General features: G+C 37.6%; 1 protein-coding gene across 1 annotated transcript; it reads left to right on the forward strand.

The window, feature by feature from the left end:
* The first annotated feature begins 475 nt into the window (after positions 1-475).
* On the forward strand, positions 476-27,391 carry LOC147630994 (fe(II)/2-oxoglutarate-dependent dioxygenase 4-like). The gene is made up of 4 exons (XM_086809328.1): positions 476-867; positions 1,006-1,250; positions 25,758-26,082; positions 27,057-27,391. Exons 1-4 carry the CDS (start codon positions 568-570, stop codon positions 27,306-27,308), a joined length of 1,122 nt encoding a protein of 373 aa, XP_086665454.1. The 5' UTR covers positions 476-567; the 3' UTR covers positions 27,309-27,391.
* Positions 27,392-72,089: the final 44,698 nt, after the last annotated feature.

Below are 72,089 nucleotides of genomic sequence, written 5' to 3' on the forward strand. Positions count from 1 at the left end.
CAAATACCAGAGGGAGAGAGAGAGAGAGAGACGGCGTTCGCTAAGCGAAATTACCCCTTTACCAAAATTAGCAATGACAACTTCCAAGTTCCAACTACCCCTTTTCCAAAATTAGCAATGACAACTTGTCAAATGACATTAATTTAGCATGCAGGGCAGGTTGGACATATAATTTTAAATTTTATTTTTGAAGGGCATTTCAAAAAGTTGCCCTTCTTTTGACAGGTGTATAAATTTTTTGAACATCCTTACGGAAGGGAAATTTTTTGTCTAACTCGTCCTTTGACAGGTTTCGTCTCAAGTTGGCCTTGGTACGATGGGTAGACGGCTCTCGGAAGGGAAGATGGGCGTCAAATCCTATCGTTGACCATCACATAAACAGTCGTCACGTGGGTAACATCGAAAAGACAAACTATAGATAATTTTGATAAGCTTTACTTTAAGCTTGGTAAAGTAGAGGACAAGCGTGGTATTATACGGTAGAGGATCAAGCTTGTCCATCTCTCCCCCTCTCTCTCTCTCTCTCACACACACACAAAGGTGCGCACACTTCCTTCGATCAACACCATGGTAACCCTAGGTCGACCAGCCTCATCAGGTGATGATCATGACGAGTTGGATCGAGTGCAAGGAGTTAAAGAGCTAGTGGACTCAGGTGTCATTGCCCACCACAAGCCTATCCCTGCAAAATACGTCCGCTCACCCGCCGACAGGCCGCGCCTCGACCCAGCCCAACAACAAGCCGCACAGCTCCTTGATTGCAACTTAAAATTTCCCGTCATCAGTCTTGTCGGCTTGCTAGGCCGCGACAGGAAGAAAACGGTGGAAGAGATCGGCCGTGCATGCGAGGAGTGGGGCTTCTTCCAGGTATAAGGGCCTGCAGTCTGCAGCCTGCAGCCTAGCATGACATTTTGTGTGTGTGTGTGTGTGTGAGAGAGAGAGCGAGAGAGAGAGAGCGAAATTTCTTCTCTCTCTAAAGCATTTTATCGCGTGATGTTTCTGCAGGTGGTCGATCACGGCGTTTTGCCAGAGGTTTGTGAGAGGATGTGGAGAGCAGCCCGAGAGTTTTTCGATCAGCCGGCACAGGAGAGGATGCGGTGGCTCACCACCGACTTCAGCAATCCCGTGGGGTACTGTACCAGCTTCAATCCCAGTAAAGAGACTGTGCACGAATGGAGGGACAATCTTCTTCTAAGGCGGGGTCCAGGCTTCAGATTCGATGGTTTCGAGTATGCTCCTCATGTTGTGAGGTAAGAAAGGGTCATGATATGCAGGCGAGAGTTCAGATCTTTGAAATTCAAAAACTAACCCATATCCTGCAGTTTATGTGATGCATCATCTTTCAAAGCTTTAGCCAGAAGAAGACAATATATATATATATATATATATAGAGAGAGAGAGAGAGAGAGAGAGAGAGAGAGAGAGAGAGAGAGACATCAGTTGATATATACGTTGTTTTTTTTTCTTGCTCCCACGTGGAGGCCTTAGTGAAGGGGAATGATAGATTTGAACAATAAAAAACTAAATAAGTTATCCTATTGGTATAATGATTCAGACCCAATGAATGCAAGAGGCTTGTTTTGGGAGTCTAGACTCTAGAGATTGAATAGGGTACAGACTTATTTTTATGGTAGTCTAATCTCTAGAGATTGTCCATATCATTATACCTTAAGCATCTTTGTGCTTATGTATTCAACATCTTTGAGCTTTCATTGCTTTAAAAAAAAGAATGTACAACTCTACAAAAGTTGTGGCAAGCCTATAGTGTCTTTCTATGCTTGTTTTAAAAAAAATACTGAAACACTCACGTGAGGACACGACACAATACAATGAATTAGAGTTTGTTTTATCAATGAAAGAGGAGCCATGTTTACATATTGTTGTTGCCTATCATTTTGATTCTGGATAGTATTTTGATGATAGATGAGGTGTATGGGTGTTCAACAAAGTTATAAACAGTAATAACTCCTAGTGTGTAGGTGAGCTAACTCACTACCAGCCTACATGAAATACACACTAGTAAGGTATGTGAACCCATGGACATAGTGTTTCCATGATTTGAACACATATACAAGACCTCCCTTCTGATAGCCCTAGGTTCAAGATAGTGGATCAAAGCTTATGGGCATAGTGTTCCCATGATTTGTCTTGAGCCCTAGGCTCAAGCTCGGGGGGTGCACTACTAAGCAACCCTATGTATCATGTGCGTTCAAGAAGTATTTAAAAAACCCCTTACCTATGATTTTTTTATGGATAAAATGACCCCTTTTTTAAACTTACGTTTTTTTTTCAAAATCGATTAAAAAAATCCTTCTTATAAATGTATTTCTATAATTTACATTAAATTTTTAAATTAAAAAACTCCTTCATTTGAACTCACGTGGTATACTTACATATTTTTAGGTGAACCCCCCGAGGGCTCAAGATAGTGGATCAAAGCCTAGGGCATAGCATTCGTATGATTTGAACACATGTATAAGACTTCCCTTTTGAGAGCCCTAGGCTCAAGGCAGTGGATCAAAGAAAGCTTATGGGCATAGTGTTCCCATGATTTGTCTTGAGCCTTAGGCTTTGATCCACTATCTTGAATCAAAGCCTAGGGCCTAGTGTTCCCATGATTTGAACACATGTATAAGACCTCCCTTTTTAGAGTCCTAGGATCAAAGCCTATGGGCATAGTGTTTCCATGATTTGAACACATGTTCAAGACCTCCGTTCTTAGAGGCCTAGGCTCAAGACAATGAATCAAAGCCTATGGGACTAAACTTTGCATGATTGCTTGTATCTGATTAAAATGTTTACGTTTATTTTTCTAATCCACATAGTTTAGAATAGCACATATCATTTTAAACAAAACCAATCATATTTTAAGGTTACCTTAATCTTAAAAAGTTGAAAACTCTTCTAGAAGAATGTGACATTTGAAGTTCTAGTCGTAGGTTAATAAAGGTTATATTGAAGGTTTACAAATTTAATTTTTATCTTTGAAGTATATCTCGGTTTAATTTATTAGTGATGTTTTCACTACATCTTCGATGCTATGCAATGTGGCCATTGATGACTTTCACAACCCTAATAATTGTCATTCCCTTCCTTTCTAAAATCCTCTAAAAAATTATGTAACATAAAAAATCAAGGTCGTTTTGAGATAGCTTAATAGCAGCAGATGGCTCATGTTTAATTGCTCTGGTTTAGATAGTTTTGTAAGTCTACGGTAAGGCACTTTGCCATCTTACCCACTTGAACGAGTGCCTATCTTTTGTAAGACAGTGCTGGAACATATAAATTAGCTTACCATAAGGTTAATGGTAAATAGGAGTTGAAGGACTTCATGAACATTCTTACTTAAGACTAGTAATACTGGCCATACCATTTATAAGTTTTGGTGTCTTCACATGAAGTCGAAGGACTTTACGTACATACTTCCTTAAGGCTAGTAATATTTGCTTAAGACTAGTAATAGTGGCCATACCCTTTTTAAGTTTTGGTTAGTCTAGTGTCAAAACTAGTCACTTGTATATAAGCTTATTTTATGGAAAAAACTAATACATAATCATCTCCTTGTAATAAAATACTTTTGAGCTCTTCTCCTATCTACTCTTGCTTTCTTGTATGCTATTAGATTCTTATATGCTATATGAATTGCTTGCTTGTAGTTTACTCTCTCATTGGCTTCTTCTTTATCCACATTTTGTGGGAGAGAACCACCACGAAGGCCATTCTCTTCTTGCCTCCATCTAGGAAAAGAAAGCTCACATGAGCTAGTGCTCTCTTATATTAAGGAGTTATAAATGTGGCTCGAAGACAAGACCCGATGATTCTTGGGTATGATAGATCTTCATTCACCCCCATAGCCATGGAGAATTCTGGTATGATAACAAAGTGATGATGTAATATACGAGCTTGCGCACCCACAACAAAGAGTTGTAAGTGTGGCTTGAAGGTAAGACCCCCAATAATACTTGGGTAAGCTCTTTAATTGAACATATTTAACACTAGACTAGCTAAGGGCCTAGCTCCATTTCTTTTTCCATACTAAGTTATTAGGATTACCTAATATTATGCCTGATATTGATCAGGAGGTCATACTTTGAAAAAACATATAGTTTTGGGTGCGATATTGATCAGGAGGTCACACTTCAAAAAACATATGGTTTTGGAGCTTTGGATATGTTAGTTTTGTTGTTTTTTATTTGGTTTTAGAGCTTCTTTGCATTCTAGTTGTATATCCACTCTAAAAATATAAGCTTTGATATGAAAAGGGTGTGAGTCCACAAGATGTCACTCTAGAAGCGACATTAGTCTACATATATGAGTCTATGTGTTGAGAGGTGAGCCTAGTTAAAAAAAGGTTCAAAAGGCCAAAAGACTCAAATTCTAAAAAACATTAATTTTTTATATCTTGAGGAGAAATCTTGACTAGAACACACATATCTCATTCCATTAATTCACACAAGCAATAGTAAAGATTGTTTTAATTATAGAGTGAAACCCTCTTTGATGCAAACTCAATCTGAACTAATTGTTGAAAATGATAATATAATCAATTATAGTGCATTAAATGTTAGCTCCCATAGAATGGAGCTAGAATCACACACACACAATTCTCAAAGATAAGAACATAGAGCTCTAGAGTGTGAAAGAGAATAGTAAGCTCAAAGAAGAGAGATGAAGCTTTCTCTACAAGTACAGAGAAAAACTACAAATGCTCAAAGATAAGAACATAGAGGTGTAGAGTATGAGAAAGAATGGAAAGCTCAAAGGAGAGAAATGAAGCTCTCTACAAGTACAAAGATAAGAACATAGAGCTCTAGAGTGTGAAAGAGAATAGTAAGCTCAAAGAAGAGAGATGAAGCTTTCTCTACAAGTACAGAGAAAAACTACAAATGCTCAAAGATAAGAACATAGAGGTGTAGAGTATGAGAAAGAATGGAAAGCTCAAAGGAGAGAAATGAAGCTCTCTACAAGTACAAAGAGAAAGTAAAAATAAGAAGCAACCCTAAACTATACTAGTTAACCATAAGGTGCCCGAGTCACACTTGAATGGCCATGGAAAAAACATAGTGAGACAAAAGTACCCATAGCATAAGTACATGTCCTCATAATGTAGTACTACCATATGCTAGCAAACCCCCATGTAAAATAAATGTGAGGGTTATAAAGTTTACATATTAGTCTCTAAAAGGGAAGAGGTCCAAATCTTTACAGAAGGCATCAAACTTTTCATGTGATAAGGCTATAGTGAAAAGATTTGTCGCATTGTCTTCTGTATTTGCAATAGTTCAGCTTGATCTCTCTTGCATGGCGCCTGTCTCTCTCTGATGTAACATGATTCTTAACAACTATCATTATGCTCTAATTTTCACTAAGGACAGGAGTAGGGAATAGGAGTAGGGGTGTCTAAAGGGACACAAAGATCCTCCTCCATTAATCTTCTCAACGATACACATTTAACTATCAATAAATATTGATCTTTGTATTCATCTTTATAGAATCATTGTTGCTTCAATTAGTTGCTTCTTGATTATCCAAGATATGCATGAATTTCTAAGAAATAAATAGTTGCTAAAAGTAGACTATTGTGTATCGTAATCACATGTCTAGTCGGAAAATCATTGAAGGCATGCAGCTCTAAATCACCCCCTTCGCATAGAACAATTTAAGATCTTGAGAGTCTTGTATTGAAGATACATTTAACTTCCTGCCAATGCTTAGTGCCTGGGCAATGCATAAAATTTAAAAGTTGGTTGGATATGTGGCCATGAATTGCACACACACAAACAGATTAGGTATCGAATAGCTTGATCATAAGTGGTTATGTCAAATGGTTTATTGACATCATGTAGTCTAAGTTTTATTAGTATAGAGATTAGTTTACAACTTTCCATATTGAACCTCTTGAGCAGTGTCTTGATGTACTTTGAGTACTTAATGGCTAGACCATCATCTTACTATATAAACTGCATACCCAAGTAGTAGTGCAAAAGGCCAAGATCTCACATCTTAGAATTAGGCAAGATCAACCTTGAAAGTTGTAACAATGAAATCCTTATTGGTGCTTACTAGCATGTTATCTACATAGAGAATGACAATAGGAAAACCTTGCTTATTCTTTTTCACATAGAAAGTGCTTTTTGTAGGACTATTTTAAAATCCTTGTCCACTTAAATAGGCATGAATCTTTCGATACTCAGATCTAGGAGCTTGTTTAAATCATATATACCTTTTATTCTTAACCAAGTTGGGAAAAATGAGTTGGTTGACTCACATAAACGTCTTCCGTAGATTACTATTCAAGAACATTATTTTAATGCTCAATTGGTGCACTTTCCATTCATGATGGGCTACCAAAGCAATAACAAATTGGATAATGGTCATATGAGAAGTGGGAAAAAAGTTTCATCATCCCTTTCTGCTGGGCATAACCTTTTGCAATTCGTGTGGCCTTGAATCTATCAATGGATCTATTTTTCTTTCTCTTGACTTTGAAACCCACTTAGTACTACAAATACCGTTATTGCTAAGTAGTAGATCCACTAAATCCTATTTACTAAGTGGCATGAATTTTACCTTGCATGGCTTTTACCCAATTTGGATCTTTTTGAGCCTCTTCTAAAGACTTAGGTTTATCAACATCATGTAGAGAACTAAGAAATACAAAATTAACAATATCTGCTAAAGAAGTGGTTCTAGCACTGGATTTGTGTCTACTCTGAAAAGGAGTAGATAATTTGCTATCATGCAAGATGCTTCTAACCCATCTAGGCATAAGCCTAGATTTATTAATTGTTGATCTTTTAGAAATTACTACATCTTCCAACTAATCTAAAGTTGGTGCATCAAATCCTTGAGCATTCCCCCCTTACAACAAACACGAATTAGTAGACAAAATCTGCTTTAGAAATTAATGGATACTACATAGGTAATAATCCATTAAACATGTTTGGAGAATTGGCATAGGCATGCTTATTAAATTCCATCACTACATAGATAATAACCCATTCAAATATGTTTAAAGAATCGGCATAGGCATGCTTATGGAATTCTATCAAACATGTTCGGAGAATTGGCATAGGCATGATAGACAAAGTCCTTTGCAAATTGATCTGTAAACTAATAATAATCTTCTTGGTGAGAGAATATAGAGACAATTATGTTTGCTTTCACCAACACTATAACAAGTAAAAATGTATTTCATTACCTTATCAACAAGCTTAGTTCGGTTTTATACTGACACATGTGCATATTCTAAACAACCAAAAAACATGCATGTATTCAATCTTAGATTTTCAACTGAGCCAAGCCTTAGTGCTTAACTATAGGCAATGACCCTTGAAAAGTACTATTCCTGTAGAGATTCAGCCCAACAATAGTCTGATGAACATAGTTCATTAATTTGGCTCACTAGAACTAGTTCCAGACTATGATGAAGAAACTCCAGAAGTTACAGTAACATTTAAAGAATGGATAGTACCTAGAGTACTTGTTGATGGAGGATCCAAAGTTCATGTGTTATCAGAAGAAATGGATCATAGCTTAGACATCATAGATATCCAACCAGTCCCCTTTGTTGTCAAGATGGCGGATTAATGGAAAGTGATGCATGTGGGCATTGTTCAGAATCAACAAATTAGTGTGGTTATTGATTGTAAATTTTAGGCATCCTTCGAATGCAGGATGACTCTAGAGAATACCCGATGCTACTTGTCTCTATCATGGAAAAATCTAATACAATCAAGAAATACATTGGTTGACCATCTAAAAAGGAACGAAGAAGATTTGGGTGTCCGTGTTCAAAAGGAAAAGTTAACTCGTCGCATTGATCACTCTATGCAGAAGGACTCAACTGGCTCGAAGAAGTGGAAGATGACGAGAAAGAGAAAATTTCAAAAGGAAATCCAGAATTAGTGTCTTTATTTAAGGTGGATGTTGACCGTATAGCGTCAGGAGTACAAGCCAAAAGTCATGGCAGTGCAACCAACTTAGGGAACAACCATGGAATAAGAAATCTTGGCCAATTCAGAATATAAAATTCTAGAGCAAAAAATGTAAGAAGTTTGTCTGAAAGCAGAGATGATGTTCTTGAAGAAATCAAGGTATTCATATCTACCAGAGAAGCCTATGAGAGGAACATGCAAAAGAGTAGTCAGGTGCAAGAAGATGAATTGTCCGACATGAACTTGGGAGATGATTAGAACCCTCAAATGGTCTGAGTAAGTGCCAAACTTATAGAGGACTAGAGACAACAACTGCAAAAATTGCTCTTAGGATATTAAGATTTGTTTACTTGGAGTTATATGGATAAGAAGGATATTGATCCTAGTTTTTATCAGCATAAGATTAATCTCAATGAAGATGCAATTTGCATTCGGCAAACAGAGGTATCGGATGAATCCAAATTATGCCTGCTATACGTGAAAGAAGACATTGACAAATTGGTGAAAGTATGTTTCATTTATCTAATTGATAGACCTAATTGGGTATCTCCAATTGTCATTATTTCCAAAAAGAATGGCAAGCTGAGGGTATGTGTGGATTACCAAAAATTGAATGCGACCATAGTCATGGATCCTTTTCCACTTGAACTGTTTACAGACTCACCTGCTCGACATAGTTGGTGGCCATGAGATGTATTCACTCTTGGATGGATTCAACAGATATAATCAAGTAAGGATGACTGGGGAGTCACTCAAAAATATGTAAGATAGCACGTAAGTTCAACGGAAGAGGTTTTTCCACTTGTGGAGTTACAGAAAATTTATAGACATAAGGGGATTTTTAATTGAAATGGTGAAAATTTTGGTACAGAACGGGTACTTTTATTGTAATAAGTGTCACAAAAGGGGGAGGATGGTCTAGGAAATATTTTATGAGTATCTCACAACATTTACCAGGGTCTTTATGGATGACTTTAGTGTCTTCGGGAGGCGTTCACAGCATCTTCAACACTTATCATTGTGTCTACAGAGGTGTCATGAAACAAGATCCAGTCTCAATCTAGCAAAGTGTGATTTTATAGTAAGGAATGGAGCATTTCTTGGCCATATTACTTTAGAAGACAGGCTAGCAGTGGATCCCTAGAAGGTGATCATCATTTTTTGATTTTTCAAGCTCCATGCAACACTAAAGAATTGATCAAATTCTTGCAATAGCTTAAATGGCATAGAAGGTTTCTCAGATATCTGGCACATGTGGCATGTCCACTATATCTGCTTACAAACTTAAAAATGCACCATACATCTTGAATGAGAAGTGTGAAGAAGCGTTTTGGCATTTGAAGATGATGTTATCTGTAGCGCCAATTGTGTAACCTCTAGATTGGGAGAGGCTATTTCATGTCTTTGTGAATGCATCAGATGTTGCCATTGGTAGTTCCTTAATGCAAAAAACCAAGGCTAGATAGTTTTGTCCAGTTTATTATGCTAGTTGAATGATGCTTGCAGAGTTGAGAAGAATTACACTCCATATGAAAGAGAGAGAAGCTATGGCATGGTGTATTCTATCAACACGTTTAGGCATTACCTTTTGGGTCGATCATCATGCATTAATTTATCTAGTGAGAAAGCCTAATCTTACAAGAAAATTGGCAAGATGAATGTTGTTGCTCTACAAGAGTTCGTATTTGCCATTGAGCATAGATCCAGAAATGAGCATGTAGTTGCTGATTTTCGACTTCGATAGAATCTCGAGAGCCGATGGATGGTGTTTGAGATCAGTTTTTGGATGCAGATTTGTTTATTCTAGATATTCCACCAAAAACGTGGCACAGTGAAATGTTGTTGTTCTTGATGAATGGATCGTTTTCAGAAGGCATGAGATGAGATCATTGGAGGAGGCTAGCACTTCGAAGCAGAACATTTATAGCTGTAGCCAGAAAGTTGTACAAGACGGGAGTTGATTAAATCTTGAGGTAGTGTGTCCCAAGTCATGAGAAGGTATCAGTAATCATAGAAGCCCATCAAGGCCTCACTGGAGGTTAATTTTTCAAAGAAATCATAGGTCAAAAAATATTTCAGGCTACATTATAGTGGTTGATAGTTCTGAAAGATGCATGGCAATTTGCCAAAGCCTACGATTTCTACCAATGATTAGGGTGACCAAATGCCACACAATTTGGTGTTTTCTCTAGATGTTAGCATATATCATCTCCTATTGGTGTCTTTTCTGGTGTTTATGTGGGGAATTTCCATGCTCAGGCATTCCCCATATTTTTTCTTATTTTTATGGGCCTTTGATGTGGGTTGCCCACCTAGATTATGGAGTATTTTACCTATTTTTAGGTCATGTAGGCCATTAGGAGGTAGTCAGCTAGCTCATGATGGAGTATATATGGGCCGTACTCTTACTTATTTCATCCACCTACGTCAAAATTTTGAATTTAGCATTTCTATCAACAAAAATCTTCTATCGCTTTTGGATTACATTAACATTTGAGTTTGTATGGAGCCTTTTTCCTCCCAATGCCAACAACTACTCCAGCCGATGCGTGACTAATTTTTTTTGGCAATATTCTATGAGTCACTGAGCCACCCGAAAACTAGGGATTATAAATTCCATGGGTACCTACCGCTTCCAAACCATATATTAGTGAGAAGGGAGTACTTCTAGTTGCCACCTTGTATGTTGTCCTAAATACCCAAAGTATTGAATATAGTTTTTGATCCCATTCTGTTATGTTATCATTCACAATCTTCTTCAAGATTTGCTGCACTACTTGATTGATGGATCTTGCCTATTCACTCAAATTCTGTAGGAAGTTCCACCCTGATCACTAACAAGTTCCACCCTAACCATTGGCTTATGGATAATACACTGTGGAGTTTTTATGAATGATCATATGATACACTCAAATTCTATAGGAAGTTCCACCCTGATCACTAACAAGTTCTATTGACCAACCAAACCTGGCCATAATCATTTCATACAAGAATTTTGCTACAAATATAGCTATGTTATATCTATGAGAGCCTTGCCTTCCACAAGTTTAGTGCAATAGTCAGTGGCTACCAGTATATACTTGTTGTTGGTTCTCTGAATTGGTGGTTGGAATGGACCCAAAAAATCCAATCCACACTTTGGAAATGGTTCCAATGTCAGAGGGAAATGGAAAGATGTAGACGAATGACAAAAACGTTGAAGCTCCAAGAGAGACTGTGAGGGAAAAATGAATGTCAATGCACTAATCTTAAGAAAAGAGGGGATACAACTAGCTCATAGGAGAGGAGTGGACTCCATGGACAGAGGGCTAAAGGGGCTCACCAAGAATGATCAAGGAATGATAATGAAATGAGGAAGAGGGTAGTCCATATATATGCTCCATCACATGAGTTGGCCGACTGCCTCTTAGTGGCTACACAACCTAAAAAATAGGTGAAATAATCCATAAAATGGGTAGGCAACCCACATCAAAGGCCCATAAATAGGGAATGATATGGAAAAAATGGGGAATTCCTAAGCATAGAAATGCACCCCATAAACACCAGAAAAGCTACTAGTAGGAGATGATATATGCTAACAACCCCTCTTAGGTCCTAGGGCCCAAGGAGCTGCCATGAATGCCAATGACAGAGATAATCCTTTGGTGAATAATTCTGCAACGTTGTTTTGGGTAGGACAATATTCAAGGATAATGTCTCCCTCCAAGATTTGCTCCCGCACAAAGTGATACTGGATCTCTATGTGCTTGGTTCGTGCATGAAATACCGGATTCTTAATAATAGCCAAGCAACTCTTGTGGCATGAGATAAGGGTAGGATGCTTCTACCGAAAACCGATGTGCTCAAGTAGCCCCCCGCAACCAAATCACCTCACAAGAAGCCAAACAATCCGCTCGATACTCCGCCTCGGTCGATGAAAGCACCACCGTAGAGTGACTTTTTACTTGACCATGAAATGGCTCCAAATCCGAGAGTAAAGCAATACCCTATAGTGGATCGTAGAATCCGCATCTCCAGCCCAATTGAAGTTGCTCCATCCATGTAAAGTGGCCACCTCTACATTATTAGAAAATGCCAAAATCCTTGGTACCTTTCGAGTACCACAACACGCTTAGTGCTTCCTGCCAATGATTGTCCAATGGTGCCTGCATGAAAGCACTGAGAGTTCCCACCACAAATGCACAATCAGATCGTGTGTTGAGCAACCAAATCAAGAAACCAACTACCACCACTAGATCGGATGTAGAAGAGGAAATTTTTATGCTTGGATCGATGGGCCAATGAGAGTGCAGCAAGAGCAAGAACAATCCATATGGTAGCCATTCGAGAAGTTGACCTGCAAAGGTATCATCAAAGTCCATGCAAGCTTTCTGAGAATAGCCTTTCGCCAACAAGCCTAGCCTTGGGCTTATGTAGAGTCCCATTTGATTTGTAATTAGTCTTATAGACCCACTTGACACTAATCACCTTCTGCTTTTCCGGTCTAGGACCAGCTCCCAAGTCGGATTCCACGCAATGAAGTCAAGCTCCACTTTCATGGCCCACTTCCAAGTCGGTTTGGAAATTGCCTCCCCAATATGAGTAGGTTTCAAGTCCTTCTAGATGCATGAAATTAGTGCATTATTGATGTACACGTTCTCCTAAGATGATGTCATCATACGCAATCACTCTGATCGATGGGGACACCCCTGTTGGAGATGAAGGTAACCAGGTTACCTCTAAGTCCCACAATGGACCTGTGGTACAACCAATTGGGAATTTGATATCCCCCCTTAGAAGTCGAACCCTTCTCCTTAGCTGAAGTGGAGCATCCACTAAAATCTCCTCCTCCTGATCAGTGCTAAAGGATTCCTCCATTTGAGATGCTCGATGACGTACTGGCTCAAGTCAAGGAAGAGGAAGAGAAGGATTTAGCACAAGAACCAAGGAGAGGTTGAGTCAAATCATCCCCTGAAGATGAAGAAGCCCCCTCTTCAAAAATGGAGGATGAAGCCTCATTAACCACCAAATCTCTTCCAGTGATGATCTTCTAGGTTGCAAGATTGTAGAGCCGATAACCTTTTTGGAGTTGTTACCAAACCAAAATATGATGCTTAGACTTAGTGTCCAGATTCCCCTTGTCACCATCAAGTACATGAACAAATGAATCAGACCCAAAAACCCAAAAATGGGAAACTATAGGTTTTCTACCAGGTAGGCCTCAAAGAGGGTGTGTCCTAGAATAACAGTAGTAGGGGACTGATTAAGAATATAAAAAATAGTTTCCTCTACCCAAAGCTTTTGAGGAAGACTCTGATGTTCCAACATAGCTCGAGCCATCTCAATCACCATTCGGTTCTTCCGCTTGACCATGCCGGTTCTCTGGAGTACCTGTGTTGGCAAACTCCCTTTGAATGCCATGTAGCTCACAATACTTGTTAAATTGATGAGAAGTAAACTCGCCACCTTTTTTGGCTTGGAATGTGAAGATAGTATCTCCACCAAGGATTTCCATGTTTGGAATCTGTCAAAAGTTTCATCTTTGCACTTGAGAAAATAGGCCCATGTATACTGGCTAAAATCATCAACTAAGAGAAAACCATAAGTGGCAATACCAAGAGACAGAATGCGCATCTAGCTGCACAAATTCATATGAACCAACTCCAAAGGTGCCATAGCTCATTGTGTAGCCTTCTTTGGAAAGGCCTCCTAATGTTGTTTCCCTTTGAGGCAAGAGTGACAAAGGCCCTCACATGTTCCAACATCTAGTAATCTATCCACCACTTGCTTCCAAAAAGCCTTCCACAATGCCTCCAAATAAAGATGTCCAAATCTAGCATGCCAAACATCGTCTTTGAGGGTACCTGTGTGAGAGTAAAGAGCTGTGAGTTTGTAGAGGCCTTGGTACTCGATGCCTTGCCAAAGGATCTTGTCAGTGAATGAGAGGGTTTTGAACAATCACTAAGTCCTCCATAAATTCCAGCTTATTGCCCAATTTACAAATCTCACGTGTACAAAAAGGAGATGAAATACTTAATCTGGCACATATAGCACTCTCCTCCAAGTCCGCTTCATGTCCGAGATGTCGCACCCCAAAGTCTACCCGGACTGACGTCCCTGCCTCCTGGCGAGGACCCTTGTGGCCACAAAAAATGGCTAGTAAATGCTAGTCGCCGGTTCAGATCATTGAGACCATCCTCCTCTCCATCACGGTCCAAAAAAATGCTAAGAATAGATTAAGAAACCCTTAAAGTCTTATATAAGCCATAAGGTCTTCTCACAGTGGTGATTAGCAGTGATTAAAGGCATCATTATCACTGATTAAAAGGCAATTAAAGGAAATTTTGTGTGCAAAAAATAGTTGTAGAAAAAACTCAAAGGTGGACAAGGGAATGATGGGAGAATCATTAGGCAAAATATGGACTCTCATTTTTGCCCCGTAAGGATTTCCTTGCCTCCTCTCTCTCGAAAAATGGGTTCATGTGGTGAAATTTTTGCAAATAAACTCAAAAGTGAGCGGCGTTTGGACATTTGGAATCTACTCTTCGAGACCTTTCCAATGATATATAGCATGATAAGCAATTTTGAATATTCAAGAAGTCCCCAAATTGGTGATGACGTGGCATGTAACATGTCAGGTCATCACCAATTTGGGGACTTCTTGAATAATCAAATTTTTTCATCATACTATATATCATTGGAAACGTCTCGATGAGTAGATTCCAAATGTGCATTCTCCGTCAACTTTTGATTTGATTTGCAAAAAATTCACTATGAGCCCATTTCTCTAGAGAAAAGGAGGTGTGGAAATCCTTAAGGGGCAAAAAGGAGAGTGGAAATCCTTAAGGGGCAAAAAGGAGAGTCCATATTTCACCTAATGGGAGGGTTTTTTAGATCAAATTAAAGAGAAAGCTAAGAGCTATCAAAACCCTAAGATTAGGAGAAGAAATGACCACTCAATGATGAGCCCTAGCCATGGAGAGCTTGATGAAGAAAGAGGAAAATTAAAAAAATGTGATTAATAGGTGATTAGTGCTAATTTTCTCTAAAAAATTAGTCTGGTCATCCCAAAATTTGGTCCAAGGTCCAAAATTTGAACCTAGTAGATCAAAATGAACCATAATACCTAAGTATCTAATGAGATCTCAATCAAAGCTCACTAATTCCTTGTAGATTAAGCATTCTTGAGCAAGATTAGGATCAAGAAAATTAAGAAAGTCCAAGAAAATGTGAAGGAGTGAAAACATGGGTGTGGGTCACCATCCTCACATCTCATATGGGAGAAGTTCACCATGAAACCTTGGGCATGAGAGCTCCAAGAAAGATAATAGTCAAATGATCCTTAATGTGTGTGTGTGTGTACAATGCCCATGAGCCCTATGTATAATATAGCCCAAGACCCCCAAAAGCACATATGTAAATGACCCTAAGCCCAAGTGCCTAGGGCCCATCCCCCATGTACATGTGACACCACATCTACTTCATTACACAAGCTAGATAACAAGGAAAGAGAAAACTAGAGAATAATGGCCAGAGCAAGAGAAGAAACAAGAAAGAGGTAATGACATAGAGACAGAGAGAAAAGCACTAAGTTAATAGATGGTGCCAACATTTATATATATATATATATATACATACATACATATATATACACACACATATATACACACACATGTATCTATATATATATATACATGTGTGCAAGAGAGAAAGAGGGGGGCTAATGATATAGAGAGAGAAAAACACCAAGCTAGACAATAAAGAAAGAGAAACCAAGACAATAATGGCCAAAGCAAGAAAGTATTTTTTTGAATAAACTTGAAATTCATGTTTTAACATTAGAATTTAATTCAAATCCATCTTTTCTCAAATATAATGGAAATTCATTTTTTAACTAAAATATTAATACTTATTTTTTTGAATAAACTTGAAATCTTTTTTTTTCATTTTAATGAGTGCAATCTAATTATCATGAGAATTCCTCTTTTCCATAAATTAAATCTATTAAAATTCTTCTTAAAATTACATGAAAATAACCATTAATTCCTTTAAGCTGAGGTCGTTTCAGGCTCCGTTTTTGCATTTCAAGTTTTGCACAGGTATTTTCATCATTTTGTGTAGAAATTTCGATAGTGCAGTTTTCTGCAAAACATGCATACGTATTCTATTAATAGGCCTTTTCTTATCTAAACATTTGAATTCCAATATAGTGGGAATTCCTCTTTTATCATTTAAACTTATCTATGCAAAAAGATAAATTTAACTAAATTTTTCTCTTAAAATTTAAATAAAAATCTCCATTAATTCCTTTGCACTAGGAATTACACTTTCTTCATTTAATTAATTGGATTCCAATATGGTGGGAATTCCTCTTTCATCATAAAAATTTATCTATACAAAAAGATAAATTTAACTATATTTTCTCTTAAAAATTAAATAAAAATCTTCATTAATTCCTTTGCACTAGGAATTATACTTTTCTTATTTAAATATTTGAATTTCAATATGGTGGGAATTTCTCTTTCATCATAAAAATTTATCTATACAAAAAGATAAATTTAACTAAAATCTTTCATAAAATATACATTATTTTAGCATTCTAAAATTTTTCTCTAAATCATTGGAATACATGGATTTTCAATGTCATGGGGATTACTCTTTTAACATAGAATTAAATCACTATTTTTTTTTAAATTTATAATTATGCATAAACATAAAAATCAACTTATCCATGATTACAATGAGAATCATTCAATTAATCTAGAACGATAATTCCTAGAATATGGTAGGAAGTCCTCTTTTCATGTATTATGAATGAAAATATTTTATGTGTTTATTTTACAGAAATTTTACCATAGCTCCGCTGCTATTACTGATAATTCTCAATTTAATTGAAAGAATGAAGTTTAATATTATTGATATGATTAGAATGATCACTTATTGGATCATTATCCAATTATGGATTGATTCATAATTTCTCTATGAAATAAATATCATAAAAGCATTAAAAAGCTATTATTTTGGCCTCCAATTAGAGAAGCATAGAAATTACTTTTGGATTAGAGAAATGCTTCATGAGAAGCTTCATTTGGATTGAGAATAGGTCATAGGAATGACCTTTCTTTGGGGGGAGAGAGAAATGCTTAAAAACCATTAAAATTAAGTATACCTAGGTTAGTTAAAGGGGATGCTATCTGAGCATACCTAGGTATAAAGATCTTATACCATCTGGTTAACCCTAGGAATCCTCTGACTTCCTATATTGACTTGGGTTCTGGCCATTCAACTACTACTGCTTGGATCTTTGTGGGGTCAGGAGAAATCCCATCCTTTGACACTATGAATCCCAAGTATTCAACCTAGTCAACAGAGAAGGAACACTTGCTCTTCTTTGCAAAGAGTTGGTGTTTCCTTAGGATTTCCAGGACCTTGTGCACATGATCTTCATGGTCCTGCAGCATTCTTTGAGTATACTAAGACATTAGGAACTCAATGGAGTCTTTTTGGGACCTTTAATTTGCCATGAGGTTATGGAAACGTTTAACTTTTTGACAAATAGAAGCCCGCCATGTAAGCAAAAACCATGGGTGATTAAGAGAGGTGTAAGAGTGGTCAAAGGGTGCACTTTTTCCCCCAAAAAGGGGGGGGGGGCAATTTTACAATTTTCGGACCTCCATAACTTCTACATACGAGCTCCGATTTGAACGGAGATTAGAGATCCGTGATCTACGCATCAAGAGCTTTCCATAGATATGTTACATGATATGGTTTTATCCGCTAGATTTTAAATTCCATTTTTCTCCCAAAATTCAAATTCGAATAAAGTAGCCATTTTGAAGCTTCAAATTAGAAAACGTTTCTTCTTAAGAGAAAAGGTTTGACTTCCTTAAACTGCCGAATAAAAGGGCCCAAGAAGACTCCATTGAGGTCCTAATGTATCATCAAAGAAGACAAGAACAAAATCATCCAAGTATTCTCTGAGAATATCTTGCATAAGACGATTGAATGTCGCCGGGGCATTAGTCAATCCAAACGGCATGACTGTGAACTCATAATGCCCATAGCGAGTATTGAATGCTGTCTTTGGGTTGTCCTGCTCCTTGATTCTGATCTGGTAGTACCCGGAATTGAGATTTATCTTTGTAAACATTTGGGTACCACTTAACCGATCCAGAAGTTTATCAATCCTAGGAATAGGATACTTATTCTTAATTGTTAATTGATTCTATCCTCTGTAGTCAATACAGAGTCTTAACGTTCCATCTTTCTTCTTTTGAAAGAGAACAGGCGCACCCCAAGGTGAGACACTGGATCTGATAAATCCATGCTCTAACAGTTGTCTTAATTATTCCTCAAGTTCTATGGCTTCAGGGGACTGGCATTTTGTATGCACGCTGGGCTACTGGGCTGAGCTCCGGGGGTTAATTCGATCTCATGATCTACTTCATGAGATGGAGGCATCTCAGTCAGCTCTTCAGGAAATACATCTACATACTCACTTAACCACTTTGGTTCTTCAGCTTTACATTTTATGTCTATTGGATTCATTTGACGACATACACAGCTTGCTTCTTTTTGAGTCCTTTTAATAATTTAGAAGCCTTGACTAATTGAGCACTAGGGATCTGGAAATTCCAATTCCTTGAAATTTATTCCCATGAAGGTCCAGGAAAGAGATGGTTCCTTTTGACAATGAATGTTAGCCTGATTCTTTTGGAGCTAATCCATTCCAAGGATTCCGTCATATATTCCCAGGGGTAGGACTCTGAACTGGCACTCTGTTACGTTCCCATCTAAGCTAAACTGAATAAGGTCAGTCTCAAGGTGAGTGAAAAGAATCTTCCCACCCCCACTGGCTAATTCCACTTGCATAGGTTTCCCTGATTTTTGATTTAGGACTAATTTACACAGACATCCTGGGGAAATAAAAGAATGAGTACTGCCTGAATCAATCAAAAGCTTGAATTTCTTATCGCGGTACTCTGCTAGACTTTGGAGGACTGAGAATTGATGGTTATTCCCCTGATCCTCAATTGCTGCATAGATCTGTCCTTTGTCTTCCTCCACTTCCTCAGCTATGGTGACTGCTCTGGCTGCTGCAGTCTGAGGTGGAACTCTCTCTCTTTGGTTATTCCAATTTTGGGAGAGAGTTTAGAGATTGCTTTGCATGGAGGCTACAGAGGATGAGCTGGCACTCTTCTAGGGCTACCCTGATTTTGACGCTGGGGACCCTGATTGGATTGATAAGAAGGAGTCTGTCTCGGACCCTAGCATCCTTGGCCCACAGAAGGGGATGGGCAATCCTTGAGCTGGTGCCCAAGTCCTTGACATCCAAAGCATCTGTTCTCGCTTCGAAGGTCTTCCCTTTGCATTCTGGAGAGAGCCGGAGTTCTTGAGAATGTACTTTGGGGGAAAGGTCTTCCTTCATGTCTGAAGCTTCCCGTCTCCACATTCTGGTTATGACCTTGGTGTCTCTTTGGAGGTAGAAAGTTGGAAGAACTTCCCGGTATCTGAAATCTCCTGAAGGATGAGGGAGCTCGCTTTGGCGGGACTTTTACTATGAAGGCTTTGGCAAAGTCCTTCGCCATTCTGATAGCCTCTGCCACATGGACACTGGCTTGGCATTTTTGACCAGTGTGTCCAAGGGTTCATTCATTCCCCGAATGAACCTGGCCCATGAGTTGCTCTTCATCTAAAGGTGGTGAATATTTGAGTAGAAGAGCAAAGGCCTGGTGATATTCCTGGATGGTTTTGCTCCCCTGCTTTAGCTCTAAGAATTCGTTCATTTTGATTTCCAAAAATCCAGGGAGACAAAATCTCTTTCTCAAATAGGTTTTAAGGTCGTTCTAGGACTGAGTATTTCTCTCCAGAGACGGTTGGTGTCACAGTGGTTCCTCCATGCCACCCTGGTTGTTTCCACTATTTTCAGCTTGGCAAGAGCCATTTTGCTCCACTCATTGTAGCCTATGACGTCAAAATATTCTTCCATGGCTTTCACCCATTTCTCCACAGCCTCGCCCCAGGTTCTCCCCTTCTCCTTTGAAGGGTCCTGGGATTGAGTCCTATGAAGAGCCTTGCGAACATCAGAGTCAAGCTCATCATCTTTACAGAGAGGGTCTGGCTGACGGCCACGATTTCCTCGACTCCTCATGATTCTATCAAAAATTATATATTATTCAATTTTTATTTTGATACCGTCCACGAGATCCTAAGACTTAAGAGGTTCGAAAAACAATTTCTTAAACAAGACAATGATCTTATTGGAGATCTATGACATATGTCTGATAACAGATTTATCTTTATTAGTTCGTCCATAAACAATCACTGATACAACAGGGAATTTTTCTCTAGAAAACATTTCTTTATTTATATAAAAGTTGCAATATGTACATAGAGCAGCTCGGCTCCAGAATTCAAAATCTCCTCGAGAGGCGCATAAGACAACGGTACTGGGCCATAGCCCTACCTTGATACAAATGTTAACTTACTAACAAGGGAGCTATTATCTTCTCCTTAGGAATAAAGCAACTAAGGAGTCTACAGACTTGGCATGAAATATAATCCTCAAAATGGCACTTCCATCTATAAAAACAATTTCTTTGATTAAAAATTCTTCAATCATTAAAGAAGCTTACGGAATGAAAATACATTATGAAAATGCTTTTTTTGAGTTTGCTTTGATACCAGCTGTGAGGTCCCCGCCCGCCCGCTCCGGTGCTCCTGCTGCTGCTGCCAGTGGGCGAAAGTGGCGTTGGCCTCCCGTGTGCGGGGTGGGGGTCTTGCACACTCGGGGCCTCGCCCACGGATGTCCGGGACAAGAGGCTAGCCCGAGGGGTGGTCCCTTCGATACCGGTCCCTCCGGGCCCGGAAGACTCCCCTCACTCGGAAGACACGGGCGATTCCGCCAATTGGGAAAAATCTTCTAACTAGGAGATTACTCTAACGAGACAAGTCTTGACTAAATTAAACTGATCTGACCAAACCTAAAGTCACATGGTCAGATCAAGAAGAGACTTGCACTTGGTCGATGGAATCATTGCATTTTTCCTCATTACTATGACACAGCCGATGATTCTTTCCCATAGAATAAGGTCTTCTCAGGATTTAAACTGATTAACGTAACTAATCGTATCTATAGTTGTTTCTCAGGAATCCTCCGATCCAACCTAACCCCATCCAGCCCATGGGTTAGCCAACCACCCAACCACTGAATTGGTGGGACTCCTTTATAAAGATTTGTTTGGGTTTTTGCCGGGGTACCGAGGAAAAGAGTTCCCAGGCCCCCTACCTGGCGATTCATGCAAAAATAAAATAGGCATACCATGTACACACCGAATATGAAACTGCCATTTATAACAGATTTGACTGGCTTTAAGACAATCCTTGAATAAAATCATAACATTTTTTATCATCATTTTCCAAAATTCCAAGTCCATTGTATTACAAAAATGCATCCTCTGAACTCTTTGTTGAAGACCAGCTGGCCAACCAACAAGATCTAGTATCAATTTTTTGTTCCCAAAACCTTTCTTTTTGACCATCAAATATCTTCCTCGACGTACGCTTGGGTGTCCTATAGCAACCGCGAGCCCGTGCATTGCGCCTGGTCAGAACCCTCTAGGATCCACCGTAGGTTTCCTAGCACTTCACTCAGGGACCGCTTCGTCGGTCCTCGCTCATCGTACTAGAAGCGCACCATTTGAACTGTACCGAGGTTGGTCAAGACCTTGGTAGGCTTTGCCGCCGCGGCGGGCGACGTCCCTTGATGACTCCCTGCTAGTTGTTCCAACAATGAACCTCCTCTTAGAAAAACATAAGCCAAATGCTTCCTCCAGCATTCTGGCATAAAATAGTCCTTTGAATGAAAAACAGAGTTTCCAATGCAAGTGAGATTCCAGTTTGAGATCGGTTCCAAAGACCCTTTTTCCAATAATTCCTTGTTTCATAATGAGGATCCTTGATCTCTCATGAGGGTGATCTACCCGTCATTTTATCCATTTATCTAACTAGGTTCTTGGTGAGATTGGTCAGGGAAAAACTAGATTAGTTCCGGTAGTCTATTCTTTGGATTTAGTAAGTGGAATTGGTCACGAAGCTTTTGTCTGATTCAATTCGAGAGAAGGACAATTAGGTTTACTGTCCGACCTCACGTAGTCTAACTAAATTCATTCAGTTTAGTTCTACCAGGATTCCTTTCAACTAAACATCTAGTTTTTGGGTAAATATCCATTTAGTGATTTTACCAATTCAAATATCCAAGATATTATTTTTTTCACATAAATTCTCAACCTTAATTCATTAAGTAGAATTATGATGGAAATTCATCTTTTAATATTAGAATTTAATTCAAATCTATCTTTTCTCAAATATCATGGAAATTCATCTTTTAACTACCTATTTTTTTTAATAAACTTGAAATCCTTCTTTTTCTCATTTTAATGAGTGCAATCCAATTATAATTCCTTTGCACTAGGAATTACACTTTCTTCATTTAATTAATTGGATTCCAATATGGTGGGAATTCCTCTTTCATCATAAAAATTTATCTATACAAAAAGATAAATTTAACTATATTTTCTCTTAAAAATTAAATAAAACTCTTCATTAATTCCTTTGCACTAGGAATTATACTTTTCTTATTTAAATATTTGAATTTCGATATGGTGGGAATTCCTCTTTCATCATAAAAATTTATCTATACAAAAAGATAAATTTAACTAAAATCTTTCATAAAATATACATTATTTTAGCATTCCAATTTTTTTCTCTAAATCATTGGAATACATGGATTTCCAATGTCATGGGGATTACTCTTCTAACATAGAATTAAATTAGTAGAAATTTCTCTTTTTTCTAATTTACTAATTATGCATAAACATAAAAATCAATTTCTCCATGATTACAATGAGAACCATTCAATTAATCTGGGATGATAATTCCTAGAATATGGTAGGAAGTCTCCTTTTTATATTATGAATGAAAATGTTTTATGTGTTTATTTTTTACAGAAATTTTACCATAGCTCCGATGCTATTACTGATAATTCTCAATTTAATTGAAAGAATGAAGTTTAATATTATTGATATGATTAGAATGACCACTAATTGGATCATTATCCAATTATGGATGATTCATAATTTCTCTATGAAATAAATATCATAAAAGCATTAGAAAGACATTATTTTGGCCTCCAATTAGACAAGCATAGAAATTACTTTTGGATTAGAGATATGCTTCATGAGAAGCTTCATTTGGATTGAGAATAGGTCATAAGAATGACCTTTCTTTGGGGGGAGAGAGAGAAATGCTTAAAAACCTTTAAAATTAAGCATAAATGAAAATTTATGTGTTTCTTTATTACAATTCATAAAAAAACTTCAATAGTAATCAAAAGCCATTCAAATTAAAGGTTCTCAAGCTTGAGAGGGGTTGAGAAGCATTTGGAGTTTTAATAAGCAAAAGATAATAATCCACACTTTACCTTCTAATTTACTTGATTCTTTGATATCATAGTAGAGGTCCCCAACCAATCAATTGCTTTCGTATGTTGTAGGAGTAACCAAGGAAGATTGAAGAGAGAGAGAAGCTCCAATCTCTTCAATTTTGTAGAGGTTTTTAGAGGATAATAGAAATCTCGGGGGGGTCACTATATGTAAAATATCCCTATCGCGTGCGTTCAAGGCCTATATTTTAAATCCCTTATTTGTGAATTTTTTAATCTATATAATATCCCCTTTTCTTTATGAATCTGTAAATTTTTTTGAAAAAATTTTAAATCATACCCTTATGTAAATATATTTCTGTAAGTTTCATAAATTAAAATTATGCTTCTGTTGAACGCACGTGATATTCACATTTTTTTGTGAGTGACCTCCCCCCGAGATAGAAATTAAGCTTAGTTTAGAGTAATACCGGCATAGTTTAATTCACAGATAATAATACAAAGGAATGAGGGTCTATTTATAGGAGAGGGAGGCCACTAGCTGAGTCTAACTGAGTTTTAGAATTTTCTAGCTTCAGTTTGACTGAATTTGGATAAGTTTTGGACCAATTTGGCTCCCTTTTTTATTTGGTTTGATCTAGGAGAGAGGAGAGAAAAAAATATCCTATTATTTTTTAGTTTTAAACTCATCCAAGCATGTGAAGTAGGTGCCTCCTTGAAGGTCTCCCTTTTCCTTACACATGTGTCAAAAATGAATGATTACTCTAAAATATCTCATTTTTTATTAATACTTTATAATTTTTAACTAATAAACCTAGTACTTGGTCAACTCTTCATCTTATGTGGGCATTTACTCATTTTTGGGTATCTTCTTTTTATTCTTTGGATTATCTTGTCCCAACACTTGGATTAATCTTATTGGTCCATAGGAACCTTAATTGGACCATTTTGATTTTTTATTTTTGGGAAATATTTTTTTGATATTTGAAAAATTGATTTATCCAAAAATATCCCAATTTTGATTTACCACTCTCCAGAATTTTTTTTAAATCTCACTAGGCAAAACAAGGAAAAATGATATTTTCTTGTATTCAGAAACATAGAATGATTACGAGGGATTGAAGTAGAGGCTTATTTGATATTCAGGCTCTGAGGAGGAATCTTACACAAACGACCAAAAATGCCAGTAAACTCTATAGAGAGCCCATCTTATTAGTTGCATATTGCAATTCCTCAATACTAGTGTAGGCTCTACTAATAAGTACCGAGAGTGATGTTGTGTCAACAAGGTGAGTAATCCTTGAAATGAAGTTTTGTAGTCCGTGGTCTCCGTGGTCACTCGAGGAGGGGAGAGAGGAAATATGAGTAGTAAACGGGCTCTAATGTCTGCTTCATCTTCTATCATGGACCCATTTGAGAGTATTCACCCTTGAAAGTTTCCCATCCCCATCTAGACTTAGAAATATCTTGAAAGGTTTCAAATATTTATAAGAGGGGGTGATTTGTCATATTCACACTTACAGGTCCTCCATCCCCCTTCTCCATCCCCCTTGGAGTCTTTTTGGTAAAGTATCATGGTCACAAAAAGGGGGGTTGTGGTACTCAATGTAGGTGCATAGGCCAAAGCACCCTTGCAATTCTCCTCAAGCCATGTAAGTAGCCACATGCCACACATCCTTATGTCGCATACAATACTTTCCTCCTCCCTTTGAGGTAGACTTAGAGTGCTTCTCTCTCTCCTAACATAATGGCAACAATTGAAATAGATAGTGAGAAGTGCATTTCAATGAATTTTTGTAGAATATATCACACACTTGGATATTAGAAATATAATCTTTTATTAACTTCCATTTGTCTTTTTGTTGATAAAAAAGTTCATGTGTCATTATGGATATTAACCCCACTTCTTGAACCTTTAGGTACTTTAGTTGAACTTTTAACCATGTAAGAAATATTAGGGGTCATGGGAAAATATTTGACTGGTTCTAGCCCACTCTTCCCCCTCTCCACATAGGGGTGAAAACAAAGTGTGTGTTTAACTCCTCACAAAAAAATCAAGTACTAATAATGGACAAGGCAACTTGGTGCTTTTGCCCATGTTCTCTGAAGCATACATGTATCCTTGGTTTGGTTTTATTGGATTTTATATTGAAGATTTGATGCATAGTTCTTATTATTTAAACTCTACAACTTTAAAAATCTCTCTCTCTCTCTCTCTCATCATATTTATCAATTATGGATAGCTCATTATTAAAAAAATACTCTTTAAGTTGTGCATGATGGTAAATATTCAAGTTTAAAAAAGGCACTATTAAAGTTTTGTCAAGATCTATTTTAAATGCTTTAATATGCCAAAAAGTATCTAATTTTTTTTTATTGTTTGTGTTAAATCTTTTAAGGGGTCCCATATTGGAATACATGGATGGAATAAGAGCATTAGCAAGAAAATTATGGAAAGCTATTCTTGAAAGCTTGAATATAGATGCACCTTTAGCACTAAGTGAAGTGCCAAATATGGACAATGAAGTGATAGGAATAAACTATTACTCTCTTTGTCCGGATCCCAATCTTACAATGGGCTTGAGTAGTCACTCTGACTTTGGACTTATAACAATCTTGATGCAAGATGAAGTACCAGGGTTGCAAATTTTCAAGAACCAAACATGGATGACAGTGGAGCCATTGCCAAACTCTTTTGTGGTGAACATTGGTGATCAAATTGAGGTATCTCTCTCTTGTCCTTTTTTATGCTTACACAAAATGCATACATGTGTGTGGGCATGCATGCACGTGCGCACACCTGCACGTGTGTGTGTACATGTATTGTTATGCTACACACAAAACTCATTAATGCGTTTGTGTGTGTGTGTTTGTATACATGTATGCTCTTATGTGTTTGCATGTATTGTTGTGCTACACACAAAACTCATTAATGTGTTTGTGTTTAAGTGTGTGTGTGTGTGTATGTGTATCCTTATGTTTCACACAATTGTACACATAGGCATATATATGTATCTCATGTACACATGTGTATGTGTGCATGCATGTGTTGTATGTGACCATTTATGTGTACATCCATCCATACAATAGAACCACATGCATGTTCTGCATGTTACCATCTATACATGTGTACATTCATTCATACAAGAAATACACACATTGGAGAATAAGCATGTGACCATCTATGTATGTGTACATCCGCTTATACAAGAAATACATACACATAATATAGACATACACATTGGAGCACAAGCATGCATGTATGCACACACTGTGGGGCCAATAGATAAAAGGGTGGAGAAGATTTTGGAGTACATTTCAAAGTCCCACTCATGCTATGCACCTGAGCTCTTTAATTGATTGTCTCATGCTTATCTCATGGTTGTATGGATGTGTATTTATTAAACATGTTACAATAATAAATAGTTTGAGAAGTTGTAGAAGGAGAGAGAAAGACATTATTAAGGGCTAATAAAGGGTAATAAAAAAACACTAGAGTAATGTCAAAGGTCTCAAGGGAGGGCATTCCATTATATATTATCTATTAATAATATATGATTATTGTTGGGGCCAATGTTCTCCCTCACTTTACTTACATTTGCTTATCGTTGATACACTTAAGCATTAAAAAAAGACTTGTTGGTAAAGTAAGAATGTTTATATACCTTTGTAATAAAATGGATTTATTTTTCTTCCAGATCCTTACAAATGGAAAGTACAAGAGTGCGGAGCATAGAGTCATTACGAACTCTAAGAGGGCAAGAATGTCTATTCCTTGTTTTTTCCAGCCAAGCCATGATACTACTGTTTCTCCTCTCATGAAGTTACTTAATACAAAGAATCCATTAGTATATAAAGAGATTCTGTTTGGTGACTATGTAAAGAATGCCCAAAGTAAAGGATTGAATAGAAAGTCAAATATTGACTTTGCAAGGCTACCACTTCCTTGAATATCACCTTCTTAAAATGTAACTTTTGGTTCTTTTTATTAAATGATAACTTTAATTAGAAGCTATGAAAATCATGACCTTCACGATTTTTTCTTTATTTTCCTTTATTATCGACGCCATTATTTTAAACATAGTGTTCTCCCTAGTGTCATCTTTTGTTTTTTTGTGTACAATTCATTGTATTGTTTGCTTCCATAGTTAGAAATCCTAAGCAACTTTGTGTAAAATATTTATAGATCATGTGATATTACAAGGTGACTATAGCCTTTTGTAATGAGATTTGTAAATTAACTCTTAAAAACTCAATGTGGCATCCCTTACACTTAGTTTAGGAATCATTAGATATAAAACAAAACTACAAATATGTTAAATTTAAGAATTGGGTGAAAACATGGTACTAAGGTGGATCCAAAACAGGGATTTCACTGATGTGATTACGTAAACAATAATATGTTAATAATGTATGTTATTAAAGTTTAAAATTTATTAAGATTAGTATTTACATGTCTGTAATTGACTTGGTGTGCACGTTTACCTATTAGGGTTCTTCAAAATCCTGATGGGCTTGTTGGGGTATGTTCAAACCCTAGTGGGTTCTTCAATGTTAATGTTCTAAAAAGAAAATGCCTATTCAATGGTTATTTTATTATGAAGCGGGTGCTCTTCCCAGATAGTGTGCCCTTGTAAAGACTTGGGTAGGTGCTATTATTTAAGAAAGCTCGGTGTTATCTTGTTGATTGGGCCATTAGTCCTATTATTGGGTTGTCTTGGCTCTTGATAATGGCATCGCAGCCTATGTTGAATGGATATTGTAGCATGTATTGATAGGACTAATAGTCCTTGATACTGGCATCACAACCTATGTTGAGCAGATATTTTCATGTGTATTGATAGGACTACTAATCCTTTATTAGGTTTTGGTTGTCCTTTTCGGTACCTTATCCGCCGTGAATGCTTGAGCCTTATATCACATATCATTTAGGGTTTCATTAATCTATAGATTGGACTAGTTGTCCTTCATTGGGCAGTGTTCGTCCTTGACATAGTACAATAGGATTTCTTATGTCATTGATTGGAGAACTTGTCCTAATTTGGACAGTTATGGTCCTTTCTTATGTTTGATTACACATGTGATTGTTTCGACCACTTATCCTACTTTCGGCACTTATGGTCCTTTCTTATGTTTGATGACATATGTGATTATTTGGACCACTTATCCTACTTTGGGCTCTTATATTCATTTCTTGTGTTTAATTGCATTACATGTTTGGGTGGTTGTGTTCCTTTCTTGTGTCTGATTGCAACTCTTTAGTATAGCTTTGTCATCCCTTCATGTGTGTTCTTACTCTCTTCCATATAGTCTTCATCTTTGCAAAGCTATAACACATAGATTTGTCCCATCTTTTTTATCTCTTTCTTGAGTTAAGTGTGCCATTAATCAATGTCAGTAGTGACTTGTAAAATCCATGCAAAGTGACACGCCATTGTCCATGCATAAGTTACCTCATGAAACCTTGTTATAAATTCATGGAGAAAAGTCCCAAAAGTGGACAAACAATCGCAACCCAAAACAATTTCAATTGGCACCATGTCCAAAGGGAGCGAGTTTGCTTTGCAAGTGTAATCCCTTGAGAGCATCATTACATACCATTGTACAATCCATAGCATGGGTGCAACATATGTTGTTCATATTGTGATGGAAAATGCCAAAAATTATAGATCTGCTTCATGCTTTTTAGGAGCTCATTATCCTCACTTGTATGCATCTCGATGTAATACACACATTTTAAATCTTGTACTACATGATTGTTACAATAGTTCTAATACAATTTGGTTTAAAAACATTATAGATGACTGTTGAAAAGTTATTAAATTTGTGCTAAACCGTCAAAGAGTCCTTGATGTCTTCAGAGTGCGCATGGTATGTATGCTAAAACTCCTTGTGTCCCAAAACTAGATTTTGTACTCATTATTACACGTTAGAATCACTCATGAAAAATAGAGATGGAGTGGAAGAAAGAGACTTTTACATGCACTGCATTTCACAAGTGGGAAAGAAGTACAAACAGGAAAGGTTTGCATAAAGGTAGAAGAACTTCATGGCATGCTTGAAAGAGTCACTTTTTCAATAGAGTGGAAGATTCATACCATGCTATGATACATGTCATGTATGTAATTCATGCTCTTGATTCTAGAGGGTCTAATATGAGAAAAGTGTGAAGAAACCTAACCAGATCAAGGACTTAGTTGTAAAAATTATAGTGGTGCCCACCACTTAATAATAAATAGTGGTTCATCATGTTTAAGCATTTTCTGCATTTTATTCATTTAAATCATTTATCTAGCTGGTTGTGAAGATATGTTTCCTTTTTTTTTGGGACCTCCAATTCATGTGCATCCAGTTCCAAGCTTGCTTCTATTTCTCTCTGCGTACATAAAGCAACACATGCATCAATGTCCTCACATTATCATCTTTTGCAACAAGTGCATCCCCTTGTCCACACATTCATACATCCATCTGGGCATTTCCTTGTCATAGTCATCACTTTCAAGCCTCTTTAATATTTTCTCAATGCAATACATGTACACCAAATTTTTGGCCCTGTCTGTAAGAAGCAGTTTTTAAATAATACTATGTACATACTTATAGCTACTCTAGTTTCTTTCAAAGCTAAAATTTTTTGCACAGTGTGTGAGCAATTTCATTACAAATGGTCTCAAACAATTACATGATATTTTATTCAACATCCACCACTTCAATATTTCTGGTTGTTCCTTTGCCAAATTTAGAACAAAAGGATTGTTGAAAATGCCTTCCTTCAACTTGAACTTGAGAGATTCTGTGACACAACTTGTTCATAATACCAGGGTCAGTGTTGTAAACAAATTTCACAATAGAAGAAAAATCTTGTAAAACCTCTTCATTAGTGTCATTATCCATAGCCCAAAACTTACACTACAAGGAAAAGCGACCATAGGCGCATTTATAGATGCATTTTGACAACGTGCCTTAAAATGTTATGGGCACGTTTATAAAAATCGCGTCTAAAATCGTGTCTACAGACAGGCATCTATACTGATACAAATGCGCTTATAGACACGCATATAGATGCGTAAATAGATGCCTTTATAGCCTCTGTTATAGGCACGCTTATAGACGCACTCTAGAATTAAAACAAATTCCAGAGAGCTGCCTGTGCAGATGTATAGCTGCATTTTCTACACGTAGTTACATTTTCTACATAGATAGCTCTTTGGTTTAAGGTTTTGCTTACTTGTACATAGACAAATTAAGACCAGCAAAGATATCAACATAAAAACTTAAATTAAAGATAGATATGCACAAAAAGATTTGTGAACACACTTCGAATATTGATTAAAGAAGATGAGAAATTACATTTTATATCCAAAATTTATCCATACGTGATCGTAGCCACACAAAGTGAAGATATATATAAATAAAAATAAAAAGTATTACCTGCATTGGTGTTCTCCTTGCTTGATTGTATTGTTCGTCGAAGATGATCTCTTTATCGTGAAGGTAATCCCATGTATCTCCTCTATTGTGGTGGCAACGATGGTAGCCAGTCTCTGCTGGGGTATCTCTGCTGGGGTAGGATCTCTACCCACAATGTCACGCTATATCACAAGACAAATATTATAACACAACTAAAATAGAGAGAATACAAAGAAAAGACATGAAATTGATTGTATTGTTCGTCGAAGATGATCTCTTCATCGTGAAGGTAATCCCATGTATCTCCTCTATTGTGGTGGCAACGATGGTAGCCAGTCTCTGCTGGGGTAGGATCTCTACCCACAATGTCACGCTATATCACAAGACAAATATTATAACACAACTAAAATAGAGAGAATACAAAGAAAAGACATGAAGTTGCACTATACATACAAACTCGGTCTCCCATGATGCACGGCCTCCAGATCCTAAGTGTGACGATCCATATAGCTCCATTTGTATTCGGCATGCTTCTCTTTGTTGCTGGTTCACTGCTCCTTCTAGGAGCTCCTTCTTGGCTTTCTTCCACTCGCCCCTATGAGCAGTAGATGGCTTGCTGTGTCCATTTTGACCGGCATCTATTCGGGCTTTCTCCGCCTTTGCATGTCTCCTTACTAGAGACCTCCTATTCTTAAGTATGTCTTTGATTTTGTGTTGTGTCCATCTCCTATTAAACCTTTGGTTGTGAGGATTAGGATACTTCTTGTGGACAGCTTTAATGCAATCATCCACTAGGCTCTCCCTTTGTTGCTTAAAATGTACAAAGCAGTCTTTATAGTGTGGAAAAACTACTTGGCGCAAGTAGTTTACCACCTCCTTCCCACGAGAGTCATCAACTATGCCACCCACATCTGTGATATCATAATATGATATATCACCATGATGTGGTGGCTACTCTGAAGAACTATCCCCACCCCCAAAGCACTGGCCTAGGCATCCTCTATCTCCTCTACCTCCACTATTAGTGCTAGTGCAGTGTGAGGTACGACTGCACTATCTCCACGACTACCCTCCCGACGACAACGACTACCACTCTCATGAGAGCCATGATGACTGTGAGGTGTCACATCTCCTGAAGATGCAGGTGTAGGACATGCTGTAGCACTAACTAGGGCTGACACATAAGGGGTGAATGTAAAGGCAAGTGAAGTGCCTAGCAAGGGTAAAGTGCTTGGCAAGGGGGGTAAAGTGCCTGGCAACAGGGACTCTGTTAACCTGATGGTAAAGGGGTGCCTGTCTATTGTTGGCATAGGCGGCCAACTGCTCGAGAGGCTGGGAGTATAGCCAAAGATGCCCTCTACCTTAGTAGCAAACCGTCATTGAGACTCGAGGAGAACCTCAACATGTGGGTCTGTGGAACAAGAGGATGAGGACCCAGGCCACATCTATACAAAAATATTATGAAATGAAGACTTCTCGGCTTTTTAAGTTAATTGACCTCGGTAATCATCTCATTCTTTAAAACAAATATTAAGAAAGCATGTAAGCCATTATACAAGCCGGGAATCATCTCATTCCTGGCACGATGCATATGCAAGCCATTATGCAAGCCTTGTATAAAGAATTATGCATTAGGCCTTATACATAAAGCTTATGCATAAGGCCTTAAGCATGAGGCCTTATGCATAAAGCACTATACATAAGGACTCAAGCATAAAGCTATGCATAAGGCCTTATGCTGCATAAAGCTACGCATGAGGCCTTAAAGCTATGAATGAGGCCTTATGCATAAAGCTATGCATGAGGCCTTAAGCATGAGGCTTATGAATAAAACTATGCATTAGGTCTTATGCATAAAGCTTATGCATGAGGCTTATGCATAAAGCACTATGCATAAGGCCTTAAGCATAAAACTATGCATGAGACCTTATGCATAAAGCTATGCATGAGGCTGTATGCATAAAGCTATGCATGAGGCCTTAATCATGAGGCTTTAAGCATAAAAATACGCATGAGGCCTTATGCATAAAGCTTATGCATGAGGCTTATGCATAAAGCACTATGCATAAGGCCTTATGTATACATAGTTTTATGCATGAGGCCTTATGCATAAAGCACTATGCATGAGGCCTTATGCATAAAGCACTATGCATAAGACCTTAAGGATGAGGCCGTAAGCATACTTTTATGCATGAGGCCTTATGCATAAAGCACTATGCATAAGGCCTTATGCATAGTTTTATGCATGAGGCCTTAATAAGCATAAAGCACTGTGCATAAGACCTTAATCATGAGGCCTTAAGCATAAAGCACTATGCATAAGACCTTACGCATGAGGCCTTATGCATAGTTTTATGCATGAGGCCTTATGCATAAAGCACTATTCATAAGACCCTATGCATAGTTTTATGCATGAGTCCTTATCCATAAAGCACTATGCATAAGACCTTAAGTATGCATGAGCATTATGCATAAAGCTTATGCGCAAACCTACAAAACAAATCCCCAGTACCCAAGGGTGCAATAATAATAGAGGAAAGAGAGAAAATATATGAAAGCACTTAACTCTTTTTCGTGATGTTGAAAGAGAGGATTAGAGGACCTACAAAACCAACAAAAGGGTGAGCAAAAGATTAGTAAAGCTTACGCATAAATTGATACATGAGGCATTATGTTTAAAGTACTATGCATAAGCTTAAAGCACTATGCCTTAAGCATAAAGCTTATGCATAAGGCCTTAAGAATAAAGCGTAAAGCACAAGGATCATGCATAAAGCTTATGCATAAGGCTTATGCATAAAGCTATGCATGAGGCCTTATCCATAAAGCTATGCATGAGGCCTTAAGCATGTGACCTTAAGCATAAAACTATGCAGCATGAGACCTTATGCCTGAGAGCTATTGCATGAGACCTTATGTATAAGGCTTATGCGCAAACCTACAAAACAAATCCCTAGAACCCAAGGGTGCAATAATAATAGAGAAAAGAGAGGAAAGATATGAAAGCACTTACCTCTTTTTCATGATGTTGAAAGAGAGGATTACAAGACCTACAAAACCAACAAAAGGGTGAGAAAAAGATTAGTAAAGCTTATGCATAAAGCTTAAAGCATAAGGCATAAAGCTTATATATAATGCTTATGCATAAAGCATAAAGCTTAAGCATAAGGCCTTAAGCATAAAGAATAAAGCTTATGCATAAGGATTATGCATAAAGCTATGCACGAGGTCTTATGCATAAAGCTATGCTTGAGGCCTTATGCATAAATCTTAGCATGAGGCTTATGCATAAAGCTTAAAGCATAAGGAATAAAGCTTATAACACCATATTGGGGAATATGGGAATTTCCCACAAGTTTGGGACACGTGGTCAAAAGTTTTGATTAACCATAACTTGAACACCACTAATCCAAAATGAGCGCTTTATAGCTCTTTAGATTCCATTTTTCAAGCGCTTTCTAACGATAGGTCATATGATAGGGTTTTGAAAAACTTACAAACATGTTATCCATGTCCCGTTTTTTAAGTATTCAACAATGGGAATTGGGAAATTCCCAAATTCACTAATATGGTGTTTTATGAGAATAAGACTTATGCATAAAGCATGATCTCACCTTAAAAAACTCATGTACGATGACCGGCTAAATGTAGCTGCGGGTGGCTATCCTGCCGAGAAACCTACCACCACTGTGCACAAACGCGATTGGAAGGAGGCAAAGAAACGAGCAGAGGGTGGCGTGAAGAGCAGGCAGCATGTGGAGGCACGATGGATCCAGATGGAGACCATTGGATCTTCGCATTTCGGATCTGGCGGCGTCGAGTCATGGGAGGCAGAGTTCGTAAGTATCTTGCAACTTTATTTGATTGTTTACTTAATTCATTGATTCTATGATTGTTTTAATCTTACAAATTGTGTTGATTATGATACAGCGAGACGGGTTAAAGGGAGGAAGCCCACAACCCACGATACTGCGTATGCTCGCCGGCATAGCAGACGTGACACGTAGGCCATCTTCAGAGCCGAGGGACGTATTACGGACGCGCAGTTTGAGATAGCCATGAGACCATACGGTCGACAGGTACTTGAAAATTCTAAACGAGTGATTTTGGTTTATTGAATTACATATATATATACTTATATACTATATATTACTTGAACAGGCACAAGCTGCTGATGATCCACCCGCCGCCACTGCAGAGGGTGGACGTGAGCACTATTCATCGGACATTCCGACCGATGTGAGCTCATCTGAGCATGGAGGGAGCACCGAGTCATCATCTGGGTCTGAGTAGTACTCAGACTTATAGTATCACATTCCATATTGAGGATGTGGTTGTATATATTTTTTTGTAAACTCAAGCCATGGGCTACTTCGAGATATGGACTCCCTTGTATATATGTGTGAAATTTTGATAGTAATATTGAATCGTGAATCGATAGTATTACATTCATGTCTGTCTTGAATCGTGTATTGACAATGTATACGTTCATGTCGTTCTTGTCTTAATCTTCCTCGCATTAGGAACTCAATGGAGTCTTTTTGGGCCCTTTAATTTGCCATGAGGTTATGGAAACGTTTAACTTTTTGACAAATAGGAGCCCGCCATGTAAGCAAAAACCAATGGTTTGTAAGAGAGGTGTAAGAGTGGTCAAAGGGTGCACTTTTTCCCCCAAAAAGGGGAGGGGGCAATTTTACAATTTTCGGACCTCCATAACTTCTACATACAAGCTCCGATTTGAGCGGAGATTACAGATCCGTGATCTACGCATCAAGAGCTTTCCATAGATATGTTACATGATATGGTTTTATCCGCTAGATTTTAAATTCCATTTTCCCCCCAAAATTCAAATTCGAATAAAGTAGCCGTTTTGAAGCTTCTAATTAGAAAACGTTTCTTCTTAAGAGAAAAGGTTTGACTCCCTTAAACTGCCAAATAAAAGGGCCCAAGAAGACTCCATTGAGTTCCTAATGTGGATATGTTCTTCGTGGATGGTCTAATGCACCAAAAAAAAAATCCAGAGAGTGTTATTGGGTGCTGGAATGCTAGAACAGCATTCAGGCACCAAATAGCACTCTCTGGATTTTTTTTTTTGCTCTCTGTTTGCGTGTATAAACGCGTCAGAACTGCTAAAAGTCGTGTGTATATACGCGGATAATCTGTAAACACGCGTGTATAAACGCATCAAACTTGAGAAATACGCGTGTATAAGCACATCTAAATTAACAAAATGCGTGTATAGACGCTTGTATCAACGCATCTAAATGCATTTGAACTGACAGAACGCGTGTATACGCCCGTGTATGAGCGCCTCTGAGCAGTCCTATCTCGGGGGGTCACTCACAAAAAAATGTGAATATCACGTGCGTTCAACAGAAGCATAATTTTAATTTATGAAACTTACAGAAATATATTTACATAAGGGTATGATTTAATTTTTTTTCAAAAAAATTTACAGATTCATAAAGAAAAGGGAATATTATATAGATTTAAAAAATCACAAATAAGGGATTTAAAATATAGGCCTTGAACGCACGCGATAGGGATATTTTACATATAGTGACCCCCCCGAGAGTCCTATACACGCACTTTTACATGCATGTCTCTGGCTGCGATGATACACGCGCTGATACACGGGCCCACTACTTTTTTTCACAAGTCATTTTTAGCGGCTAGGAGCGTGGGTATGAGCCCGATCCCTTATAGTGTCCCTCCCTGAAACTAGGATCTTTGACAACAGGTCGATGGAGGAACTCAAGCTATAGTGCACCATTTGACGAGATTTCAATCTTGGGATCTCAAGTACATTTGAGTGCAGAGGCGTGGTCCTTCAATTGCTCAGGACAGTGTGCGTAACCAGCATCATTGTAACTTCCCCTAAATCGGTGGTGTTTTCTGCACCTGGGATGGTCATACATCCCGCCTGAGATCCATATTTGGAATTGGGGCAAACCCCTTGAACTTGAGATTCCCTAGTACCTCTCATAGGTGCCCCTGAGAGGGTTTGTCAGATGGTTTTGGGAGCTAGCCATGCAGACGAAAAAACTACAGCCCTATCCTGTAGGCTGTTGCCATAGCCAAAACTCCAATTTTTGAACAAAAATGGTTTAACCACTAATAAGTTTTTTAGCTTTAATCTTGATTGTTGGGCTATTACATATCTTCAAGCATCCTGAGGCCACTCATCAAGGCTCTCACACACAAGTCCAAAGCTCAAAGCTTCCTCATTGTGCCTCACAATGAGCATTGAATTACCTTGGTAAATTTCTTAATTAATTCACCAAATTAAGGTGTTAATTAGGCATTGGTGGATCTAATCCAACATTGGGAAGGTGCTACACAAGTCTATGTGTTCAAATTGATTTTTTCATCACAATTACTACCCCAATTAATCCCTCCAAATCAGTGTATTCTCTGCATACACAAATTGTAAACTAGTACACCCAATTTTTTGAGCATCATTTTAGTGGTCAAAACTTGTTGTAATCATGAGATTGGACTTGTGAAAGGGTAGACACTACCCTTGATTCCTGAATTGGATCAAGAGGTAAGACCCCCATCATCATGAGCACTGCATAAGAAATAGCCAAATTTAACGGGGAGGAGTTCCATACATGGCAAACAAAGACCATGTACTTGCTCATGAGGAAGAATCTGTGGGGGCTAGTTGAGGGAAGAGATGAATGTTCAGAGGAGATTGAGGAGAGTAAGTGGAAGATAAGAAATGAGAAAGCATTAGGACTCATTGCACTTAGCTTAAATGATGAAATCATTCACCACATTGCAGGGATACAACGGGCTAAAGATGCATGGGATGAACTTAATAAATTATTTGGCACTCAAGCAAAAAATTCAAAGATAAACTTGACATGAAGGAAAGTGAAACTCTAATAACACACTTAAACAAATACAAAAGCATAAAGCAACAACTAGCAGGCATTGGCAAGAAGGTATGATGAGGCACTAGCAGTGCTTCTGTGAAGAGTGTGGATAAAGGAGAATATGAGAAAATTATGGCAACCTTTAAGAATGTACCAGATATGAAGCTACATGAGATAGAAGGATATCTACTAGAGCAAGAGAACAAGATCAAAGAGAAGAAAGGGGTGGACCCAACAACTCGAGAGGAAAGAGCATTCTACACCCGAGGAGGCTTCTCATCACACGAGGATGAGGATGAGGAAGAGGTAGGGGAGGAGGAAGGACCTTCACTTGCCACAACTGTAGGAAGCCAGGACACATGGCTAGAGACTATACAGCAAACCAAATGAAGAAGGATCGGCATCGGCAAACTTCATGGAGACTCCTAAGGAAGAGGAGTCAGGACATCTTTTCTGAGAGAGAAAGAGATAGAAACCCCACAACCAAATGTAACCTACCACAACAAAGTGAAACCACCTCTGAGCCACCAATGATGTAGGCCATGTGGTAGATGTATATGTAAGCACTTTAGTCAAGGTCACGGGAACTTGTTTTAGTAGCCTTGGACACATAGAGAGAGAGAGTGTCAAGGACTATCAGTTAGGGACTTGAGACAGTAGTCGTGGGGGCTACCAAGTAAGAGGGAAACTTGGTATAGGGTCCACGAGTGCTAGAGTTATTCACTTGAGGGGATGTGTTGAAATATGCAAGTGAATGGGTGTGTGCAGGAACAAGCCCTTAGCAAGAGACTGTAAAAGGGAGTCTATAATTAAGTGGGTAGCAGTGAAAAGGTGAGAGGTATCTATTGATGAGGGAATCAAGGGTAGCATGAGTGAATATAGCGGTGTGGAAAGATTCTAGAAAAGGTGCCCCCAGATGCAGGGGAGATGGCACACAAATCAAGGAGAAATCAGTGGGATTAGATGCTTGGCATCTTGTAGATGTACAACCTATAAATTGAGGCATTTTCCTAATGCGAATTTGTTGGTTTTTAAGTATCCATGCCTACATTATTCTGTTAGATTGATTTCTCACTAATCTTATCTTAATCATCATCTAATCACTCATTAATTATGTTGATTCTTACATTTGATCCACCATAGCTCATCATCTTGCTTGCATTTTATCTCATCTCAAATCTGATGCAACATTGACAAACACCTTGTTATTGAAGAGAATCTTTTCAAAAACTAAGCAGAATGATGGACAAAGGTTGTGGTCCACACAGTAGCTCAAGCATGTCAGCATATCGACAGTGGCCTATTGAGAAAAAGCTTGTGGTAGTGTTGTGCTATCTACACTTGGAGAAGATGACCTGCGAAGAAGAAAGGAGCGTGTGGAAAAGTTCATGGAGCTGTGTCGACAAGAGGAAGACGACGACCGACGAGGTGATGTGGCTGAAGGAGATGGCATTATCTTCTCTATTTTGTGTGTGTGGTTGTAAGAAACCAAAGTCCTTAGCCACATAATTTTTGTGGTATAAATGGCCTTACGTATAATGGATGGCCATATGGATATTATTTTTTATGGTGCATAGCCTTAGCGTCCCTCCTTGAAAAACCTCTTCACCATGGTACTTATAAACTTGTAATTGCATCTCTTTTATGACATGAAATAACGAGCAAACATCAGCTTTAAAAACCTCGTGGATGATACGGGTGTGCTGCCCTTGCACAACACATAAAAAGGTTTGTATTTTTTCTCTCACCCATAATTATAAGGGTAATCTACCGGAGACTGCAGAGCTCACCTTTTCCCTAGCATGTGGGTGTCTTAAAAGTACTTGGGTGGCTCCGCCTAAGAAATTCGATGCTCAAAACGGACTTGATGTGTCTCGCTTGGTAAGCACATGCACACATGTGATGATGAACACTCCAATTTGTCATTGAGGGGGAGTGTTGAGAGTTTTGGCCCAATGCCAAATTGTTTGGGGGGGTGAGAGGTGACTAGTCAATTTATGGTTGGAGAGTTACACACCCTTCACTTAAGGGGGAGTGTTGAAATATGTAAGGTCGAGTTTTTTGGGGTTTGTATGATATAATGTGAATGCACCTGAGGTGTATTATTATGTGTATATGAGGAGCACCACAAAGGGAAGATGTGGACTACAAGAGAAGATGTGGGATAGGGAGAACCACCAGTGAAGATGTGGAATAGAGGATACCACATGGCATGATGACATGTAAAGGTGATCTTGATGCTATCTATATTGGAAAGCCTCTCATTGTATGGTTTACATCATATTGAAATAAAGTTTGAGTTGAGTGTGCTTATCTTGGTGTCTCTCCCTTTGTCATGGTTTACCTTGTATGGTTTTATCCCCCTTAGGCAATACACTGATTACATTTACACTAGGCTTAGTGGTGGTCGAATCTTGTTTCTTATCATTAAGAAGAGATTAAATACACACAAGAGGATTGGAGAGAGATTACATGATTAAAGAAAGTATTAGAAAGATATTAAAAAGCTAAAGGCAAGATTAAAGAGATATTAGAGAGGTTATAGCAAGATTAAGAGAGATATGGAAGCTTGCAAGAGGGTTAGAAACTCGCTGCAAGATTAAGGAGAGTTTAGAGACACACAAGAGGATTGGAGAGAGATTACAAGCTTACAACAAAGATTAGAAAGATATTAGAAGATTGCAGGCAAGATTAGAGAGGGATTAGAGAGCTCTAGGACTAATGCTTTACACGTGCGATTAGTTCAAGAGCATAGAAAGGGGCTAGGAAGCTTGAAGAAACCTTTTTCACTATAGAATAATATGGAAGAACGTTTTTGGGGGTAAAATCATTTTTTGGAGGGAAACAAAAATTTTCATTTTTTAGGGTTACTTTTTGGCTGAGGAGATCTAGTGGGGCCTAAGGGAGATGAAGTGACAATAGTGGGGCTACTAGATAAAAAAGTTGATATGATTGGGGTTACTAGGGGGACAAGTCTGAAGTATATCAATAAATACCCCTACTTTAGGTTCTAAAGCTAGTGGATAAAATGTGCAGTCCCCCCCCTCCCACTAGTCCAAGCTTGATTAAAATGTCATTAAAATTAATCCTAAAGGGCCCTTTTTATAGTCCATATTTTCCCTAATGTATCTACATGTCTACATTGGCAACCACTCTGGGTGCCTGGTACTATACAACCATGTGGCTTCACAACTCGAGGGGTGCACTACTAAGAAACCCTATGTATCATGTGTGTTCAAGGGATATTTTAAAAACACCTTAATTGTGAACTTTTCATGAATAATATAAGCCCTTTTTCTTTATATATTTACGGGTTTTTTTAAAATTTATTTAAAAAAACCCTTATGTAAATGTATTTTTATAAATTTACCTTAAATGTTTGAATTAAAAAACTCCATCATTTGAATAGATGTGCTATACTTACATATTTTTAGGTGAACCTCCGGAGCTCCACAACCACACATCTTCAGAACATGTATATGGGCTATCTATTCTCACATCTAAAGGCTAGTAGTACTATCTAGACACATTTCTGGAAGTGTTGGCTCAATGGACACCTCTAGCAGGTCAAACAATACACAAACAAATCGTAAATAACTCTCAACCCACACATAATGGTATACGATAAAGAAAGAATTGAGAACTCCTTTCTTGTTTAACCAATTTGTATATACATATTCTACGATATGGGTTGAGGTATGCTTCCAACACATTTTACAGAGATAGACAAAAAAAACTATCTTTATACTTCCAGATTGCTATGACATGAACATCACTCAACCAATTTGTGTTTAGCACCAATATGAAGTCTGACGTATAACATTTCCTTGTTGCCTCCTCATCATAATGGCAATGCACTACCTACATGTTGAGACGTCAAGATCAATAGGAACTTACACTTATGATATGCCTGGGTGACCGTTTCCACCACTTACATCACTGGCATGTTTGGTAGGATCTTGACATGATAGATCTTCACTAGTGATGAACTACAACTAGACTACACCAGCTCTACTAGTCCACCACACTAAGTTATGGAATATTTATCTTGCCATCTCCCTCACTTAGCGTGTTCACATTATGGACCACATGCACATAGTACTTTAGTACTTATGTTATACCCTTTGTTGTGAAGAAGAAGAAGAGAAAAGTTTCAGCCTCTCATGTTGTGTGTTCTCTTCTAGGGTTTGTGTGAGTGTGTGTGTGTGTGCTTACAAGAGCTCAAGATATCTTCCTCCCTACATCCTTTCATGGTATTAGAGCCTAGTTTATGCTAAGAATTTGAGTGGCAAGCAAGAGAAGCACATGAAGAAATACGAGGGTAAGAGCTTCACCTACTCTTCCCCCTTTGTGTTGGCTACTACACCCTTGTCAAGAGCTCTTCAGGGAGGCACCGACAAATGATCTCCAATTGAGGATCTGTCTTCGGGAGAGGAGCTGAAGGGCAATTTTATCATCCTTGAACATAATTTTTGTAGCCTAAAATGCATTTCAGGCACGTCTTGACCTCCTTTTTTCAGTTCACAGGTGTTCACTTGCACTGTAAATAAGTTTTGATTCTCTGCAAAATTCTATTTTTGAAACTGCAGTAAGGGTATTTGGTTGTGCAGACACTATGTGTAATGCAAAGAGGTCTTACAGGTGCTATTGGGTGTATGTATGCAAATTGAGGTCACTAGTTGTGACAGTTTGGGTGTAGTATAGTACCGCTATCTACAGAGAATACAGTAGTTTGTGTAGGTCAAAACAAGAGTGCTGTTTTTTGTGAGTTTGTGTTGCAAATAGGATGCCAAATCATGGAATTAACCAAGTTGTTGCAGATAATCTTGACAAGAACAGCTTCCATGCTTGGAGGTTTATATTAACAAATTTCCTAATCGGAAAAGGCTATTAGGACTACATTGAAGGTGACCATAGTGAGGCATGAGAGATACCTGAGATTAATCCAACTGCTACAAATGTAAAAGAATACAAAGATTGGAATCAAAGAGCAAGGAAAGTCATGTATTGGATTTCTATTAGCATAAAGGACACCATGATTGGGCATATACAAGATGCCAAGTCACCCAAGGAGGCATGGGACACCATGGTGAAGTTGTATGAAACTAACACCAAGGCACAAAAGATTCAGTTGAAGAATGACTTCATATTGTGGAGAAGAAAAACATGTCTCTGAATGATGATGCCTTGAAGATCAAGGGAATTGTGGAATATCTTTCATATATTGGTGTTTCTATTGATGATGATGATAAGGAGGAAGTATGTCTACGTGGTCTCGTGCCACAATACAAGGATTTCAAGACGTCTATTTAGACTCAGGAGAACATTCCCAACTTTACAGATTTGGTTTCCATGTTGATCATTGAAGAAAAGAGTTTAGGTGAAGACTAGTCTTCATAAAACAAAGATAGTTTGGAGCAACATGTCTTCTACAAAAGTGCAGGTAGAGGATGAGGTAGAGGTCAAGTCCATGGCCACGGTGATGGCCAAACAAGTAAGCAAAATTATGGTCAGCAACAGCAACATTCCCATGAATCACAACCATAACACACAGGTGGAAGAGGCCATGAGAAGTGGAAAAGTGCAACAAAATAATTATGCGTCCTCTAGCCGAAGTAATGAGGACATAAAAGGTTGTTTGTTATGTGGCATGTACTTAATGCTATGTCAGAAAATGATATATCCACATGAAATCGTGATGTATGTCGTTGTTAAGGCTCACCCTAACCCTCCTTCAAACACATCCAAAAAGAGCTTACTTGGTGAACTGCAATTGCCCACCATGAGGATCTTTCCAATGTGGCTGAGCTCGTAACCCTCAGGTCTCCAAGCTCTACACCTCCTTGAGAAGCAATTCCACTGCGTCTCCGAGCGTTGTCACACTGTCATGTTGCACTACGGGTCCCTCGTCCCTTCTCTCACCTCACTTCACTCACACACACTCACTAGCATGCATTAGGGAGAGAGATTAGCAAGAGGATTAGCAAGAGCAAGACTCAATTGCACAATGGGAGAGTATGTTGTATTATGAGAGAAATTCACTTATATACATGGCCATAAGTGTTCACACTCACTTAAACTGTGGCTGGCTAGGCACTTTAGGCTCATAAAAGGCCTAATGCTATTACAATGACTACTCTCATAATATATCCATAAAGTACATCACTTAGGATTCATCCTAACTAGCTACCACCTGCTCTTGAAGTGGGAATTGCCATAAATACTCCATCACACCATTACGGACGCTAGTCCAAGTTGTAACTTTGGACACTATTGCTTCATATCATGAATGTATGACCCTTTGGTGTATCTACCATGACTCCTTGATGTAAGATAATGGTGGTAGCTCTTGTTAATCCTAAAATGGGATTAACACTCCCCCCTTCCCTAATGACGATCGCATCCTCGTGATCGTATTGAATATCTTTGTGTGGGGAGAATGAACAAGCTTTGTTAATGGCTTTGATGTTGAATGACGTTTGATGGTCTTTGTTTCTCCGAAATAAATAAGAAAATCTAGTTACTGAAGGTAGAGGTTAGTGGTGGTGTACTGGGAATTCCTAACCGGTTGGGGGGTTTTGAGAATGATTGCATTTTTATATTTTTGTGAGCCTTTTTTTTTGCTTTGTTTTTTGCAATCATCGACAAGGTTACATGTGATTTTTGTTAGTGGAGACACTACGAGATATTAATAATGGGAGAGAAGAGAGAGAAGGATCCGGAGGAACATAGAATTTATCATCAGAATGAGATGGTGATTCTCAGTTCCTCATTTGATTCATTGAAGCGACATTCATCATTTGAAGTAATTGGCTTGTGATGATGTCCCTTTGTGTGGCGAGACAGGAGTCTTGTCAAATGTTGTTTTGTATGACTTGATCCTATTTTCTTTTGCCCATGTGCTTTCTATGTTTTTATGTATATTTAAGTGCTCTTAGAAGCAAATTTACATGAAGTGCAAGAATTGAGTCATATAGACTCTTATTGAGCTGCTCTATGTTAAAGTAGCCACTTGTTGGTGACGATTGAAAGAATTACGTCGACTTGCGAGGCTAATATAGAGATCTTCACTAGGGATGGAAAATCATTGAGTTGTGAAGATTGTGGTATCTTTTGTTTGGAGAGGTTTGTAATTTGAAGAAAAATTCCAAGCGGTGGGTTGTACCATTGACTAGGCTTCTGCCCACCATGGTCCCCCCATCCAAAGATGTACCTGGAAGTTGTTAATGGTGAGGCATTGATTGTGGTGTCTTTTGTTTGGAGAGGTTTGTAATTTGAAGGAAAATTCCAAGCGGTGGGTTGTACCATTGACTAGGCTTCTGCCCACCATGGTCCCCCCATCCAAAGATGTACCTGGAAGTTGTTAATGGTGAGGCATTGGTGCAAATGTTCTCCAATGCATGAGTATGGATTCATACTCATGGAGCAGTTGCTACATTAATTTAGCCAAAAGAATAGTAAACAATAAGCTTAACAAACATATAGTGGCTACTGTGTGATACTACTGTGTGATATGGCTTAATCCATGATGAGACTTAACAATAAGCTTAACAAACATATAGTGGCTACTGTGTGATACTACTGTGTGATATGGCTTAATCCATGATGAGACTTAAATCTTGAAAGTGTAGGTTCTTAAGCCTTGAGATAGACTCCTTGAATTTGCAAATTTTGACGTCATTTTTTTCCTCCACGTGAACTGCTAAGATGTGAAACACTGAGGCGTGAAAGACCAGACGTGAATGTCATGATGTGAAAGTCATGACGTGAAAGAGCAGACTTGAGAGTCATGACGTGAAAGAGCAGACTTGAAATTCATGAGTGATGTGAAATTATAGATGTGAAAGAGCAGACATGAAAGTCATGACATGAAAGTGCACGGACTGTGACTTGGGCCACCGTGACTTTACAACTATGTTTGCACTTGCTTAGGATGGATCATTTATCATTTCTAGAGGGGTGACAAGAGCATTGTTATTTTGTTCTTGATGTGCTCTTAAGTCTCTATATTTGATCTTGAATTTGTTTGCTGAAAAGATATCAAGGCAGTAGGGAAGACTGTTGATTGTTTGCTTGAACAGACAAGCTCTTGTGTTGGTGTTGGATGCATGAGAGTGGTTGAGGGATTTGCTTGCTGTTTCTTGGGCCTCCATTCTTGTCGAACTATAGGTGAAGCTATTGGGGTTGAAGTCGGTGGGGTGAGGTTTTCTTCACATTGTTCGATTTTGGCAACCATATGATGGAATTTCCATCATAGTATCCTTCTTGTTGAAGTACGTGCACAGGCACCCATCTTTGATGAACACTGTAATTTGGTTGCCGATGTGCTTGGTGTGTTGAGGCTTCCTTCTTTGTGCGAGCTTAGGGGACTTTGTGATGCGCTTGGGGACCCAAGCTTTGGTATTTCTTTGGTAGTACCCTTGTGCTTGTAACAATGTTTTTGTTACCCACACTTGTTGCATTAGTACATTTCTTTGAGAAACTCGTATAGGCTTTTGTGGACGGTGTTGTGGAGTACTCTTGTTCTTCCTTGGCTTTTTAGTGCTTCGTTGAGGAAGAGGTTTTGACTGTCGACACACCCAAATGTGAATGGCACCTTCATAGTAGCCTTGAGCTACAAGTAGCTGCTTCTCCACTGACATTTTGATACTATTAAGATATCTTGATTGTGGTTGTCGTGGTGGAGTTTTCTTTTGGGGTGATGTGGAAGGTTTGGGGCCCTTTTTGACTTTGGTTGGTGCCGCACTGAGGCTACAGGTTTGAGACTCATGGGCATTGTTGATGATGAGGTTAGAGTCTCTTGTTGAGTGGCTATCAATGACAAGGCCTTTGAGCATGTGGTTATCTCCTTTGATGAGGTTTGTCGATGAAATATGCATAGGATCCGGGGCCTTTCCTTTGAGTTCCCTATTAGAGATAGATGGTTTGGCTGTGGGAATTTCTTCAGGAATAGATGTCGATTGTGAGGTCTTGGCATTGAACTTCCTAGGTGAGGATGGGATTGAGGGAGTAGAGGCTTTATCAGAGTCACTTGTTGACGTAGATGGTAGTCATGGTGTAGAGGGGCTTTTGTGGAAGAGGCTTGTATCCTTTTGCGATCAGCATCATAGATATCCATTAAAGTTGAATCTTCTTCCTCATAGTATGGTACTATCAACTTTTTACCGTTGACCATTATGATGACTCTATCGCTCTAGCAAAGCACAGTGGTGCTTGGGCATCAACAGTCCATTTATGCTCGAAGATCAAATTTGCTTCCAACAGATACTCAACCACAAAAAACTTGCAAGTGAGGGGGTTAGTTTCAATATACATTGTATGTCCAAAGTACCCCAAACATGGCATGTTCAAGTCTTGTGTAAAGGTAATCCTTTCAGGATGTGCCGCCGTGAGTGTTGGTTGACCTAACAAATCCCATAGCTTAAGGATCGTGAGATTGTGTTCTCGTGTTGGATAAAGCTATACTTGAGCTATGGTGATTTTATTTACAATTTTCAATCCAACCAAAATCCTAGGGATCTTTTTAGTAAGTAAGATATGTTGAAGTTCCGACTCCTGCAAGGTTTCTTCCTCCCGTAAAGCAATTGTACATCATACTCAAGGGAATCTAGGGTGACATGAAATGTAAATTCCATATCGCCATCAATTGTTTGAGTAGTGTATCTAAAGTAGCTTGGAACTTTAATGTTTTATTCATTGGTTCCTTTTGCCAGACTATTTCTTGTCGGGGTAAGTTTAGGTTGTCCCAAAATGACACCCAAGTGTCTATTGTCATGATGTTATGACTTGCTTGAGGGCTAATCAATGTGCGTTTGCATTGAACATCATTTTCTATAGGGAAATCCAACCATACCATGATAGAGTCTCCCAAAGGAACCATGGGTGTTTCGGTTAGTGTTTCAGCTTTAGATCTTGTGTATGTCTCGTATTCCCATTCACTTTCATCCTCTGTTTGGGTCTCAGCTTTTTCAAGAGTACCCAATGCATACAATTACACACTTGGCACTCTGACAATTCTTAATGAGGGCTGTTTGGAAACTTGCAAATCCTCACAGTCCTGGTTTATGTAGTTCGTTATACATCCTTGTATAACTCAGGTTGAGCCATTAAGGTGCAAGTGTTGATATTATTATGGCTTTATCATAAGAGAAGAGGATTCCGCTGTATGAGGTTTTGAGAGACTGTTTTAATCTTGTAAGGAAATTATCGAATTCCTTACGTGCTTTCTCAAGCCTATAGTTCGTACAATCTATCTCAAATCTCTTCTGTAGAGAGTATGTATTCCTCTTGAAAGGGAAAGCGGTACTCCTCTAGGCTTTGTATCTTGGTTGTTGCTAGTGTACGTTTGGCATTATGAGGCTCAATCACAATCGGTGACCCTGTAAGACATTCAACCATGCTAAGCATGTACTCTTGAGCTCATTTTCTATGTAGTGCATTGAACGAAGAGTAAGAACTTGTCTCATCCTCACTTAGTGATGTACTAGAACTTGTTTCATCCTCTAACTTTCTTTGGTTTGTTAGTTTTTCATTATGTTTACCCATGAGACGAGATCAAATTTTCTTTTGGGTTTTTATATCCTGTGTCGTACATATGGGTGTTGAGGTTTGTGTGGTGGTATTTGATGTGGATGCTTCTGCATCTTGTATAGCTTTTAGCTCTTTCATGTTTATATCCCCTTTTGGGCTTATGTCGTGTATAGACTCCTTTTCCCTAGTCTTTTAATTTGACCTTGGTTTCGATAGTTTTTTGTCCCTTGTCTTTCTTGGGTTTAGAAGGTTTTGTTTTCTTTTTTGGGTTTTGTTTTAAAGAATGTTCTTCTACCCATGTTGAGGTATTATCTTTTGCGTTCTTTTTTAATGTTTGTCATGCCTTGGCTTGTAAACATGTAAGCACATTCAATGGCGCCGTGGCCAATTGCCCATTTTATATACTTAAGATGTTAAGAGTTGTATTTTGTGAGACAAGTTACATTGAAGCAACTCATCTTGGGAAATCTTGGAACATGTAATCAATGCCACACTATTCACACATTGGTCGTTAAGGTGTTAGTGATTATGGGCATGGAAGTATTCCAAACTGTGCAATCTGCCAACTTGTGAGGTCCACGACAATAGAAACACTGAAGTGTCCGATTAAACCTCAAGAGGCTTGGCGTACTGTTCGTTGGATCAAACGGGTGTACGTTTGCCCTAGTTAGCTTAGGCGCTATACGCACGTGAACGACCTCTCAGATATTTTTCTGGAAAAAGCATATTCTAGGAGCTTCCCAGATGGAAGAGGAGGTCCTAAAACCTATTTTCCATCACTATCTCAAGATGAAAACATTTTTCGATAATTTTTTTCCTATATCTCAGCACATTTTTTAGGGTGATCCAAAAGGAATTTTGAAAACTCTGTATGAGGGAGTTGTAGTATTTTTGGAGTACTGCAACTTTGTTTCCCTAATTCGTCTGTGATTTTGTCATTTAGACCCTCAAAAAGTAGCCTGAATATGGCTCATCGTCATTTTCACGCTGTTTTTTTTGTGATTTTTTGTGGTTTTTGGGCTGTTTTTTGTCTCGATTTTTGGGTCAAATTTTGAGGCTTCTGGTCGGAGGCCAAAATGGTCGATTTGACTTTCAAAGGACCAAGTCTAAAGTCGAAGAGCTCGATGTTAGCTTTCCGATGAGCTCTAGAGCGCCTTCATCGGATATATGATTTAGGAGATATAGACCTCCAAACACGGGTGGTTTCCAGAGTCTTTTTTTTTGGGCCGTGTGAACTATCACGCCATGAAAAACTCTTCACGTGTGAACCGGACTTTACGTGGAAATAAATTTTGATTTTTTTTTTTGCGTGAACTGGTTTTTCACGCCTTGAACCTCGGACTTCACGTGGAAATTTTTTTTATTTTTTTAAATTTTTTATTTTTGCCGCGTGAACTATCTCACGCGACGTGGAAATTAAAGTTTGGATTTTTTCTTTCGCGTGAAATGGTTTTTCACACCGTAAATCGGACTTCACGTGGGAATTAATTTCAATTTTTATTTTTATTTTTATAATTTTATAATTTTTTATTTTTGTTGCGTGAACTTCTGTTTCACGCCATGAAAAACTCTTCACACGTGAACCAGACCTCTTCATGTGGAAATGAAATTTTGATTTCTTTAAATTTTTTTTCACATGAACTGGCTTTTCATGAAAGATGTTTCACGCCGTGAACTCTGAACTCTTCACGCCCGAACCAGACTTCATGTGGAAATTAAATTTCAATTTTTTTTTTGCGTGAACTGGTTTTTCACGCCATGAACTAGACTTCACGTGGGAATTAATTTCGATTTTTTTTATTATTTTTTTTTGGCCACATGAACTTCTATTTCACGGCGTAAAAAACTCCACGCGGCAATCGGACTTCACGTGGAAATTAAATTTTGATTTTTTTTCGCATGAATTGGTTTTTCACGCCGCGTGAACTGGACTTCACATGGGAATTAATTTCAATTTTTTTTTTGGCCACGTGAACTTTTGTTTTACGCCATGAAAAACTCTTCACGTGTGAACCGGACTTCGTGGAAATTAAATTTCGATTTTTTTTTCGCGTGAACTGGTTTTTTACGCTGTGAACCAGACTTCACGTGGGAATTTTTTTTATTTTTTATTTTTTCACATGAACTAGTTCTTCACGCCGTGAACCGGACTTCACGTGGGATTTATTTTTTAATTCAGAGTCTAGTGGGAAATATGAATTTCCCTTTTTGGGGGGAATATTGAATGCTCATTAGCCTTAATGAGTTATGTAAAAAGGTGATCAAGGATTAATCCAAGATTAATCCTTTCACTAATCTTTCTCTCTTTTATACTAATCAAAGACTCTAACTAACCACTAATCCCTAATTAATTCACACAATTGAGCACACCATTAGATAGAGCAAGAAAAAACGGATCTATGTGTATCAACAATTGTATAAATTAATCTAAATTAGGGGATTAACTAGACTCTTAAATATAGTCTCCTTTTTAAGGTAAAATTAAGCAAAGAGAATCTCCAATTGATGAAACAATTGATGTGATTAGGTGTTTTGATGCATCTAGATGCTCTCAAAACACTCAAAAATCCCAATTTTAATTACTTATATGATTAATTTGGATCCCAATTAACACATTTTCTAAAATTTTTAGCTTCTTTGAACAAGATTAATCACTCTTAATGATAAAAACTAGTCCATTAAGAGAAATTAGTCAAATTCAAGGATTTTTTATGGTTTAAAGAATTTTTTTGAAAGATTAAGCTACTCCTAATGCTTGCTAACACTCTAATCTAAATAATTTTAACAAAAAACTCATAATTAAACTAAAACTAATGCTTAGATCTATGTTTAAACTAAAGAGAGCTAACATTCACTAAGAAATGCATTCTATTGCATTGTTTGACGCAATGGATGCAAACTAAGCCTAATACAAACTATGTGCAAGTCCTAAGAACATGAAAAACCACAAAAATAACAACAAAAACAACAAATTAATCTAAAAATCAAGCAAAAAGTATTCTTTTCAAAAACAAAAAAGAGAGCTATTCTACACCAAATCTCACACAAATCACCATCAAATCTCACACAAATCACCATCAAAGAGAGCTATTCTACACCAAATCTCACACAAATCCACATCTTTTTCGTGGAAAATCATTAATCAAGATAATGGGCAATGGGTTATGCGTAGATTAGAGACAAAACGATGGAAAAAGCCAAGGGATGGCTCCCCAACAGTAGTGCCAAAAAATGTTATGACTCACCCTCCTTGAAACACATCCAAAAAGAGCTTACCTGGTGAAGCACAAATTTCGTGAGGATCTTTCCAATGGCCGAGCTCGTAACCCTCGAGGTCTCCAAGCTCTACAACTCCTTGAGAAGCAATTCCACCGCGTCTCCCGCGAGCGTTGTCACACCGCCACGTTGCACTACGGGTCCTCATCCCTCCTCTCACCTCATTTCACACACACACACTCACTATGATAACTTTTAGTAAAAAAAGGAATAATCAAAATACCTTTCAAACTATAAGAGTCAACAGTACTTCACCTTTATTGGTTGAAATAAAAAAAATTTATATACCATATTTTTACACTTTATAGTATATATATATTATAAAAATATAAATAAAAAAAATAAACGTTATGTAATATGGAATCTAAACGTTTTAAAACGTTTATTTTTAATCGTTATGGAATCTAAACGTTTATAAAATTACACTATAAATTATGGAGTCACCTTTAGGTTTTATCCATAATCCATTATCTTATCGCTCGAGTCCTCGCTTACAGTCCACTCAGTGCTAGCCTCACTATGCTACCACGAGTCCTCGCTTACAGTCCAGACTCCACTCAGTGCTAGCCTCGTTGTGTTGCCACAAGGACAAGGCCCAAGTTACACTCTTGCAACGGACTGTGCGAGTCCCGACTGGCTACGACTTCTCTTTCCAGGTATGCAAAAACTTTGAATCAATACTAAGTAGTGTCTGTCTCTCTTATCGATAACCGAATAGTGAAAGAGAGGAGATACTCAGATTGTGTGTTCGATAAGAGTGTGTGTCTGTGTAGGAGCGAATAGAGAGGGAGATACTCAGATTGTGTGTTTGATAAGAGTGTGTGTCTGTGTAGGAGCGAATAGAGAGGGAGATACTCAGATTGTGTGTGTATACGTCACAGTAGTGTGCACTGTGTGTAGTTGATTATTAGGCTGCTGTGCCCAGCATAATAGAGATGAAGGAAAAAGCCATTAATAGAAGGAAGATTGCCGATTTCTGTATATATATATTCGAAGAGCGAATAGAGCAATTGACGAAGAGTGAATAGAGCAATTTCTACCGATTTCTGTATATATCTATTCGAAGAGCGAATAGAGCAATTGACGAAGAGCGAATAGAGCGAATAGAGAGAGAGAGGGATGTCAACGTTAGAGTTTCTACGAGAATGCAAAACTCCCAATGTACCCGAACATATGTATAACAATGATAAGAGTTGTGCAACTTTTGTTCAATATATTGGAAAAGCATTGTCACATAATATAGTAGAACGATTAAAAAATTCTCCTTATTTTGGGATCATGATAGATGAATCTACAGATATATCTATCGATGAGCACATGATAGTATATGCATCTTATCTAGAGAATCAGTGTCCACGTACATCTTTTTTTGGACTTGTAGATGTTATTCGAGATCGTACTGCCGAGGGCTTGTATAATTCTTCAATAACATTGATCTTAGAAAATGGATTGGACTTAAGAAAGTTGTTGGATTTGGATCTGATGGTGCATCCGTAATGATAGGAAAGAGATCCGGGGTGTCTACTAGATTAAAGGAGTCTTGTCCTTTCATGACATCTATGCATTGTGTGGCTCATCGCACAAATCTTTGTGCATCTAAAAGCATAGAAAAGTTTCCATTTGCAAAAGCTATAGATTCCATAGTTAATGAAGTCGCAACTCTTTTTAGAAAGAGTGTCATCCGAAAGAGAAATTAAAAGAATTACAAGAAGAATTTGAATGCTCAATAATTCAATTGGATAAAATTCATTCAATTAGATGGTTGAGTAGATCAATGGTTTTAGCAAAGTTTTGTGACTCACTAGAGCCTCTTCTTGAGTTCTTTGAGAGTGAGAATCTCGTAGTCTTTAGCAAATTGTCTTCTCTAGAACTCATTTATGCATTACATTTCTTAGCAGATCTATATCAACATTTGACAAAATTAAGTAAAATATTTCAAAAGTCATATGTTGATATTACTAGTATTCCTGGCATTGTGAATGCTGAGATTTGTGCATTGGAAATAGAGTTTGTGTCAGAATAGAATATTGACATGAATGCAAGAAAGGAAGATACAAGGGGTTTTCCTATTATTCCTGATTATGGACCAGATAAGGGTTTTCTCCATGGTTTACGATCTTCAATAAAAGGTGACCATTTTTGTAGTTAAAAGATATCTCGCTCTTTTGATGGCTCTGATATTGAATTGGTTATTAGCTTTCAAAAAGCATTCACATTAAGTGTTATTAAAGATTTGAAAGAGAGATTTGTAGATAACTCTACCTTGGCTTGTTTTAAAATACTCTCTCCATCTTGCTATCCTCTTGGAAAGCTACTTAAGAATTTTGGAGCTGATGAATTAGACCGGTTGATATCATTTTATGGAGAAAGCAAACTTGCAAATGGTGAGTTAATGGAGAAATTTGTAGATCCAATATCTCTTCGAAGAGAATACCTTACATTCAAGATTCAAGCCACTAATGATTGGAAAGGGTGGAATTTGCGGGACACTTGGTCTTACATAAGTAACAATATCACTCTACAAGAAAAGTATGAAGGGTTGCTAAAGCTAGCGCAAGTTGCATTAGTCCAATGCTCTAGTACTGCAATTTGTGAGCATGGCTTTAGTATACAAAATATTATCAAATCAAAGTTGAGGAATAGATTGACGACAAAGAGTACAACTTCCTTAATGCGAGTATCCATCGAAGGTCCTCCAATGTCAGAGTTCGACTTTAGCTCACCAATAGAGCTTTGGAGGCTTGATGCCATTACGACAAGACATGCTTTTACAAATGAAGACTAAAAGGTATTTCAGAGTTTAAATACATTATTAATGCCTTCATAGCAAAGTACTAACGTATAATACAATCTTCTTTTCATTAGGAGATGGAGGAGCATGAAGGATTTGGGAGCTTGTGAGTAAAATAATTTCAACTAGTCTTAGCTTCTTTTAGGACGCAATGCAATATTTGTAGTGCATTTACGCACAAGCATGGATGATATTCTTGTGAAAGCAAAATTCTATTTTCTTTAATGATAAATATCATTTTACTCATGAATTTGGCAATCAACAATTTAGTAAATTCTATTGATTCACCAATCATTTTGTTGCGAGAGTGTTTTAAAGTCGTTTTTAAGTACATTCTCTTGATACTCGAGTTATTTTGTCGCAAGGGTTTTTTAAAGTGTAAAATTCTGAATAAAACTTATAAAACTTTCAAGAATTTTAGAGAAAATTTTTTACACTTGGCAATATAAGAACTTACTTTTGATTTTTCAGATTAGAGGTATAAAAAGATTTTTGGTTTTTTTCGAACACTGCTACCTAGCGTGTTGTTTTTCTTTTTGCAAGTGAGGAGTGGAAAATGTCAACTGGGACACTGCTACCTAGCGTGTTGTTTTTCTTTTTGCAAGTGTGAGGAGTGGAAAATGTCAACTAGGACACGTTTCGGCTTGACTTTGAAGCTTTGACGCATCTTGCGATGGTCTTCGGATCATGTCTTTCTCCTCTCCTTATCTACCCGACCGCACATCCCACCTTCCCCACACAGGTCCTCTCCCTTCCTCACACAGCGTCTACTATCCTCTCTGCTTCATCTACATATGGCCAAAATATTGTACAAATTCATGCGCAAGGCTGCATCAACTTTGGTCCGCCGATTAGATTTAGCCTCTCAACGGGTGCATAACCATGTTGATTTCCTTGATAATGCTGCTTCCCCCCACCACCACCGCCCCCGCCGCCGCCACCACCACCACCAACGTATCAGGAACAAGGTGCCTAAGGGATATTTGCCTGTGCTTGTTGGAGTCGAGGATTACTGCAGTTGCTATGTTATAAGAGCCTCCTTACTCAGCCATCCTCTTCTTGCAGAGCTTCTTCACAGATCTGCCCAAGAGTTCGGCTACTACCATAGTGGGGCCCTAAGACTGCCTTGCCATGCTCGCTCCTTCGAGGAGCTCCTCTGCCTCATCACCTGCTCTGCCCCCTTCTTCTTCTACTCCACATCTGGCCCTTCTCATATAATATAGCCTTGCACTCTCTTCTTTGCAAAACCAGAGAGTTTAATTGTTCGCCACAGATTTTAAACCTTAACCTTGACCTTTGCGTCAGCCTTAACCTCAACCTTATCCTTGAAGAAAGTTGCAAGCCTGAACCCTATCTTGACAGCTAGTTCCAAACAAGGCTTTCTGACCGGAAGCACATTGCACTAATTATTGCTCCGTGATTACAACATCCTTAACCTTAACCTTATCCCTGAAGCAAGTTGCTATCCTAGTGGTCTTGCACCTTGCACAGCTCCGAAACAAGGCTTTCTTGCCGGAATCCGGGTTATGCACATTGCACTAATTAGTGGTGTCCAATGCTCCGTGATTACAACATCCTATCTCTTTGATTCCATACACAGTTTTCTTCACAGGCGCCAGCATTTGGTTTGCTGCTAAATGTGGTTGCTTTGAGCTCGGAAGCCCCTATAAAGTGAAGCTCACGCCGTAATGTGTGCAATTTCGCAGCTCAATGAAGGCCGAGGCCACATTTTTGTTGAAGGCGATGAGCTGAGTCGCTGACGCAGGTGTAAGTACCACAAGTACTGTACAATTTTGTTGTGGGTAAAATATGCGTGTTTATCAGGAAATTAATTAAGCTACAAGTTGAATCCAGTGAGCAAATCGGCCATTAACCCTCCTTATTAAGCATAAGGACGGCTTTCTCGTTTATTTAGAATGAACACTACATTTATCATGTCCCTTATATTCAATCTTATAATCGTCTCTCGCATATACTGTTGCATGGTAGCTTGAACTTGGACGGCATCAATCTATTTTCTTTGTCACCATTACTAAACAAATGTAGGGTATGAGGGAACTAGAGAAAACCCTTTTGGCTTCTTAAGAACATTTTCTTTTTTGGATCTTTGTGCTTGTGTGCGTGTGTACTTTTTCATGCCACCGTCAATAGCCAGCAGGTTTTGAACCTAGCACCTCATGCATGGGACTTCAACACCTTATTGTTAGGATGTGTCTCCATTGGCTTCTTAAGAACATTTAAACCCATTGTTGAAAGAACCACTGATCAAAAAACCTATAGTTTTTAAAACATCCTTTCGTTTCCGATATATTTAAAGCATTGTTCATTTCCATGATTCACAATCTCTAACCTTCATGTCTTGTATATGAGGAAGTTGGTCGTTAGGCACCAAACCCTTTGGAAAATTAAGAACATCAAAAGCCCATTGATAAACAGAACCAATTATCATAAAACCTCTAGTTTTTAAGACATTCTTGTGTGACCTTATATTAGCTATGTTCACCTCCAGAATTCTCCACCTCTACCCTTCATACATATTAGCAAAGTGAAGGCCTATTAGAAATAAGGTGCTATGTTCTCTGAGCAAGCACATATTCTTTCTTATATATATATATATATATATATATAGAGAGAGAGAGAGAGAGAGAGATAGGGCGGGGGGAGAGGGGGGTTTATTATTCTCTACAAAATATTCTCCATACATCGCTCTTGAAGGGTTGAAAACTTGCTATTTGTGAAGGACAACGGGTATACAAAGATGCATGAGAATCTTATCTTTTGAAGGGCTACATGTTAATGCCTTGATGTGCTTATGGAACTTGTATCTGCGATTTCTCTTTTGAGTCCCTTGTTATCTCATTGAATATATATTGGTGTTAAACCACTTCGATTTAACAAGTGCTCATATAAACTAATTCTTATCATTTGTACAAGGCTCTCTATGAGCTATAAAGTAACATGTTCTTGTGCTTAATGAAAAATGGGGATGCATGTCAATGTCTCTAATAAATCTCTAGCTTCAATTAGCTTACTTATAGTCAAGGGGTAGATCTCTATTTTTCTTATCACTTGCTTGTTGTCGTTTGCTTATTTCATTGCATGTGAGTAGATTAAGGCTTGTAGCCATGACATTAGGTTAGGAAAGGGCAATCGCTTCATGTGCACAAAGGTCCCCACGGTGCTAACAAGGAAAGCATCATAGGAGAGAAATATTGGAGTAGGGAGCTACCGCATTAGCACACAAAGTTCTAAACAACGAGCGATTCTAGTCCTTAGAATGCACATTAGCACATAAAGTTTTAAACAATGAGCAATTCTAGTCCTTAGAATGCACGAAGGTGAAGCAAGTAAGTGCACTAGATCATTAACATCTTTGTTATGGATTAATCTTAGGGTTTAGCTTACTTCATTAATATAATTTTTTACACATGGACGAACTCAAATTTGCCTAATGTTAATTACAGGTGAGACATGAAAGACACTTGGACTCGAAGTTTCATGTGGTTTAAAGAGTGTTTACATAATTTGGCTTTTCATAACTTGTTCATGCTTCATTTTATTCAATTCTTGCATAGAATGAGAGTAATTGATACATTTGCCTTGTTGATTTTACTTTCAAGTAGCTAGATTGCAAGGGCCTTTTAGTTAATAATTTACCCTCTTACATTAGTAAGAGAATAGAGAAAAAATGGAGAATTTCTGTGTTTTATTCTTGCAACTAAATTCTACAATTCATCTAATTTCATTCTCATGCTTTTTATTTTTTTTATTTAGGAAACCACCATTGTTGCTAGGTAGGGTAGTATTTCACATTATAACTTAATTAGAATGAGCATCATTTCTACTCTCATAAAATATAAGGAATTAGAACTTAATTGGAACGAGCATCATTTCTACTCTCATAATTCTAATGTTTGGATGCAAATGTAGGACCATTAGAGTAGTTAAGACAAAATTAGAGCCTAAGTAGAGGTTGACTAGTAGCTTCATTTTTGGCTTACTAATTACTTCTAATCTCATGGCCATTTGTGCTGAATTGGTAGCCCCCAGGTTTTCATTTATTTCATTATAATTCACATTGGGTTAATGGATTATTGTGTGGATCAAATCGATACTAATCAAGACTTAATTATACATATAACTAAGAAAATTAATTAAATAATACTAAATATTATTTAATTAATGTGTTATTAAGTGTTAGAACTTTCATTTCACCTTCGATGATGATAATTTGGTCAGATTTAACTTTAGTTTTTAGTATAACTAATGTCAATAAATCTTTAACTATTCGATTTTGAGCTTTATTATTCACAAATATATACCCAATTCACTTATTAAATTGGCCATAAATAATGCCAAATTGAATGCATGACTTGAGTCAACAATTGAAGAATGGAGTCGTGCCAAAATAATGCATACCCTTGAGCTTGGTGAAGGCAAAATTTTGAGCTCGATGTTGTGTAGCCATTTATATGGTAGTTGTAGACTAATAATGGGCAAGGGCACTTTTTCCCTCCTTAAGAGGATTTTTCCCCTAGGCATATATTTGAGTGTGTAAGTGACCTTATCATGTCACTTCACATGTACTTCAATAGTTTCCATCAATTTTCTTTTTAAAGTGTTATGCTTCTCTCTCTACCTGTGCTTGCTTTTACTACATCTATGTGTCTGTTGCTATCTTTTTCTCTACTCCAACAATTGGTATCATAGTAGGTTTTTTTGGCCCTCATCCCCTTGTGATCACCTCCTCCAAGATTTTCTTCTTATTATCTCAGATTGAGCTATCCTCGTAGGTGGGGAAGGTAAACAATATAGTGTTATGTAATTGTGAGTCTCTAACATATCACACTAGCTTTGTTTAGACTAGCAATCACACTCTCAACATGCATCGTACAAAAGATGCATAAAAGCAATCCTTATGCCATGATGTATACTCTCAGCAAATCATAAAGTGTTAGATAGATGAAATTAATTGTGAATCTCAAGCCTATCACACTCGCTTTTTTAGACTAGCAATCACACTCTCAACGTGCATTGTACAAAAGATGCATAAAAGCAATCCTTATGCCATGATGTATACTCTCAGCAAATCATAAAGTGTTAGATAGATGAAATTAATTGTGAATCTCAAGCCTATCACACTCGCTTTTTTAGACTAGCAATCACACTCTCAACGTGCATTGTATGAAAAATGCACAAAAGCATATCCTCATGCCATAATGTATACCCTCGACAAATCATAAATTGTTAGATAGATGAAATTTAAATGGACAATTGGGAGATATTCATTGATTAAATAAATATAAAATCGTTCTCACTCAATGTGATGGGGATATATAATACAAGCATGTGGTAATCTTACAGTAATAACATTATCAACAATGTGAATTATAAAAGTGGTCCATGTCCTAAAATATTGTAGAAATTTGTATAAACATGTTGTTAAAAATGTATGACTTAGAGAAAATCTAAAAATTAATTAGATAAATTTTACTAAATGTGCTTGCTTGTAATGATATATCTCAAATTACTATCACTACCTCCTACTAAGAGCTTGACATGCATGTAAGCAATCATTAGAACACACGTACCTTAGTTCCATTGTGGAAGTTTTTAGATATATCATTACAAGCAAGCACATTTAGTAAAATTAATTAGATAAATTTTACTAAATGTGCTTGCTTGTAATGATATATCTCAAATTACTATCACTACCTCCTACTAAGAGCTCGACATGCATGTAAGCAATCATTAGAACACACGTACCTTAGTTCCATTCTGGAAGTTTTTAGGTTGCTCTGTGTAGCCAATGACTGTGAAGATGCAAGAAGGAAAACTTCTTGTTAGAAGGATTCTTGGTACTCTTCGAAAAAATAAGCTTTGCACATTGTAGAGTGTGAATGTTGTTGTGATACCTCATTACCATTTTTTATTAAGCTTGAAATTCATGTTGATTTATAAGGGGAATGATTGGTACATGCTTGACTCCACTCTATCACTTTGTTATGTAGTAGTTGTTTAAGAAAAGGTAAACATCTCTTTGCATGTATCTCTCCACATGCTACTAGACTAGCTTATGTGTTCATGAGATACTCCTTCCTATTGGATATCAATGATTCACCCTTATATATTGCATTTTCTAGGCATCGACTATTAGCTCATGCTCGTATGGACCCCATTATGACGAGTAGCAATGGTTGAGATCCTCCTTCTTGTTGGATATCAATGATTCACCCTCATATTGTATTGTCCAGGCACAGGCTAGCTCATGTTTGTATGGCCCCCCATTATGAGGAGTAGCCATGGTTGATTGTCCTAGGCACCTGACCTAGGAGGCCACATGGTTTAGAGACGGCTTGGATTAGATTTGACACAATACTCTTACACACCCTGAAAGATCCCTGTCCCCACCGCGCAACGAGTTCTGGAGTGCTAGCAGTGGAAGTAGCACTTCTTGCGCGGGGCAAGGTCCCTCAGTCGGGGCCTCGCCCACGTATATCCGGACAAGAGACTAATCTCTCGGTTCTTCCAAAAGGAACCCGAAAAAACTTCCCTCGCTCGGAAAACACGGGTGATTCCTCCAAGATATTTTTACTCTAACGTAGTCCAGAGCCTTAACTAACTGAATTGATCTGACCGAACCCGTAAGTCCCATAGGTAAATCAAGGAAAAGATTGCACTTGGATCATAGAGACCAATGCTTTTTTCCTCATTGAGAGGCACAGCCGTTGATTCTTTTCCATAGAACAATTTTTATCCGGGATTTACTTCATCTATCATACCATAACAGAATTGAGTCTCATTTTAGGGATCCATCCATCCAACCTAACCCCAATCTCGTGGGTTAGCCAACCGCCCATCCCAACCACTATAGTAATGGGATACATTTAAGAATTTTGTTAGGTTTTGTCCCGAGTACTAGGGAAAAGAGTTCCCAGGCTCCCTCTAGCTAGATATTCATGCAAACTCAAAACTAGTCACACCACTTACACACCCCATATTGAATTGCCTTTTTTTCACAGATTCAACTGTCTTTAAAACAATCATTTAATGAAACTATAGTATCACTGATCATAATCCTCCAAAATATCAGGTTGAATCCTAATTTCCAAATTTTCCTTCATCGGTGTACCTATGGCATCATTGGTAACCAAAACGCTCACCACCTGTCCACTCATCAGGGGCCTTTTCGATAGTTCCTAGCTCACAGTATCCCGTAATATATTCACTTATAAAGATCAAAATGGAATCCCTGTTGAAGATCAGCAAGATCAACCAACAAATCCATATAAAAGAGCCATGGGCTCATCTGTTGAGGACCATCAAGGTCAACCAACCAGATCCATGCTTGAATTTAGAAAACAACTCTTACTCCTTGTTCCAATATCTTCCACGACGTATGTGTGGGTATCTTCAGTGACCCAGAGCCCAAGCACCGTATGGTCAGCACTCTCTAGGATCCTTCGTAGGTCACCTAGCGCTTCACTCATAGGCCGCTTCGTTAGTCTCTCATACACCGTACCGGAAGCTCACCATTTAAATCGAAGTGAGGCTAGTCAAGACCTCAATCGACCTTGCTACGCGAGACGTCCTCGGTTGACTCTCTGTCAGCTATTGCAACTTTATTAGATAGGTCTCCAAGACCTCATTCACAAGACGGTCAAAATGCTTCCTTAGCATTTTTGATATAAAACGATCATTTAAAAACAGGTCATAAATACAGTTTCTATAACGAACTCTCATCTTTCCACATTGTTCCACATCAATCCTTATTTATTTCATATGTATTTCCATTCTCATCACATCATTTTTCATCTCTTCACATCTTTCCTCATTTATCCGCATCAGATCTCATCCACTCACATCTACCCATATCCACATCTCCTCACATCATATTCATTCACATCTATCCCAATTTACATCACATCTCATTCACTCACATCCCGATTCACATGACATCACATCTCATTCACTCACATCCCGATTCACATGACATCACATCTCATTCATTCACATCCGGATTCACATCACATCACATCTATTCACATTCATCACATTCCTTTACATCACATCCATCACATCACATTGATTCATATCCACCATCATATTCCTTCATTCATATCCACCACATTCATTCTCATAACCATCCCATCACATACACTCTATCCACATTATATCAGATCACTTCTATCCACATCATATCTCATTCATTCAGATCTCATCTCATTCATCCACATCCATCGAATCGTTCACATGTACAACTACTCACATCTATCCATACATTCATATCTATTACTTCACATCCACATATATTCATGTCACATCACGTCTCTCTACATCACATCACATTCTTTCACATACACATCCACATCCATTCTTTCACATACTCATCCACATCCATTCTTCACATACACATTCACATCCATTCTTCACATACACATCCGCATCCATTCTTCACATACACATCCATATCTATCACATACACATTCACATCCATTTTCACATACACATTCACATCCATCCATTCATTCACATCTATCTGATTCACATCGCATCTCATCACATCTATTCACATCACATCTCATCACATCTATTCATATCACATACCATCCATCCATTCATTCACATCTATCTGATTCACATCGCATCTCATCACATCTATTCTATGCAAGTTTTCAGGTACACTTTTATAATAAAAAAATTCAATTATGCGTCTTTCTATGCATAGAAATCAAATTTAATAAGAATAACACTTTTGTTAAAAAAATTTTCTTTATGTATCTTTCTATGCATAGAAATCAAATTTAATAAGAATAACACTTTTGTAATAAAAAATTCCTTTATGCATCTTTCTATGCATAATAGAAATCAAATTTAATAAGAATAACACTTTTGTAATAAAAGAAATTCTTTATGTATCTTTCTATGCATAGAAATCAAATTTATTAAGAATAACACTTTTAAAATAAAACAAATTCTATCATGCATCTTTCTATGCATAGAAATCAAATTCAATAAGAATATCACTTTTATAATAAAAAAATCCATCATGCATCTTTCTATGCATAGAAATTAATTTTAATAAGATTAATACTTTTATAATAAAAACAATTCCATTATGCATCTTTCTATGCATAGAAATCAAATTAAATAAGAATATCAGTGATATCCATGCATATTCATTGGTAATTTGTAAATATGTACATGGAGTAATTAGAATATTTCTTTTAGATGCAAAAATGGTGGGAATTACTCTTTTGGAATAACATAAAAATAAACTTTCTTTTTCACAAAATTTTGGAAATTTTGCCATAACCTCCTTTGTATGGCTGACCATTTTTAAATTTTTATCATTCTTTATTTAACTTAAATTAACCCAAATTAGATTTATAGAACTCTAATCTACACAATTTTCTAAATTCAAGAGAGTAAACAATAAGAAGAGTTTAATTAATCCCTTAGTTAATCTTTCTAAGATTGAAAAAGATTGGAATGTAAAGAGAAGAAGGGGGTGGCCTTTTTATCAAAGGCATAGCATTTGAATTTATTTCAACATTTGAAAAACATAAAAATTAAGAAAACCATAGATTTTTCATTAAACAAGTAAGAAAATTAGCTTACATGGAGCTTGTAAGCTCTCTTGAGGGATTGAGGGTTCTACTCTTGTTTGAAGCAAGAGTGGCCACCAATTCACTTTGGAGAGGATTAGGCCAAAAACAATTGAATTATTAAAAAATTGAATGTCGATGGCTCAGGAGACAAGAGCAGAGTAACAGTGCATAAACACCATTAAGCTTTTACAAAGGGGGAGGCTTCTATTTATAGGAAAAAGTGAGCCTATAACCAAGCAAACTGATCCTAGAATTTTCCAAATCACTTTGGTCAATTTTTGACCATTTTTGGGTCAGTTTAGCTTACTTTTTGGATCTAGTTTTGAAACAGGAGAGATGAAAATATCTCATTTTATTGATTAAAAATTGGGGGTAATGATGAGAAAAAGGCGCCTACTTCATGAGGGGAGATGAAAATATCTCATTTTATTGAAAATTGGAGAGAGGAGAGATGAAAATATCTCATTTTATTGATTGAAAATTGGGGGTAATGATGAGAAAAGGCACCTACTTCATGAGGGGAGATCCCCACACTGAGGTGTCAAAATTCAGTTTTTTTAATTCTTTTCTTTGGTCCTTAGTCCACTCTTCATCTTATGTGAGCATTTACTCATTTTTGGGGGGTTTTTCTTTTATTCTTCAATTTATCTCCTCCCTACATTTGGATTAATCTTATTGGTCCGTCGGAATCTTAATGGGACCATAATCTAATTTTTTTTGAAAATCTGGACCCTTAAGCTAAGGTCCTTTATACCTATTTTCAATTAATTCCAATTGCACATTGGAAAGTTCTTTTTGAATTTTTGTTTCAGGGAAAACCATTTTAGACACTAGGAGGATTTTTATATCCAAAAATATCTCAATTTTGAATTACCTCCCTCTAGACATTTTCTCACTCCAGGCCAAAACAGGATAAAACAAGATTTTTCTTCTATTTTAGAGAGGGGAATAAGTATAAGATCATAAGGGGAGGTTCTTACACCTGCACACCTCAAAAGCTGGAGGGAGGAATCTTACATCCTACCCCACTTAAAAAACACGAGATGTCCTCATCTCACAAATTAGAGGACAACTCTTTCCCTTAAGATCCAACTGATTCTGGGGTTCCTTATAGTCTAGTGAACCCAACAAAATCTTGGGATAAAGATCTCATATAGAACTCATCATAAAATAACAATTCATTCAGATCATATCGTTCATATCCTTAACACAATAATGGTCCATTAGACCAAAATTTCCATCTGAACATTCCTCCATGGAAATTTCAATTATACAGGTTTTTAATTTGTCAACACTTAACTTGATCCACTGCGTGTTACCAATAGCAATCTGTCAGCACAATCCCCACTATTCTCATAGTGATTTGTTGCTGAAGTCATTATTGTCATTCCAGTTATGAACATCATCACAGGGACTTGTCCCATTCATCCTCATTGTGGTTTTGCTCAGCTTATCACTTTTCAACCAAAATTCAGGAATCATCATTTTTCAATCAAAATCCAAATCAACTCATCAGTTCTCAAACCAAAATTTTAAAATCATATCAATCACATTCGAATTCATCATCTGGATAGCATTTTTGCTTATAATTTCAAGGTCTTATTTACTCGTACATATTGCCAGTAAAGAGCTGTAGTTATATCCTCAGCATATACGGGTAGTCACGGTCCTTGGAATTTTAAGGTAAATACCATTATGTCTAGGCCTCAAGCAAGTCAAGGACTCCATACAATTGCGGTACTTCCTTTTGAAGACCCAATTACCTATTTATGAATCTTCATTCTGAATATCAATTTGTATGAATTTCATCACATAATTATAACCTTTTACTGCTACTTCATAAAATTTTGACATTTTTGGTTTCTCGGTTCATCCACTTTAGTCAATTCGCTCTAATTTCAGCTAAAAGATCCCTATCCCCATCGCACAACGAATTCTAGGGGAAAAGTAGCACTTCTTGCGTAGGTGTTATATGTACATTATGTGTGCTATGTTATATACACATTATGTGTACATATACTAGGAGGCTAACCCACATTAGGCCAGTGAGCATGGGAGCATGGGAACAAGCTCTAGTGGAGCATGGGTAAGGACTAACCTTAAGGGTTAAGGTTAGGGTCAGGCATCCAAGGGTCACAACTGAGGAATGGAAAGTCAAGAGTCACTTGAGGACCCTCCTATATAATAGGGGCATGGGGCACACTCAAGGGGGCTTGGGGGCTTGGAGGCTTATGCTATGGTCTCTTGTGTAGAGGTCCATATCTACTCACCTATCGTTTCACACTATAGCTACATGCTATTGGATTGTGTTATACCTCTTGATGGTATGGGACATCAAGGTAGAGGTATGATGTATTTCATTTATTATTCATGTGTGAATCCCTTGGGCTCGGGGGTGGTTGGGTGGTTGAGTTTATGCCTAATTTATGCATATTTATGCATAACAATTATCTAGAGAGATCTTAGGGTTTTAGCAGTGGTATCAGAGCAATCTCTATTTAATTGTTGTTCATTTTTTAAGTAAATTTTAATATTTACTAATAAAATATTATTTTATTGATTTGTGTTGATGAATTACACATGGATCATCGATATGGTGATTGGAACGTGTGTTACTTCAATTCAATGGATGAATCAACGTTGCGGGGGAATTCCGTGAGTTAATGCAATTTTTTTCTATTTTTATGGTTGAAATCGAGCATTAATGGAATTTTTTTACAAAAATACCATAGAGTTTATGGTGGATATTTTTGTAGAATGGATTCCCTGAATTTCTAGATTTTTTAAAGAAATTTTTTCTAATTTTTTAGGAATTTTTTGAGTTTTTTTTAATTTAAAATGTATTTTTATACATTTTGTGGGTTTTTTCCGCGGGAATGCGATCAAATTTCTGTCAATTTTCTACTGAAATTCAATAGGGGACAGCGTGTTGATGCATGAAATGCTCTCCCGTGTGCGTGGGACTCTCTCCGCCTCTCAAATATGATTTTTCCTTCTTTTTTCCTTGAGAAAATCTCTTTAAAATGATTTTTTTAACATTGATCATAATTAATGATAATTATGATTAGAAAAAAGTTTAATTAAAAACTTAATCATGGATTAAGTTAATCTCTCTGATTAAGAGAGAGAGAGAGAGAGAGAACAGATTGGAGGAGAAGGATTGTAATGGAGAGGAAAGGAAGGAGACAGGGGAGAAGAGAGAGTCTCTCTCTCTCTCACATCTCTACGCACAGGCGACGGGAGAGGGGGCTGCGCACAGCAGCCAGCGAAAAAAAACACCCGCCCTAAAAAAATCAAAAGGGTTAATAAGCTTAGTTAAGCTTATTTTCGTTTTTTTAAATTTTTTTAAAAAATGAGTTTTTTATTTAAAAAAAACTTTTTGATAATATTTCAGAAAAAAGCTTGAAAATTAGACAAAGGTTATTTTAAATTTCAGAAAAATGTGGGGTTGGTGTTTGGCATGTGGTGTGTCCATTCGGGCGCCCTTGACCATTCAAATTTCTTTAAAAATATATTTTTTGACCCAAAAAATTAGAAAAATCAATTAAAATGATAAATTTTCATTGGATTTAAGAATTGTCGGGCGGAATTGAAAATTTCGTGAACGATGGGATTCTCAAGAAAATAATGAATATTCTAGATATTATTTTTAAAAATCCCAAAAATTTGGTATTTTTAAAATATCAATGGTATTTTGGCAAATTTAATTGCTAAATTTTTTTGGAAAAATATAGGTTTGGAATGCCATAAGATAGGTTTGGTGGAATTCAAAATTATCATATTTTGAGGCCCTACAAAATTAGAAAAAATTAGGAAAAAATCATGATAATTCTTTTTCTCGAGAATTTAATATTTTCGAGGGTTATTTAATGTTGAAGTACATTTTCTCGTGCTGACATTAGATAGATGCGGGTTATTCACATATTATTAATATGATTATATCTCGTATTAATGGATATTTATGTTTGGATTAATTCTAAACGATGTATTCATGATTTTTTACCATTTTTTTAGCCATTCTTTTTGGACATGTTCCTTAATTTCTTTTGATGGCTATAATTTACGTTCAAAGTGTGTTTCACCATTGATACTTTTCCATGATTATTTATTTTGCACTTATTTAAGTGTGGTTTGTGCTTAATTTCTTAAGCCTCTATCATGGGTTAGTTGATCGGTTTGTTTTGGTGGATTTTTATTGGATGTTTTCCAAGTTTTATATGGACTGCCTAGATCACTTGTGTCTAGGGGTTTTTTATTGAGTGCTACACACATGTGTTTCACTTTCTTACTTTGGAGTTTTATTTGAACAACACAACGTTCATATACTCCGGGGATTGATGAGTTGGCCACCACCAATTTTAATGCTTCTTTTGGCATGATTTATGTTCATTAGATGGTATGCATTGATTTTTATGATCAACTATGGTCTTTATGGATTTAAGGAGCTTCTATGCTTTTATCCATGGTTTATAAGGATCTTTTGATCTTTTGGATAATTTCATGTGCCTTGAAGGTAGCATTTGCCTTTGTTTTTTGCACATAATTTTGGAGTATATTTCTTATACTCTTGTATATATTCCAACTCGGATACCTAGTTGCTTATGTATCTAGGTGAGTTATTTTTCTACCCTAACTTTATTGTGTTTTGGGTAGTTATCATTAGAAAGGCGCCAATAATTCAATTTCTTTTCTAATGATATACTCAGAAGGAGTTATTCCTTGATGTAGTCTCAAGTATATAGAGACAAGTTTAGTATGTGAAAGTCTCGATAAGGCCATCTTATTCCTTTTATACAGGATTTTATTCATATTTTCTAGATGGCATACTAGGGAGTTCCAAATTGTTAAGGTATGTATGGGTGGTATCATGGTGGTATGGGACGCTAGTGATCCCTCACATATATTATCTTATGAGATAATTTGGGCTTAAGATTGTTGCTTTGCTTACATCACTTAGCATGTTGACCTCAACATTCAAAGACAATCTTATTTTCTAAATTCACTAGAAGGCATTCTTTAGATAAACTTCTTTTATCTATAGCCTGCATGTTTTGATGAGGAAAATCTCGTCGACATTTTCACTTGTTGAAATCTCTTTCTTTAGAGTTCAAACAAGTTTATCTTGTTGTGTTTGGATAAGGAAATTTGGATTCTTCCTTTGTTGGTATTTCTTTCTCTAGTTCCGTACTTTAGGTGATTTACACAATCAACCTGATAGGTTTACGGATGGACATATGTAACTCATCGAGACGTTGATGATTCTCTATGTTGATATGGGTAACTTGACACATCAATTATTCCATATGCAGATGTGGATATGTCGGGGCACCGATGAATCCCTGGTTTCTGCTGTTATAATGCCATGTTTTCATACTTTATTCCGAATGGTTTACAACGAGGAAGTTACTTTGAATGTGAATTGCTCTGATCATCCACAGTAGTCTGATGGGCAAACAGAGTGTATAAATCAAATTATAGTGTATATGCTTCGTGCATATGTCTCTAGAAAATTATCATATTGGAAAAAATATCTTCCAATGATGGAATTTGCCTATAACAGTTCTAAATTTACAGCTATTATTTTTTAGTCTGTGCATACTTATGTATGGATATCAACTTAGGGCACCTATTGATGTCGGTCTTAAGGACATCGAGCTTGATGCATTGAGGGATTTCTTGCATGATATGTAGGAAATGTTGACCGAAGCTCGGGATTCTATCAGGAGTGCTCATGATAGGGCACGGTTTTATGCTGATAGGAGACGCTCATCTCGGTCTTTTGAACCAGGAGCGTTTGTTTATTTTAATGTTCTTAAAGAATCTCAGACTTTGTCAATGGAAAAATGCTTGAATTTATCTCCTAGATATTGTGGTCCATTTCGAGTTATACATCGGATTGGCACGGTTGCGTATGAAGTAAAACTATCTCCAATTGTTAGAGTTCATCCAGTCTTTCATATCCATAGATTGAAAGGGAAACTCGAAGGTGAGGATAACATAGTTACTCCTCAAGAACTCGTTGAAGTCGATGAATTATCCTATATACCACATGAACCTGATAAGGTACTTGAATTTAGGGAAAGGAAACTTTCTAGTTGACTAATCCCTGAGGTTAAAATTAGGTGGAAAGATAGGGAAATTGAGGATTCGACTTGGGAGTTGGTTGAGATTGTTCAGCGCAGTTCTCCTTCTTTTCATTGCAAGAGTGCAATGTTTTGAGAGAGGGGAAGTATGTTATATGTACATTATGTGTGCTATGTTATATACACATTATGTGTGCATATACTAGGAGGCTAACCCACATTAGGACAAGCTCTAGTGGAGCATGGGTTAGGACTAACCTTAAGGGTTAAGGTTAGGGTCAGGCATCCAAGGGTCACACAGGGGAAATGGAGAGTTAAGAGTCACTTGAGGGCCCTCCTATATAATAAGGGTATGGGGCACACTCAAGGAGGCTTGGAGGTTTGGGCTCCATGAGGCCAAGGCTATGTTATGCTCTCTTGTGTACAGGTTCATATTTACTTTTCTACCATTTCACACTTTAGCTACATGCTATTGGATTGGAGTTATACCTCTTGATGGTATGGGACATCAAGGTAGAGGTATGATGTATTTCATTATTATTCATGTGTGCATCCCTTGGGCTCAAGGGTGGTTGGGTGGTTGAGTTTATGCCTGATTTATGCATGTTTATGCATAACAATTATCTAGAGAGATCTTAGGGTTTTAACAGTAGGGAGGGTCCCTCACTCGGGGCCTCGCCCATATATTTCTGGATAAGAGACTAATCCCTCGGTTCTTCCAAAACCGAACTCGGAAAAACTTCCCTCGCCCCGAGAACACAGGCGATTCCTCCATTATATTTTTACTCTAACGTAGTCAAGAGCCTTAACTAACTGAACTAATCTGACCGAGCCCGTAAGTCCCAGAGTCAGATCAAGGAAAAGATTGCACTTGGATCATAGAGACCAACGCTTTTTTCCTCATTGAGAGGCACAGCTGTTGATTCTTTTCCATAGAATAATTTTTATCTGAGATTTACTTCATCTATCGTACCATAACAGAATTGAGTCTCATTTTAGGGATCCATCAGTCCAGCCTAAGCCCATCCAGTCCAGCCTAAGCCCATCCATTAGTCTAGCCTAAGCCCATCCAGTCCCGTGGGTTAGCCAACCGCCCCACCACTGTAGTAATGGGATCATTTAAGAATTTGGTTAGGTTTTGTCCCGGGTACCAGGGAAAAGAGTTCCTAGGCTCCCTAGCTAGATATTCATGCAAACTTAAAACTAGTCACACCACTTACACACCCAATATGAAATTTTCCTTTTTTCACAGATTGAGCTGTCTTTAAAATAATCATTTAATGAAACTATAGTATCACTGATCATAATCCTCCAAAATATCAGGTTGAATCCTAATTTCCAAATTTTTCTTCATCGGTGTACCTATGGTATCATTGGCAACCAAAACGATCACCACCTGTCCACTCAGGGGTCTTTTCGATAGTTCCTAGCTCATAGTACGAGCAATATATTCACTTATAAAAAGCAAAATGGAATCTTCGTTGAAGATTAGCAAGATCAACCAACAAATCCATATAAAAGAGCCATGGACTCATCCGTTGAGGACCAGCAAGGTCAATCAACTAGATCCATGCCCAAATTCAAAAAACAACTTTTACTCCTTGTTCCAATATCTTCCACGACGTATGTGTGGGTATCTTTGATGACCCAAAGCCCGAGCACCGTATGGTTAGCACCCTCTAGGATCCTTCGTAGGTCACCTAGCACTTCACTCATAGGCCGCTTCCTTAGTCCCTCATCCACCGTACCGGAAGCTCACCATTTAAATGAAGAGAGGCTGGTCAAGACCTTGGCCAACCTTGCTACGCGAGACGTCGTCCGTTGACTCTCCGTCAGTTGTTGCAATTTTATCAGATAGGTCTCGACCTCATTCACAAGACGGTCAAAATGCTTCCCCAACATTTTTGACATAAAACAGTCATTTGAAAATAGGTCATAAATACAGTCTCTATAACGAACTCTCGTCTTTCCACATTGTTCCACATCAATCCTTATTTATTTCATATGTATTCCCATTCTCATCACATCTTTCCTCATTTATCCGCATCAGATCTCATCCACTAATCTACCCATATCCACATCAGATCTCATCCACTCGTATCTACCCATATCCACACCTCATCACATCTATTCATTCACATCACATATCACA

This window comes from Cibotium barometz, chromosome 15 (assembly GCF_041138505.1).
Source record: "Cibotium barometz isolate CiBa-2024 chromosome 15, ASM4113850v1, whole genome shotgun sequence".
Lineage (NCBI taxonomy): Eukaryota > Viridiplantae > Streptophyta > Polypodiopsida > Cyatheales > Cibotiaceae > Cibotium > Cibotium barometz.

What these genes read in the sequence shown, in the direction of transcription:
- LOC147630994 (XM_086809328.1), top strand. Translation starts at nt 568, where the DNA reads ATGGTAACCCTAGGTCGACCAGCCTCATCAGGTGATGATCATGACGAG. An exon ending in AGGAGTGGGGCTTCTTCCAG is followed by an intron (nt 868 to 1,005) that starts GTATAAGGGCCT and finishes ATGTTTCTGCAG; the next exon opens with GTGGTCGATCACGGCGTTTT. An exon ending in TATGCTCCTCATGTTGTGAG is followed by an intron (nt 1,251 to 25,757) that starts GTAAGAAAGGGT and finishes AAATCTTTTAAG; the next exon opens with GGGTCCCATATTGGAATACA.